The sequence below is a fragment of the Quercus robur genome, chromosome 8 (assembly GCF_932294415.1).
Source record: "Quercus robur chromosome 8, dhQueRobu3.1, whole genome shotgun sequence".
In the NCBI taxonomy this organism is placed as follows: Eukaryota; Viridiplantae; Streptophyta; class Magnoliopsida; order Fagales; family Fagaceae; genus Quercus; species Quercus robur.
The window spans coordinates 63,575,126-63,647,214 of record NC_065541.1 but is presented as its reverse complement, the minus strand read 5'-3'; the positions used below and the strand labels follow the sequence as shown (position 1 = coordinate 63,647,214).

Below are 72,089 nucleotides of genomic sequence, written 5' to 3'. Positions count from 1 at the left end.
ATGCATAATTTTTTTCACAGCATTACATGGTTTTAGAGTTTATAAATTATGAGAAAGAGGATGCATATATCTAATGCATGAGATAATTTTTACACTTTAACAGGTGAAATGATTTTTTTTTTTTTTTTCCCTAAAATGAATTCTATTTTGCAGCTTATACATTGCCTTGAAGACTGAAGTTCCCAAGTCATTTGTGCCTGAGAATGTGAAGTAGATGCAGATTGTATGTTAGTTATTACTAGTGTGCTGAGATTGTATGTTAGTTATTACCAGTATGCTGAGATTGTAACCTTCTAGCTGCTTCATCTATCTTAATCATTTCACTGTGACATCTAGGCACTTGAATAACAATAATAATAAAAATAAATAATGACTTGTTGGTTCTTGCTCTTTGGTTTTTTATTTTATTTTTAAAATTTTTTTATATAATTTTATTTTCATCTTAAGGAGCTTGCTTTGTGTTCTGTCCCTCTAAAAACAAAAAAGGGGAGTCCAATCTTTGAATGTTGAATCACTAGACTGTTAAAGGCTTTCGAACTATATCTCATAACCGAAATGCCCCATCTATATAATTAGCTCGATCTCGGCTGGCGGTACCTCCGCTGCATCTCCATTTAGTGGAACTTCCTGACTCTTGCTCTCTCGTATTGGCTTTTATGCTTGTAGGGGATGACAAATTGACAATCGTTTGTGGAATGGCAGATTTAGTGTTCAAATAAGACCAAATCTACCGAATGCCCAACAACCCTTTTAGATTGAAATTATGTAAAACAAAAAAACATGTAAATATGTTTTTTTTATTGAGTTTTGATGTGTCTTAAAGTTGTAATTAAAGATCAAGTTGAAGACATAAAGTTTGCTCAAGAAAAACTCAAGGAAAGTGCATTTTCAGCATATGTCTCGATATAGTAGTCTTGATACCTTGGGCCATAATTTTTGTCTCCTCGATAGCAAGCTTGATACCTTTCAATAGTAGTCTTGATACCTCCTTGATAGATCGAGCTTCGCATTTCAGCAAAAAATAACAATGCTAAAAAGCTTATAACTTGTCTATTTCAAGCCTGATTTGAGACCTGTTTGAACTGGTATTTAAAAGACGTTATAAGCTATCTTATGGAAGGCTTTTTAGGGAGAGACACTTTCTTTGTGCAGTTCGGGTTTTTTTACCAAGTTCTCTCAATTTCACCATACCGGAGTGTTTAAAAGTAAATTTGAGATTTGTTTGGTGAAGAAGCTAAAACCATAACATCCACCACAAACTTGCTACTATGAAGAAAACCTTCAAGAGGTTGCTTTCTTGTGTTACTTGTAATACTAGGCATTGCTGGGTTCAATGGGGTTCACACGGATATTTGTAAAAATCCGGATCCCTATAGAATATTAGCTCAAGTTGTGGCTCGCTGTGGAAAAGCAACGAAGCAGAAGAAAGCTACGGTTCATCATAAGTGTTGCACTCTGCTGTTAAGCATGGGTGGAAAGTGCTTTTATCAGTCTATCAATTCCACTGCTAAGTCTCTGTCTCTCGGGGTTTTGCCTGAAGCTGTAGCGACCATACCGAGACGTTGCACACTTCAACGCCTTCGTTTAGTACACAGTCACAGTGTCTCTCCGGGAATGGCTGCCCAATTTGTTAAAGAGCTCAATGATGTTTCTTATCAGTGCAGAGGTTTGCAATAAATTAGCAATTATTCCAAAAATTTAAACTGTTATGAAATGATAGAATTTAATTCATTAACTTTGATTATAATAGTTTGTTGACAGCTTAATGGAATTTTATCAAATCATTTATTTATTTACTATTTTAATCCTAGTTTCCATCATATGCCTTTCTAAATTCCGTATTTAGTACCACCGCACACCTTTGGTGCGATGGTCACTCCACAAGTATAAGTATTTGTGGGGTGTGGGAGGCAAGAGCCGGGGTTCAAGTCTCCAGGAGGGAGTTTCACACACATATACATTTAGATTAGGCTAGAGTAGAATTCTATTTTGTATTAAAAAAAAATTCCGCATTTAGTATGCCTTATAAATGTTTATTGGCACTCCTAAATTTGCTCATTTTGTTTTGCAGGATTTAATGTGTCATTACATTTGTGAAGACCATGGATTGTGGTGCCTGTTGTTATGAAGCAGTTAATTAATACTACAACTAGTGTGTTGGAGATTGTATGCTTATAGCCAAAGTTATCAGGATTGAAACCCTGCACGGGATCGGTGAGAGGGTTTAGAGATCGGATTGTAGGATCAGCATGAGGATCGTAAGATCCTACTTTTCGATTAAAAAATATACTAAAAAATACTCATAATTATAATTCATAATATATATTAAAGAAGCATTAAATAAAAGTAATTTTTGACACAAATAAGTGAATTTACTAATAAAAAATAAAATACTAAATTACTAACACGTAAACAAAGTTCAAAGGAGCAGGGGTTACCGTCTATACCAATAACTAATTGGTGTCTTATTCTAATGATAAAGTATCTCAATGTTGAATAAGAGATCTGGAATTTGAATACCCCCTACACTAATAACTGATTGATATTTTATCCAAAAGATAAAAAACAATTATTATAGAGTGGATGCTATAGGTCAAAATTTTCTATTAAAAAAAAAAAAGTGCATCAAAATGGATTGAAAAGACCTAATTGAAAGTTCAAATATGTGTATAAACACCCTTGAACGTTTAGACCTCCAATTTACAAATTAACCAATTCAAGCTTTATGTCAAACAATTAGTGTGCGGAAAATGAACATAAGCTATAATATAGAATTGGTAAACAATCTATGCCAATTAAAATCACATCCACAGCAGAAAATAAAAGGCAAAGATAAAGGGAAGAGAGATGCAAACAGAAGGACAACACACGATGTGTTATCGAAGAGGAAACCGAAGCCCTCGGCGTAAAACCTCTCCGTCGCCCTCCAAGCGGTCAATAATCCACTAGAAAATGTAGTTGGGATACATGAACAGCAATAGACTCTCCAAGCCTAATCTACCCGATGTACCTAAGCCCTCCAAGCTTCTTGCTCCAACGAGGTTGCGCCGAACCTTTTTCTTTTCTAGCTTACCGGATTCCGCTACTAGACCGTAGCATCCGCCATTCTTGGCATCCTCCAATGCTTCCCAAAGCTCCAAAAACACTCAACACTCTAAATTGGTGTGGGTAGTGTTTGGATAGAAATCTCCTCTCAATAGGTATGACAATGAGAGAGGGAATGAGAAGAGACTACAAAGGTTTCTCTCTAAGAATGAGTAGCTCTCTCTAATTGGGTGGGTGTTTTGAAGAAACCTCTCTTAGGGTTTTTCTTTCTGAATAGCCACACATATTTTGTGGGAATGAGGGGTATTTATACTGGTATGAGAATGGAATGCGAAGAGTCAGTTTTTCCAAAAACAGGGCTGGCTGGTGATTTGACCTTGCGACTTGACTGAGTCGCGAGTTCAAGCCGCGAGCTAACTTAATGGCCAGTCTGGATTTTTATCTTGTAGTGCTCCAGGTGGCATGACTGTTCAGCTCCCCTGCATGCTCTGCACATGTACAACTTTTGGCGGCTTGCAAGCCGCGAGTCCTTGCTTCACTGCACAGTCTTGAGCATTTCTTCACACTCTCTCACACACTACCCTTACATGATTCCCACCTAAATACAGGGTTTCTAAGTGCTGTATTACAAGCAAATTTGTCACAGAATAAAGCCAACACATGGTTGATTAAATTCAACCTTACACTAATGGACTGAAGTGGACCAAATTGGACATAATGGACCGAATTGATGAAGGGACCGAATGGTCCACTTCCATCCATTCAGTCCATTTCTATTTATTTGGTACATTTCGGTGTACTTACCTTTTTTAAAGAAAATTTTCAACTTATGGCGTCTATTCCATGATAACTGTTCTTTATTAACAAGATAAGACACTAATCGGTTAATGGTTAGATGGAGTTCGAACCCCAAAATTTTTTATTCAACTACAAGACACTTTACTAATTGAGTCAATTAGAACCTTTTTAGTGCACTTACTTAAGAATGGAAAATAAGAGAATTAACACATTTCGACTTGATAGTATACAATCCATAACAAAAAGTCCATAACAAAAGGTCACAAATGAAATAAGGACTACTTTTTTTCTTTTTACTAATCTAAACGGTATATTATAATTAACCTAATGTACGATAAATATTAGAATAGCCAAGGTAGCTTATAATATTGCAAGATCATTATATAATTATCCAAATATATATTCTAAAAATCAATTACCACTTCTTTCCAACAATGCAACACAGTTGCTGCAGTTGCTATGGCATTGATGCGCCACACCAGTAAACAATAGATACAAATAAAGTTGGATCAGTAAAAAATTCGTTAATAATTGCCTACGTTTCATAGTGAATCAAGTGAGTAGTGACCATTCTGATTATTGAGGAGTTAGCATAGAGATTATAAATTTATAATGAGTTAAAACAAAAAATTTTAACAATGAATGATTCCTTTAATAAAATTTAGGTGAAAACCACATTTTCGTCTTTACATTTTTGCACGATTATCACTTTTGTCCCTATCTTTTATTTTCACCGTTTTTAGTCCCCATTTAAAAAAAAAAAAGCCTTTCATTTTAGTCTTTTTCATCAGTGCCCTAACGACAAAGTCCTACGTGGCAAACGGAACTATTAAAATAATAATAAAAATTTTATTTTGACATTAAAAAATGCCACATCACATCTAAATTAAAAAAAATTAATTTATTAATTTTAACTAAAAAAATTAAAAATAGAAATAAAAACCAAAAATCACATTAATTGAGATCTAAGTGTGTTTTGAACAAGAATAACAAGAACACAAATCCAGATTTGAGAACACAAAATTAAAATCCATAAATCACAAACCCAAAAAAGAGAAAGTTGTGGTGATCAAAATCATAAACCAGTTCTCTGCTTGCTTACTAAGAAAATCATAAACCAAACTAAAAAGTAGAATTACACATTCAACCTCCTTACTGCACTTGACACCACTACTTTCGTATCAAAATCAAAACCAATTCCAATTTCAAATCTCAAATCCTAGAAAACTCTTTTGTTCTTTCAATTTCTCAAAAAATGTCTGGGCGTGGAAAGGGAGGCAAGGTTTGGGCAAGGAAGGAGCGGAACGACACCGTGAGGTTCTTCGTGATAACATCTAGGGGATCATGAAGCCTGCGATTTGTCGTTTGGCTCGTAGGGGTGGAGTGAAGCGAATTAGCGGTTTGATCTACGAGGAGACACGTGGCAACCAGTTACAGATTTGAGAAGGGATTGGATCGGAGATGGAGTTGTTGGAGAGATCTAGGGTTTGGAGGCTTCGGCAATACTTCAAACTCTCCGGAACCTCGCCAGAAAGTTGCATTGTCGAAAGCTGAAGGCTGATGAGCCAGTTCTTCTTCTCATTCTAGCACACAACTCCTTAGAGCTTGCAGATTGAAGCGACGGATGAGTTCAGTAAGGTCCATGAACTCAATTTGTTGTCTGGGTCGGAGAGAGAGTTCTTCACGCCTTGCAAGCACATCACATCGTCTTCAATGGAATTGCTTAGAGAAAAGCAGAAGATTGAAGCTAATGAGAGAATCAGAAAAATCTTCATAGTGTTTTAGAGTCAGCATTTTGATTTTGATTTTTATATTTTGTTTTTGTTGTTTTTAGTTTTGGTTTTTGAGAGTGAGGTGGGTTTGCTGGGTTCAACTTAATTGAGATGGGTTTTTCTGAGTTTGAGATTTTTTTTGTTTGGATTGGTTGTGTTGTATTTTTGGATTGATTTGGTACTTTGGGGCTTTAGGATTTGATGATTTTGCTGGGTTTGAGAAAATGGTGATTTTGAGATTTTTAATTTTTAGATTTTAATTTCTGGGTTTGTGTTCTTAAATCTGAATTTGTGTTCTTGTTGTTCATGTTCAAGACACATTTAGATCTCCATTCGCATGATTTTTAGTTTTTAATTTTGTTTACAATTTTTTTTATTTAGTTAAAATTAATAAAGTAATTTTTTTAATTTAGATGCTAATGTGGCATTTTTTAATGCCAAAATAAAATTTATTATTATTATTTTAATGGCCACGTCAGTTTTTAGTGTGCCAATAGTGTATTCTGTTTGCCACGTGTGCATTTTTCGTCTCTGATGACGACAGTGATAAAAACGAGACACGTTTTTCAAGATAGGGACTAAAAACAGTGGAAATAAAAGTTAGGGACTAAAATGGAATCACGTGAAAATATAGGGACGAAAATGTGGTTTTCACCTAAAATTTAACTTTCAAGATCTAAAAAGAGGGGACCGGTACATCATTTTGGATAATTCAGTGGACAAGTACTCAAATCTGTTGCATTCCCTTATTGCTGGGCCTAGCTTGAAAGATCAAGATATATAAAAATTTGTGAAAATTACACTTTATCACCTTAAATTATACACTAGATTACACTTTGGATTCTAAACTATCACACTTATCACACTTTGCACCCCGGCGTTACTTTTACCGTTAAGTTAGACATAAATTAATAGCACATGACTTGCACATAATATTTGCTTAGGTGGCACACTGTTTAAAGACCAAAACACCCTTTTCATAAACAATATAAAATAAATGTTTTTTTTTTTTTCTCAGGTTTCTCTCTCGCGTGCATGTAGGTTCCCCTCTCTATAGCCCAGCAGCTCTTCTCCTGTTTCTCATTGTTTAGTTGCTCTTCTCCCCAAATAAAACATACACGTCATCTCTAAGTCCAAAACAAAATCATAAGCAGTACCAAAACAGAGTATTTTAACATTTTCAGTTTTGCAAATTAGATATAAAAGTAGGGTTCGGTCCTTTAAGGCACACATTAAGTCATCCATTTTTGGAAATATTTTCTAGGAAATTGAAAAAGCTGTTAATACTTTTTCAATTCCCAAGAAAATATTTCCAAAAATAATTAATTATTGTGTGCCCTTAAGGCACACATTAGCAAAATCCATAACAGTATTATGTGAGAGTGACTACTACTGACACCACCAAACGATAAACATTGACAAAGTAGAACTAAAAAACGCTTAAAAGGCTGCCTTTTTTGGAAGCACGTTTTGCGCTTCCCACATCCACGTTTTGCCTTTTTTTTTTTTTTTTTCAAACTGTGATTGTGGACTTTTTTCCTGTGAACAGTGCACATATGCATTGTTCATGGGACCTACAAACTTCACTTTTCAGTAATTTTTTCATTAAAAATGGGTGCCATGGTACTATTCACATATTTAAAAATTATTTTACTACAGTGTTTTCAGTTTTCAGCTGTATTCAAACGGACTAGTCACATTCGGAAAGTGAACAAACAATAGGAGAACTGTAAATTGTAGTATCATTATATTTTCGGTTTTGCATATTAGTTATAAAATACCACATGAGAGTGACTACTATTGACACCACCAAATGCATTAACAAGATTTAAACTTCCCAAACATTTTTTTTTTGCAGCATTTAAACCAAAATCGATTACTACAACAAATATACATAACCCATATTCCAATTTTATCACATAGCTAACAATCAAAATACAGTAAACAAAAAAGACCTGGATACAAAAAAATGAAAAGCAAGGAGAACCCAATTGAAAAAATAGCGAAAAAAAGAAATGGGTCATCAATGGTACCAAAACAAAGAATCCCATTTAATGATCTGTTGCAAATGCCTTGATGATTTGGGGATATAATTTAGGGCTTTGAAACAATTTTGATTTTGGAACTTAGAGATAACTTGTATGTTTGGTTTGGGGAAAGGAGTAAGTACTAAACAATGAGAAAGAGGAGAAGAGCTGCTAGGAAGAGCTATACGCATGAGAGAGAGAGAGAGAGAGAGAGAGAGAGAGAGAGAGAGAGAGAGAGAGAGAGAGAGAGAGAGAGAGAGAGAGAGAGAGAGAGAGAGAGAGAGAGAGATCTGGAAAACGAAAAAGAAAATAAAAAGCATTTGTTTTTAATTGTTTGTGAAAAGGATGTTTTGGGCTTTAAATAGTGTGCCACTTAAGCAAAAATAATGTGTAAGTCATATACTATTAATTTCTATTTAACTTAATGGTAAAAGTAATGCCAGAGTGCAAAATGTGATAAGTGTGATAGTGTACGGTGCAAAGTGTGCATTCGAATAGTTTATGGTGCAAAATGTAATTTAGTGCATAGTTTAGGGTGATAAAGTGTAATTTCCCTAAAAATTTTCCTTGCGTATCCCATATTTCTTAATTATGCTTTAGAAAGCCAAGAAAAACTGAATCCAATCCCACACCTATGCGGACATGGCATTGCATGCATGAATGTGGACTATTAAGGACTATAAACAAACTTTTAAGCCCAAACTTAATTTTTGGCTTAACTATTAAACAAGCTAAGTCCAAACATAATAATGTGTTTGTGAACAAGCTCATGAGTGTGTGTCTCGATTTAATAAACTCAAATAATGTAGTTTTAAATATAATTTAGTTATTACTATTTGTATAGATGCGTGAACGGATAATTTTTTTTTTAGTTGTGATACTTACTATATGTGTTAAAATAAAGTTAATAAAGTAACTTGTGAACAAGATCAAACTTGTTTGATAAGAAAATGAACCAAATTTGAACATGGACTTTTAATAATTAGCTCAGATTGATTTGTTTACAACCCTATAAACATGGAAGAAATTTTGTTCATTCCATCTTTGGTACATAAGGTGTTCATACCAATGCGTATGCATAAATCCTATAATTATTTTCAAAGAAATTTGAATTTTAGTTTTTGTTATAGTGGAAATTCTGATGCCAATTTGATGGGAGTATAATTAGTTATAGTAGGTTTCTATGAAAAAAAAATAAAAAGGGTGTATGTGGTTTGGCAACATTAATTAGGAAGTTTTATTAAGAAAATAGCTAGGAGATTATAATAGTGACACAGAAGACCCGGAAATAAAATGAGCCAAAAACACTCACAATTTTTAAATGCTACAATTTAATAAGAAAATAAAGACCTAATTGTGTATATATAACCCTAATTAAACTCGATTGATCGTGCACAATCCAAAACAAAAAAAGAATAGAATTTTAAAACATAAGTGTTGGAGAGATAACACCTTGTGGAGACTCAAATTGAGAGGTTAATATAACATATTGTGACACAACTTGACCTACAAGTTTAAGCCAATTGGTTTGGATCCAATTATGCTATATTAATCACCCATTCTTTTCTTTAGTATGAGACTAGTTTGAGACTTAATTTCTTTATCAAACACATTGCACATCCTGATTGGTGGAGAATGGATACTAATCCTACGTGAGCAAATTGAAGTGCTCACTTGACTCAACTCCACCTAATTGAAGTTACCTTATAACAATAGAAGTCTTCTAATGGTCTCTCTAAGCGTTGGGGCCTGCATCAAATCTTTGTTAATAACGAAAATGAAACACGTAATAGCTTTTTCTCTTGATTGCATTTTGTTTGCCTCTTCTCAAGAATAAAAAGGTAAGAAAAGAGCTAAGCAAGCACAACGCTTGACTTGCTTCAAATACTTGGATAACCTTAACACAGTAAAAACACTTAGCTAAGAAAGTAGGTACTGCAAACTAGCAAGTAGCAATAAAGAAGATGAATTTTCTACTAGTGCTACCTCCACTGCGCCAAGTAAGTACCTTTTGAGTTGCCCGTTTCAGTATAAAGGCCCGCAAAGTTGATTAGCTTTTGTGCACAGCACGACATTGAAGAAATGGGAGCTCCCACGAAGTACATTTGATTTCTAATTTTTCTTATGATTCTAAGAATTGCTGGGGTTTTTGGGCTGGTGAATGTGGGAAATCATCCATTGAAAATGAGGTTATGAGGCTAGCTCCCTGTGCATTGGCAGCACATGATGAGAAAGCTGAAGTCTCAGATAAGTGCTGCACTGTGGTGAAAGATACCGACGTATGCTGCCTTTGTGCCATCATGCTTTCCAATATAGCTAAGAGTTCAGGAATCAAGCCAGAACTTGCAATTACCATACCTAAAAGGTGCAACATTGCTAATCGCCCTGTTGGTTACAAGTGTGGAGGTGTGTTGATGTTTCACTACAATCTACAATTTTAAATGTTCCATTTTATACTTTACCAATGGCAGTTTCTCACAAACTTCTTTTTTCTTTATAAAGAACCTAAATTTAGATTGGAAAAAAAAAGGACACATAACATTCTGCAATAAGTAAATTTGCTAATGTGTGGAATACTTAAAAGTGAGGTAGAGATTTTATATTCCATTTTTTTTTTTTTTTGTTTGATAGTTTTCCGCTCACTCTTTTCTTAAATTTGCTAATTCTATTTTGCAGCTTATACATTGCCTAGAAGACCGAAGACCATGAGCCAGAGTTCCTACTGCTGTGCTGTTGTTGCTTCTTTGTTTTGGGGTCTTAGGCTCTTAGCCTGGTGTTGTTAAGTACTTAATGTTAGCTAGTGGTACCTTTGTGCTGGGGACTTCATCCTTATACCTAGTTCATCTAGCCTCAAAGTTTACATCCATCACTTAATCAGTAATAAATGAGGTTTTGGTGTTTGTATATCTATGATTGTAATGTGCTTGTCCTTCGACAATTACTTTATTAACAATTGCTTTGTAGCCTTTTACATTTTCAACAAAAATAATGATGTTCGGATACCTCAAATTTTACAAACTAATGAGTCTCACTAATAACAAAAAAACAACAATTTAAATATTTTATTATTATATTGTTGAAGCAACACTAATTATATTCATTACTATGTCAATATGTAAATATTTTTAAATAAATTATTTAGACATTTAGCATTATTCAAAAAAAAAGAAAAAAGGTTTTATATGGTATCTTGCTTTCTTTTAAGGAGGTATAAAGCTCAACGACCCACTTCAACCGATCGTAAAGCAAGTAGGAGATTTGCAAAAAGTTTACAATTGTTCACATTTGTTTAATCTACAATACAAACAAATAATTTTCCATTAATTTAAAACAGTAGCACAGGAGAAAGAGTGTATACATTCCTCCACATATATAGAGTTACATTTAGAGGGCTAAAACCCATATATAGAACTTATTCAAAGTACATGGAATACTAGGTTAGTCATAGAAGACTACAAGTAGAGAGCCTGCACCGAGCTCCTAGAAACACATCCTAGACTTGCCAAACCTGACTAGCTGGGATAAAAACAACCCAACGTGTTTTTTGGAAGTCCAACGGTGTCATGCTCTACTAGGCTTAACTAATATTACCATATTATTTCCTTAGTATTAAGCTAGCTTAGATGTCACCACCCCTGCAATATAGTCAACAAACATAGTTTTAGTTAGCTGTATCAAAGGTTAAGAATAACACCACAAAAATAGATCATATTTAGAATTCGAGATTGGGGAAGCAACAGTAACAATCATAATTAGAATTAATTAAATAATTTTTTTTTTTGCTTAAAAAATAATTAATAGAGGAATACCTATTTACTTTGCACAAAATTAAACTAAATATAAAGATAAAACCGGAAATTTTAAACAGTTTGATTCATTCAATAATTTAACTATGTATCATTACTGGTAAATCTATACAGTACGTACTGGCGCTGCATATGGATTTCAATAATCTATCATATTGGGAAACTTTAATTTGTCACGTTTGTGTGGAACATGTAAAAGCTAACCTCTCCTTTTGGGGTATCAATGATTCTTAAGCAGTAGTTATATATATATACGTAACATCAATTCTATTCCTTAAAACATATCCCTCTCTATCTCTCTGAACTTTTTCCCTTTAATTAGGCCTATTCGGCATATATTTATTCAAGTGCGCATTTAAACTTTTAGTTTAAACGAATTATTGGGAAATTAATAATAAATAATTAGGACAAGTGTTAAAAGGACATGTATACATATACAGTCCAAACACACATAAAGTGACAAATGAGTTTTTGTCTAAACAAATGGAAAATTATTTTAAGATAAGCACATAATAAGGGGTTAAATTTGTTATCATGACTTTAAATCATGATTTTGTTACTTTTGAGAGTGCGTGCAAAACAATTTATATGCAATAAATACTTCTCTACAATAAGACCCATATTGACCCATCAAATATATTCTAAGAGAGTGCGTGTAAAGCAATTTGTATGTAATAAACAATATTCCGTAGCAAGACCCATCACCCATCAAATATATTCTAAAGACAACTTTGAATACCTGTGCAAAGGTGGTGAGTACATTTGATGTAGGGGCAAGGTGTTAGTAATAGAGAGAACCTGCAGAAAGAAATTAAACTATAGTTAAATTAAGTTTCTAAAACTCCTATAACTACAGGAAACAAATATTATATCCCTTTAATCTGCAATTGCACAACTATTATATATTCACATACCCTGCCACCAGTTCCCTCTTGATGCACTGTTCGCATTATTATTTGAATCATCCTCCCCTCCATCTTTCCTGAACTGATCAAAAATTGAAAGAGAAGTTTACTAACAGCATATACCATGTATGATATCAATTTGAAATAATAATAAATGAGTCACAACGATAACAACATTTTTTTCTTAAAATTTTTTTTTCTATTAAAAAAAAAATTGTTATCGTTGTTGTAACGATGCATGTTACATGACCCATATATATAAACTCAAATGATATATAAAATGATTGGCACCTATATGTTTATTTATTCATGGATATAATACTCTCTTTTTGTGTGTGTATATTTTTTTTATGCTATGAATGAATATAAAATACTATACACTCACAGTCTTTTGAGATTCGGTGGAGCCTGCCCTTGGAGAATAATTTTCTTGGCCGCCATAGTAGATCGATGAGCTTAAATAGCAAGGTTCCATTGGTTCATTCTGATAAGGTGAATTTCTAGTACCTATTCCAGCGCTTTCATCCTTGACGCTTTGAGCGATATTATCTGCAAAGAGTTAACCCAGATAAGGTCATGCAATATTTTCCAAAGATTTCTCATTTTACATTCCAGCCGAAAAATCAAACAATACAACCAAACATTTGAATTCAAACCCTGTTTATGTTAGGCTAAGAAATTGATTTTTTTTTTTTTAAATTAAATAAATTTGTGCATAGGAGAGGCTCCAATTTGAAATATTAACACAGTAAAAAAAAAAATCTTTTAATTATGTCCAATTTCTTGTATATGGAAAGAAAGTCGTCACAAAGTAGCAAAGTTTTTTCTGTATACAGATTAGCTCCAGTGGTAAGCGAATAGGATAGTACAAGCTTGTATTTGGATTAATTTTTCGCATAAATTATATTCATTTATTTACTAAAAGTTAACAAAAAGTACACTTGTATGAGATTTTAATTAAAAAAAAAAAGTTGTTAATCCAAAAAGACTTTGACTTGAAATCCTTCAACCTCATTCAGCCAAAAAAGAAAAAAAGAAAAAAGAAAAAGAAATCCTTCAACCTCATAAATAAAGTAGATTGATACGTTAATAATACCTGGATTTCCATATTTGCCACTGCCACCTTGGTTCTGAAAGGAGTCCCTCCCCAGCTGCTAAAGTAAATGAAGAAAAGAAATTAGAACTTGCTACTTGTTACGCTTGGAAAAACTTTTTCATATTCCTTATCCAGTTCAAGCAAAACGAGTTTGGATAGCACCTTTTTATGATGCAAATTTCAATTGAACTTCTTATGCTTTTGCTGAATCTTTACTAAAAGCACTAGTGCATCTATCAATATCAAGCAACTTACGTTGTATTTTTTTTGGATGGTGATTACGTTGTATCTTAATATCAATCATATCAAAAAGTCAATAACTTCTTCCTCTGACCCTATTCAAAGTAAGTTTTTTTCATCATGCCACAAGTATTTACCAATATCATTAAGCTAAAAAAATAAAAAAACCAACATAGGAACACAATTTGTTTACCCTATTAAAATAACATGTTATAATTGGAATAACATCACTTTCTCGAGAATTCATCATTAATATGACTTTTATCATATTTAAATCATAACAAACTATATCAGCAATTATAATTTAAACTCGTGAAAGTATTTCTAAACATAGACACATGGTTGATGTGGTAAAATTAATAGGATCTGAAAACTTACAAAAACTGTAAGGATAGAGTTATTTGCTCATTCTCATATGAATAAATTTGAAAATTTTAGTTTAAACTTAACTGTACCGATAATAGTTGTTATGCATAAGAGATATATGCAAAGTGAAGAATAAAGCTAAGAACAAAACAGAGTTTTCCTAGAGAGCAAGCCACATAATGATATACTGATATATGATGATTGTGGTAAATAAAATACCGTTGATGGTGGTGGAAAAATGGATCCAAATACTCCGGTCGAAGAAGCTGAAGAAGGGTCCTTGGGACCAAAAAGGTGATCCAAAGACCTGGATGAAGATGAGCCACCAACTTTTTTTGATGCATCACCAACTTGCTTCTTGTTCTCCATAATAGTTACTACTTTCACTTCACTTGCAAGCTTTCTTTGTCAACTAACGAACAAAACTACTCTTATGATAGTTATCACTTAACGGCCAAAGACCGAAAAAGAAAAATTAGATAAGATTTGCAGAGATACAAACAAAGAAAGAGATAATTATAAAAGCAGAGATAGGCAGAGCAGAGAGCACGTGAAGATTGCAGATGTGGAGCTCTTGTGAACGGTCGCTGCTATTTATAAGGCCAAAACTATGTGCTTTGGATGCTGCCCCCATGTGCTTTCCTTCAAATTCAGTCATATCTCTCCCTCTCTCTTTGACACATGGTTGCATCTTTCGGAGCCAAGTGGACATGTTGCCAGCTCCAAACCCATATTGCCACGTGTTCTCATCCCAAACAACATCCCATATAAACAATATTTTTCACAACAAATTTTAAAAAACGGTTGAATTATTAAGTTGTTTGTATAGGTCCATTATTGATATTACTTTATTAATTATCATTTATAACTTGTTACATGAACAGTTTTAAAAAAAGATTTGCGGAGAAAGTTGTGACTATAGAATTAATTTGCATCCTAAATCTTTGATCTATTGGGAAAGTGACAAAAAGTAAGTTTTAGGAAGGCTCAAGATGTTCTGGACTCATGGTCCCAAAGTCCCACAACAAGATAAATGGATAAGGTGGCTGGCTCAACTTGAATCTTATGCCTCCTTACGTTAAACCGTTTTGACTGTTGACTCCCAACTAGTATTAGACTTATTCTCTTTGTTGATTGAGAATTTATTAGATATATGAAAACTATCTCTTTAAGGATGTGTTTAGATACCACTTATTTTGTTAAAACTGAAAAATTATTACTAAAAATACTGTAGATAAAGGTAAAAGTTAGTTGAAATAGTACAGTGGGACTTATGAATAGTGTCAAAAAATGAAGTGGGGCCCATAAATAGTAGCAAAAATAAGCTGAATAGTGAAATAATTTTAATTTTTAATTCTAACCCAAACGCATACTTATAATCTCATATATAGAATGAGCTTTATATCAAGATCTACTGGTAAGCTTTATTAATTATTAGTTACGTGAGAGGGTGGCATGGTGTACCAAGTGAATTGAATAATTCCACATTTTGAAATTTATTGAAAAAAATGGATGGATACTCTTCCCTCCTTTTCCTCTCAATAATGTCAAATAAGATTCCAAACAAAGGATATATTATAACTATTTTCCTTGCAAATCTTTGAGAATCAAAGATTTTTGTTCCGGTCAAATGAGAATCAAAGATTTGGGGGGGGGGGGGGGGGGAAGAGAGAGAGAGAGAGAGAGAGAGAGATGCTACAGATGACACTCATCAATAAACTAAAATTCCCAGTGAAAATAAATGGAATATGGTCTGATTTCATATAAGAAGCTTTAGTTGAACTATGTATAGATTTGGCCCCTGGTTGGTGAAGTCACAAAGATTGTGTTTATCTCACGTGGACCTTTTGTCTAGGACACAGAAAATTGATTGAGTCAAAAATTAATTCTTCTCGAGCCTGAATTTATAGATGCACTAATCCCATTTTTTGATGGGCATGATTCTATATAGATTGTGTATGTTTATGAGTTGGCTTATGGTAATAGGATATATAAACAATTTTGAGAAGAATATATATATAAACAAATGATTTCAATAAATATTAAGTATAAATAACATTTGATGCTATAAGTATTTATAGGAATATTTATAGGAACATTGCTTAAAATTACACCAGTTTTAACTTGAATTTTTATTTTTTATTTATTGGTTCAACTCGAACCTCTATATATATATATATATATATATATATATATATCCGATTCAATGCAAGATGGATAAAGGAAGATCTGTCTAAGATAGGTCGGCAAAGACATTTTGTCACCTCCTTGTGTGTGTGTTAAAAATATTTAGTATTCTGAAAAAGAAAAAGAAAAAGGAAAAGAAAAAGAAAAAGAAAAAGAAAAAGAAAAAGAAAGAAGACATTTTGTCATCTTTAATTAATCTTCAGAATATTCTTCACATAGAAAATCCTCTTGCGAAAGTAGAGTTTATAAATCACCGTTCCAACTTCCAAGGGAATAATATCATCATAGTATTATATAAGTGGTTCATTATCATTTACCCATTTCTTTTAGAATTTTGTTTTTAAAAAATAAAGTCCAATAATATGGCCTGATTCCGTAACTATTGTCCAATACTATAAGAGTCGGTGAAACTTTAGCTTTTTAACGTCTAGAAAGGCATCAGCAATAACAGAGAAGTTAAAGCAAATAAGTATAATGAGCAAGAACAACGGTCCATGGAAATGGAAAAACTTAGATATAATTTTTAGATATTGGACCTAATATTCTCTAATTAAATGGAATTATGTGAATTAACTATAGAACAATGCATAGCACAATCATTTGATTTATTGACCAATACACATGTTTGCGGGCAAAAATGGATATTTGCCCCTTTTGTCAAAACTTTTCAACAAAATGCCCCATGTCTGAAAATATTTAAGGAAATGTCCCTGTTTTGAAACTTGATTTTCTAAGAATTGATTTTCAATTTAAAACTTGATTTTTGGACAATCAAGTTATAGTGAACTGAAATTTTTAAAAAAAAATTGTGGAACTCGAGTTCCTTGAAAATATTCAAGTGGAACTCGAGTTCCAGAATTTTATTTATTTATTTAATTTTTTATTTATTTTTTAAGTCTCATTTCACTATAACTCGATTGTCCAAAAATCGAGTTTTACATTTGAAACTCTATTTTTAGAAAATCGAGTTTCAAAATAGGGCATTTTCCAAAATAGTTTCAGACAAGGGGTATTTTGCTGAAAAGTTTGGCTGAAATGGGTAAAACCCAATTTTGGCCCATGTTTGCGTATAGTTACAATTTCTAAAGTCAGATGATAGAATTTAATTGGAGTTTTTAAGATGTGAATTAACTATAGAACAGTGCATAGCACAATCATTTGATTTATTAACCAATACACATGTTTGTGTATAGTTACAATTTCAAAAGTCCGATGATAGAATTTAATTGGAATTTTTAAGATACGATATAATATCTAAATAATTATACCTAAATTATATCAATTACCAAAGAGAATAGATAAAGATAAGAAAAAGGGAGATATTATAATGACATGAGATTAAAGTCAATGAGGACTTGGAGTAAACCAAAACAATAAGGACATGCCACATTATCATATTGTTAAAACATAAATAGATTTGATTACAAAGGATTACATCTCAATAAATAACATATTTTAAGTTTTAAGTAAAAGATTGATGTGATGTTATTAGGTGTGATAGAATGTATCAAGTTTAAAGTAAAAATTGATGTGATAATTTCTTAGTGGATAATGTATAATATGAGTTTTACACTTTATCCTTATCAAATTTGGACTAGACAGACATAAGCCTATCAGTTTTTGTGGCAAATAGGAGCAAGGATGAGTTGCCACTTGTCGCTACATAGTCAACAAAAACTGGATTATTATCACTAATGAATCAGTTATAATTGAGAATATCTCGGAGGGCCTCATGATTATAAAGGTGCTATTTTTAAATTAGTGGTTAATGGCAGCATCCCAAGCATTAATGTCAAATCTTGGGTAAAGCTAAGCCCAATCAGTTTTTTATATATTGGCGTTTTTTGTGTTGACAAGAACATACTTAATACTACATAGTATAATTTTTATAATCATGATTTGATGATAAGGTTCTCAACCAGAAAGCAAAGAATTAAAATAGAAAAAGATGATGATCGAGTCCTTATCCAAGTTAAAGAGATTACTTAAACACGTATTAATGATGACAAGGTTGAAGTAGGAGTTTATTTTGTCAAATTGTAAATTTTCGAGAAAGATAGCATGTAGCCGTGGCCCGTGAATGATGTACCCTTTGTTTTGTTCTAGAGGGTTCTAGCGAAAGCTCTTTCATTTGTGAACCTTGGAACAAAATCTAATCCCACAGGCCCTCAGGGCCTCAACACGTGAAGGCATACAAAAAGAGTATATTGACATGAGTGATGATGATACGATTGTTCAAGAATTTTCTTTCATATAATTCCACTTCCTCTTGGATAATTGGATAAGTGCATGCAACTGAATCATTCATTGAATGTGACTTTTTCTAGAGCACAAAGCAAAACTTTTCCCTTGAAATCACGTTGGGGTTACCGACTTAGTATACAGCATATGCCTTTTGCTATTGGTAAATTGAGACATACTAATGTGGGAAATCCATGTTTCGAACTTGGATTCTCTATATGGGAGGATTCCAATCTCCAAAGTGTTCACTGAACCGAAAAACTTGTGGTTAGAAATATAAGCCCAAAGTCCAATAATACATATTGTATCATGTTACCCTAGTTTTAGTCCAGCCTATACTAGGGTTGATCAAACATCATTATCCCCAACTTGAATTAGTTTATGAATACATGTTGTATACAATTGTTTTACATACAATAATTTTTATTTGGAAACTCGTTTCTTCAATTGATGAATTGTTTTTGATTAAGCTCCCAAGAGGTCCCTAATACCATAATTTGACTATTTCATTGACTCTTGTGAATGGTACTTGTGCGTGCCAGGAACGAGGCTATTGGGTTGGGCCTCACTCAGACTCACAATCTATTTGTATTGTGGGCTTGAGTTTCCTACTTTAGGTCGTTTTCGGCACAGAAACTCAATGGAATTACCTCTTTCACTGGATCGTTCTATTCTCTCCCCTTTCCCAACTTCTTTGTGAACTTTCCAACAACCTTTTCCCTCTTTAACTTCTTGTATTTATAGCCCAAAATTAGTGGAGATACTATGATTACTTTCATGGTTAGTGCAATGCGAGGTCCAATGTCGTTAATCGTAAGTGGGTGTTAGGTGGGAGTGGGTTGTGGTGAGAGTGACTTTGGAAATGGTTCCCACTTCAGTAGATATGCTTGGCAATGATATTCCCTAGGCACTGCCGAGCAACCGAGAGACAATACAATCGAGCAATCACCTTCTCGTTTGGGAGGCAGGTCACCGAATGTGACCCAGGAGGCGTAGCGAGGTATGAATTGATGAAGATCATTTGTTCAATGGGCTTGAAGCCGGTGTGAGGCCTGGGCTTAGGGACGGTATGGGCCATATCGTTGGGTTGAAGCCCTAGGCCTAAATGGGTTTGGATATGGTAGGGCTGTTCATTAGCCCCCCCTTGATTTGTGCTCGGTTCTTGGGGACGAATCAAGAAATCCAAGGGGCAAATGGCTAATTGAGAAGTTCAACGGGTAAATACTGGATGGTTGAGGAACCCATTAATGCGCCTTCAAAAGGTGCGACGCGTCTGACTGTTCGCTCAGCCGCCATCATTATCTGACGGTTCGTGAACTAAAACGACACGTGTGGCAGTAAATGGGGATTCGTTGGTTTTCCCGCCCTTCAATTATTAAATGTCATTTATCCCCCCTTTTGGCTCCTATGAATAGTAATCTCTTAGTTCCTCCTTCACTTTTGCATTCCTCATTCTCAAAACTTTCACTCTACCGAGCATAATTTCCTTGTGCGTTCATCTCCCAACCCAGAACTCCTCCTCCTTAGAGCCCGTTGTAAGTTTCCTCTCCCTTTCCTTCTATTTCTTCTATTTCTTCCTGTTCTATCATAATCGTAGTTCTAGGAATCCTAGCTTAGAAAATGGGCTTTTCTTATCTACTTTCCTCAGAAGCCGTTTTGGCCACTTTTAGGGCTGCTTACAACGTCCCCGAGGATGTTGATATCGCCTACTGTCATGAAGGCGATATTGACATTCAAAGGCGATGTGGCGTAAACACTGTATTCTTTCCTTTGATGACCATCCTTAAGGGTGGGGTTAGGTTCCCTGTTGACCCCTTCGTCATTAGCACCCTTAGGTTTTATGGTTTTTGCCCCGACCAACTCCCCCCCAATTTTTACCGAGTGGTGAGTTGCGTTAGTAGGTTGAACCAGTTGTTCAGGTTGCAACTAGATCACTATGACATTAATTTTATGTACGGTTTGTGCGGCAAAATTACTTCAGACTATTATTTAAAAACAAGAGACATGAGGGTACGACTTATATCATGCCTACTTGATTTGAATAGGAACTCGGCCGGCAAGTTTGTACGAGTGAGCAGCAACTGGTTTGCCGAAGAGCTCCCCTGTCCGTTCTGGCCTAGTGATGTAGGTTGGTACTGAATATACTCATTTGTAAATTTGTGTTTTCTTAATTGTACTTGACTATTTTGACTGACTGACCGTTAACTGGTTTCTGTGTTGTTTCCGTGCAAAGAGTAAATGGTTCAAGCTGGACCTTAGAGTGGTGCATGTGAGAGACCTAAATTTTGTGCTTAGGTCAGAAATTTTCGTTCATTAGGACGGACAGCTCAGAGCGTCCCACTTAATCCTCGGCGTTGATCCCATGTACTCCACTTGGCAAGCCTTCGGCCAAGCTTTGCAAGTTGACAGCCCCCTTCTCTCCTATATTGATGTATGACACGCGAATTTCCTCCCTCTAAAACTTACAGTAGGCGAAGCTTGGGACCTTAACCCGCAGTACATTTGCTCGGATGAACTTGCACCAATACTGGATGAGTCGGCTGAACGTGTATCTTTACGACACCGAGAATAGGCTCACGTGAGGGTTTAGCCTGAAGCCCCCATTCAACCTGAGGTCCTTGTAAAGCCCGAGGCCCCTGCTGAACCTGAAGCCCCCGTCCAGGTAGCCAAGGAAGCGGTCGTTGAATCAATCAGCTCTTCAGAAACTGAATCTGACTGAGGTCACGACATGGTGACAAGAAGGACAATGACAATTAGCCGTTTTGTGCCCAGTGCCTGGCCAACTGCGCAGCAACAACCACCCCAAGGCCACAATCAAACTCCCCCTCCTCCTCCTCCTCCTCTTCCTCCTGCTAGCCGAACTCAGAAGAGACCATGCATGGCAGAACAAACCCCTGCCGGCTTGGGAGATGTGCCCACAAGGACTCCCCCCCGGTCATCGGGAAATATTGTCATCTGGGAACCAGCAACTCAGACTGGGATGAATGTGGCGTCCACCTTCTGAGCCACTTCAGCATGGCAGCCTTCGTTCCCGTTGGACGATAAGCCCCTTCCCGTAACTGCGAATGTACGGGTGTGGGAAAAGGGTGAAGGGGGTTGTGTTGCCCAAAGTTTGGTGCACGACCTCCTATTGCCTGAAGATGTGCACACGTTTGAAGACGGGACAGACGGCTGCAGTGGCACACCATTGCGATAATCCTTTTTTTTTTTTATAATTTTTTTATTGACTTTTACACGTGTACTGTTCTTGTCGTCGTACTTATCATTGCTGTTTTGCTAGGCCGCCCAACTGACCCACATCCTCGATGGACTGGTGAAGGAGCTTGCTGAAGATGCCGAGCGGGAGAAGGCTCTGAAAGATGTGGCCAAGGCGGGCGCAAAGGAGAAGACTAAGGCTGTCGCGATTGTGGAAAAGAAGGCCGCTGCATCTGAGAAGACCAAGGTGTTGGTGGAGAAGAGATCTTTGGAACTGAAGGGTAGGCTGGGCGAGACTGAGTTGAAATTGGTAGAGGCTGTGAGCTTGAATACTGCGCAAGCCAAGGAGTTGGCTGACTTAAAGGCAGCTTTGGAGGCCAATGAAAACAAGTGGTATAACAAGGGAATCGCTAACGTGGAGAACCTAGCAGAACCGGTCATTAATGAAGCCTGAAAGCTGTCCTTTGAGGAGGGTTGGTTGGTAGCATTGCAAGCTTTAGGGATCCCCGAAGACTCTCCCCTTAGGAATTCCAGCCAAATCCCTTTCCCAGGCCCTTCTACGGCTGCGTAGAACCATCCCGGTGCCATTAACGAGGAGGAGGCCTAGAGCATGAGGGAGTCAGTGGAGGCGATTGACTCCCACGTGGAGGAAATTGACCAAGAAGCCACCAGTAACCTCCGTGCTGATGATCAACCCGGGGAGGGTATTCAGCTCCAGCCCAGCACCGCGATCCAGCAGCTGTTCAAGACTGTCCAAGTGCAGCCTGCCGACCCAATGAATTAATTGCCGAATCAGATTACTACTGTTTACCTTTCTTTTACTTGAACAACTCCCGGGTTTAACTTTTTTTTTTTTTTGGTCACCAAGTTATGGTGACAAGACATTGGTTTCGTTTACATGTGTTGACTGTTTATGGTTTACTTATTGAACAATTTCCTTTGTCATGTTTATGAATGCTTTAATATTATGTTGTTTCAACATGTGTTGACTGTTTGCCTCCAATGGTCGGGTAATTTAATCATGGTTTGCTTCAGGTCTGGGAATACTCGGCACCTGGGTTGATTTGTAAAGGAAAATGAGTTAGCCCCTTGGCGATTGAAACTCCGCTTAATATGCGCCTATCTTCTCATGCAAAATGTAGGCTATGGAAAACTTGGTCTTTAGACTTAGCCTTCAAAGTAGGCTCTCATCCTTAGAAAACTATTGTGTAAGGCTTCCACCTGCTCGATGATAGTGAACAAACCGGGAGATAGGTTATTGTCATTAGAAGGGTTTAGTGTAAGGTTCTCACCTGCTCTATGACAGCGACCGAATCGAGAAGCAAAATTCTACCCTTAAAAGAGTTTAGTATTAGGTTTCCACCTGCTCGGTGATAGTGATCGAACCGAGAAGCAGATTTCTGTCCTTAAAAAGAGTTTAGTATAAGGTTTCAACTTGCTCGGTGATAGTGATCGAACCGAGAAGCAGGTTTCTGCCCTTAAAAGAGTTTAGTATAAGGTTTTTCCTGCTCGGTGATGGTGATCGAACCAAGAAGCAGGTTTCTGTCCTTAAAAGAGTTTAGTATAAGGTTTCCACTTGCTCGGTGATAGTTATCGAACCGAGAAGCAGGTTTCTGTCCTTAAAAAGAGTTTAGTATAAGGTTTGTACCTGCTCGGTGATAATGATCGAACCGAGAAGCAGGTTTCTGTCCTTAACTCTCTTTATATTTATTGACCGGTAGCGCCCCTAGATGAATTAACAGTACTAAGGATAAATGCACCTGTAAAAATAAATATCACCTTTATATTAATCAACAAAGCATATATACAAGATTACATCTAATTAGCAGCCCTATGCATTAGCAGTTAATGATAAAAAAAATTTCAAATTGTGCACGTTCCATGGCTGAGGGAATGGCCTTTCATTTAAATCTTCCAAATAGTATGCTCCCGCACCTACAATGGCAGTGACCCTATAGGGCCCCTCCCAGGTCGGGGCTAATTTCCCAACGTTTATATTCCGCATGTTCCCCACCACTTTCCATAACACCAAGTTTTTGCTGATATTTGGCTAGCCTTATAGTTATTGCTTCCCGGTATTCTTCCAACAAGTCCAGGCGTTCTACCATTAATCTTTCATTCGGGGGGGGGGGGGGGGGGGAGGAGGGGGGGCAAATGTTGCAACTCGTGCACTGCATAAGTTTACCTTGGTTGGTATCACGACTTCTGCCCTATACGTTAGTGAGAATGGAGTCTCTCTTGTAGATTTTCTGGGAGTTGTTCGGTATGCCCAGAGAATGTTGGGCAGCTCTTTGGTCCACCTACCTTTTGCACCATCTAATCTTTTTTTCAACCCATTCACAATTGTCTTGTTGGTAGCTTCAGCCTGTCCATTGCTTTGGGGATACGCCAGGATAGAGTATTTGTTCTTGATGCCGAGATCACTGCAGAACTCCCGGAAGGCCCTGCTGTCAAACTGTAACCTATTGTTAAATATAAGAAAGTTAGGCACCCCAAATCTAGTGACTATATTCTTCCATACGAACTTCTTAACATCCACGTCCCAAATATTGGCTAATGCTTCTACCTCTGCCTACTTAGTGAAGTAATCAACAGCTACCAAAACAAACCTTCGATTGCTTGTTGCCCAGGGAAATGGGCTGAGAATATCCAGCCCCTACTATGCAAATGGCTAAGGGCTGCTGATCAGATTCAGATGCCCCGCTGGCTGGTGGATTAAGGGGGCATGCTTCTGGCACCGTTCATACTTACACACATATTCAACAGCATCCTTCTGCATCTGTGGCCACCAAAATCCCTAAGTCATTGCCCGGTGAGCTAATGAGCGTCCCTCACATGACTATCGCACACCCCATCATGTAGCTTGGCCAAGAGTTCGTTTACCCTCCCGGGGTGTAGGCACAAGAGGTACGGCCTTCCAAAGGACCTTTGATATATCTTTCTATCCGCTGACAACCAGTACTGAGAGGCTATTCGACGAACCTTGTTAGCCTCTTTTTCGTCATCCGAGACCCAATCCTCAGCTAAGAAGTCAATGATTGGGTCCATCCAACATGGTTCGAATGTTGAAATCACCGTAACACCAACCCTAGCGACACCAACATTAGTCACAGTATTAACACTCGGTTTCGTTATAAGCTCCACTTTGATTAACTGAGGAACGTTGTCAGTCATTGCTGAAGCTAGCGTAGCCAAAGAATCAGTGTGTCTGTTTTGCCCCCGTGCCACTTGGGTCAATTTTGCCGTACGGAACTTACCTATAACTTGCTTTACCATCTGTAAGTACTCTTTCATTCAAGAATCCCGGGCTTCAAAACTGCCCTATACTTGGCTAACCACCAACCGTGAATCTGAATTAACCTCTACGTCTCGAGCACCCATGCTTAATACGGTCCTCAATTTGGCCAGTAAGGTCTCATATTCTGCCTCATTGTTGGTGGCTCTGAACCCCAATCTAAAAGAGTGCTCCAATCGTATTCCTTTCGGAGTAATTATGACAATCCCGACACCAGCCCCTATGGCGCTTAATGCACCATCCACAAACACCCTTCATGGACGGTATTCCACCTGACAAACCATTTCCCCTTTGTCCTTAGGAGAAAATTCCGCAACAAAATCAGCCAACACCTACCCCTTCACCGAACTCCTTGGCTTATACCTTATGTCAAAGGCTTCGAGTTGGGTCCCCTATTTAGCTATCCGTCTTGTGAAGTCAGATCTTTTCAACAATGATTGCAGAGGGTATTCAGTTAATACGTATACTGTATGAGCCTGAAAGTAATGGGACAGCCTTTCTTGTGGCATGGATTAATGCCAACACCAACTTCTCCAAAGGTAGATACCTTGTCTTGGCATTGACCAAGGTCTTGCTGATATAATATATAGGCTGCTCCACTCCTCGGTACCTCAGAAGTATGGCACTTACAGCATGATCGGACACCGAGAGGTACATGAACAAGTCTTCCTCGGGCTTCGGGGCTGTCAACATAGGTGCCTACATTAAATACTCCTTTAAGTCCAGGAAGGCTTTTTCACACTCCTCATCCCACTAAAATCCCTTCCACTTCTTCAAGAGTTGGTAGAATGGTCGACAACGATCAGCAAATTTGGAGATAAATCAGTTGAGGGTAGCCAGCATCCCGATCAATACCTACACTTCTTTCAGATTGCTTGGCGGCTTGAGGCATTTCACTTCTTCAATCTGGTTGGAGTTGACCTCTATTCCCCGATTAGTAATCAGATATTCGAGGAATTTATCAGCCCTAACCCCGAAAACACACTTCTCCACATTAAGGCGCAACCTATGATATCGGAGTATTGCAAACACGTCCTGGAGGTCCTCCACATGTTATAATTCTCGCTTGCTTTTCACTACCATGTCATCAATGTATACCTCAATCGTATGCCCTTTTTTATCTCGGAATATCCTCGTCATCATTCATTGGTACATGGCCCCGACGTTTTTTAGCTCAAAAGGCATCACAATATAGTGATAATTGGCTTCCGGGGAGATGAATGTTGTCTTTTCTTTGTTCTCGGTAGCCAGAGCAATCTGATGATACCTTTGAAAGGCATCCAAGAAACTCATCCTCGGGTTTCCATATGTGGTGTCTACCAACTGATCAATCTTCGGCATAGGGAATGGATCCTTTGGGCATGCTCGATTTAGATCCGTGAAATCTATACAGACTCTCCATTTACCATTCTTCTTCCTCACTACCATCGTATTGGCTAACCATTCCCGAAAAAAGATCTCTCTTATCGCCCCAACTTCCCTAAATCTTTTAACCTCCAACTTAACTGCCTTAACATGCTCCTTGGCTGACCTTCTCGGCTTCTGCTTCTTGGGAGGAAATGACGGGTCTACATTGAGCCTATGGACTATGAATTTGGGATCCACCCCGGGCACCTCATACGAGCTCCAAGCAGAGACGTCAATATTCTAAATAAGAAACAACAACATTTCCACCTTATCCTCGTCCTTCATACCCGCTCCTATTTGGAAATACTTGTCCACATCCGGAAATATCTTAACTCTGAGTGGTTCCTCGGCACAACCAGCCCCTATTCCTTCTTGAGGCTCCTGTAATTGCTATATAGGGTCCTTCTCGGCAATTTCCTTCTCAGTCTGCACACTCTTCCTATTAATCACGGCAACTAGGCATTGTCTCGCCACTTGTTGATTTCCTTTCACTTTGGCAACGCCATGCTCGGTAGGGAATTTAACCTTCACATGTAAGGTGGATGGGATAGTCCCCATTGCATGAATCCACGGCCTTCCCAAGATTGTTGTTTAAGGAGAAAAAAAGCCTACCACAATAAACATTGCAACAACCTCCTTACCTTCCATATTCATGAGAAGGGAGATTTGCCCCCTGGAGAATCACTACCCTGCTATCAAACCCGACCAGAGGTGTATTGTAATTTGAGAGGTCCTCCCTCCTAAGCCTGAGCCCCTTAAACAGGTCAGGGTACATCACATCGGCCCCGCTCCCCTGATCTATCATCACCCTCTTTATTAGGAAACCACTTATTCGTGCCACCACTACCAACGTATCATCGTGTGGCTGAATCGTTCCCTCTAGATCGCCATCATCGAAAGCAAGAGGTCACTGAGCGAATCTCATTTTCTTTTCTAGGGGCTGCTCATCCGAGTAATTTTCTACGGGGGCCACAGTCAGTACCCCTTTCCTAGTCACTGGCATACTCTTCGATGCAACATGGATAACTTCAATCACCCCCAGTGGTGATGGGAGAGGATTTCCTCTCTGCGGGGCTCCTTGCCCGACACCTTGGTTCCCAGAAATCTGCCATGAACTCTTTCAAGTATCCTGCTTTCACCAGCTGTCCTAGATGATCTTTTAACACTTGGCACTGCTTGGTGGTATGCACTTTATCTCTATGATAGGTACAATACAAGTTCTGGTTCCTCTGAGGTAGGTCTTCCCCCATCTTGTTCGACTATCTGAAGAACGGTTCGTTCTTTATCTGGTCTACGATCTTGTGCACCGGCTCCCTAAATGCCACGTTCACCTCCCCCATTCGTACCTCCGGTTCCTGCATTCTCGAATCCTTTCGGGGTTTCGGCGGAAAAACGCCCTACCGAGGACGATTTAATAACGGGGCCTTGCCCTTACTCTGCAGCCAATCATCCTCGAGGCATATATACTCTTCAATACGCCTCATAAGTTGCCTCATATCCTCGGGAGGCCTTTTCATCAACGACTCCTGTAGTTCAGAATCCTCGGGCAGCCCTATCCTAAAAGTGCTTGTTGCAATTTTCTCGTTGCCCCCGCCAATTTCATTGTAAAGCTCCCAATACCGACTGGCATAACTGCAAAGGGTTTTGTCGACCCTCATCTTTATAAATAGTAGTGCGTCCATTGGCTATGGCACCCAGCTAGACGTCACAAACTGGGCTCCAAATTCTTAAATTAGCTCAGCAAAGCTGTGAATGGAGCCTTTTCACAACCTATTAAACCATCTCAATGCCGTGGGGCCGAGAATCGAGGGAAATACCTTACACATTAGCGCGTCATTGCGTGTGTGTAGAGACATCATGTGGATGTAATGACTGACGTGCTCTACCGAATCCGTTTTCCCATCGTAGGAGTTAAATGGTGGCCACGTGAATCTGTTTGGCATTGGGGCTAGGTCAATTTCGTCTGAGAATGGTGACCGAGCAACCTTGTGCAATGCGCGGCTCATGGCATCCATAGCGGCATTGTGGGGTCGTCGCCCTTCGGGGGATTCTAAACCCCGGTCGACATACTCGTGTGAACGCGAACGATCATGGTTTCGACGAGACTCTCGGGAATGGGAACAATCCCTGTGTCGACGTGACTCTCGGGAATGGGAACAATCCCTGCGTTGTTGTGACTCTCGGGAATGGGAACGGTCCTTGTGTTGACATGAACTGGACTTAATGGACTCTGTTCCGTATCGATTTCCCCCACTATCAGCTCTCTTTTCTCGTTCATCTTGGTCCCTTCTCTGGTGCCCACCTCTCGCCTCCAACTCCAAATCTCTCACCAGTCCCCATAACTACTCCAACTCCTCATCTCTCTCGTCAAATTGCCTGTGCCCCGAGGCGCCTGATACTGTTCGGTGTGTTTAATATGACCCCTCTCCGAGGCCAGATTGTTCCTCCTCTCGCTCTCGCTTTCGCTCCCTATCCTCACGTCTTTTATGTCTTCTTTCTTGCCAAGTTGATCCTCGAAAAGACCCCATCAAATCACTTTCAGCATGGCTCCCTAATCGTCTATTTGACATTTTTCCGGGCGTGAGTCTCACTCGAACTATAGCTTTGTTGGAGATTCCCATAGACGGTGCCAATTGTGCATGCTAGGAACGAGGCTATTGGGTTGGGCCTTACTCGAACTCGCAATCTATTTGTATTGTGGGCTTGAGTTTCCTACTTTGGGTTCTTCTCGGTGCAGAGACTCAATGGAATTACCTTTTTCACTGGATCTTTCTATTCTCTCTCCTTTCCAACTTCTTTGTGAACCTTTCAACAACCTTTTCGCTCTTTAACTTCTTGTATTTATAACCCAAAATTAGTGGAGATACTGTGATTACTTTCATGGTTAGTGCAATGCAAGGTCCAATGTCGTTAATCGTAAGTGGGTGTTAGGTGGGAGTGGGGTGTGGTGAGAGTGGCTTTGGAAATGGTTCCCACTTCAGTAGATATGCTCAGCAGTGATATTCCCTAAGCACTGCCGAGCAACTGAGAGAAAATACAACCGAGCAATCACCTTCTTGTTCAGGAGGCAGGTCATTGGATGTGACCCAGGAGGCATAGCGAGGTATGAATTGATGAAGATCATTTGTTCAATGGGCTTGAAGTCGGTGTGAGGCCTGGGCTTATGGACGATATGAGCCATATTGTCGGGTTGAAGCCCTAGGCCCAAATGGGTCTGGATATGGCAGGGCCATACAGTACTAATTCCCCAATCGACCCTATTCGTTTAGAATTTAGAAGAAAGAATTCTTCCATCAAATTAGTTGAAACTTGCAAAGCTGATGTGAAGAACTCGATAGATGTAATGAAACATGCAACCTGTGATGCATGTAAGCAATTCTATAAGCAACAAGGTTTATTCTACAGTAATTCAAATTTATGAATTGAAATAAACATTAACACCCCCCCCCTCCCAAAAAAAAATCAAAATTAATGTTAAAGAAAAGATTCTAGAAACTACTGAGAAAATTGATAGCTACTGAGAAAACTAATTCTCTTGAATTGATTAAAATGGAAAAGATTGTTTAATTTACACTAAGGCTCTGCCTTATATACACGCTACAGAGAAAAGAGGGAAAGAAAACAATTCTAACTCTAACAAACTAACTTCCTAAGCAATCAATAATTGACAGCTGTTTAGCACTTAATCAATCACACGTGCCAGTCACTTAAGTGCAACGACACCGTTTGGTTTTAACTTCCCTTTCTTCCTTTTCTCATAGACTTTGTTGTTTTGGTCTGGTTTTACATCACTGCAACTGCTTTCTTGTTGTTTCTTCTTTACTAAGTTGCCATCCCTCTTGATTGGAATCTCAACAATTAATCAACCACAACCTTTTTCAAGTGATAAAACATTCTTTAACAATATTAAATTCTATAAGAATTTAGTGGAAAAGTCCATATTTACACCATTCAATACCAACATCTCTCTCTAGGTGTGTGGTCTCACATACAATAAAAGAGATAATGCGTATATTGTTATTGTCTATTGTTTCTATCGAAAAACAATCCAACTTGATAGATGAAAAACCTATATACAACACATGTTACCAAAGAGAAAGTATCTCTCGCATAAAAAACATTAGATGGCCCAAAATTTCCTGAATTCACTTACATAAGTAATAAGTTATAAGATTCTCAAAAAAAAAAAAAAAAAAAAAAGTAATAAGTTACCAATTTATTGCTGTAATTTTTCCCCCATTGAATAATCACTGCAATTACTTGAGGATTTCACGGAAGTTTCTCACCATGGTGTTAGGTCGGTTAGATAACCACTATCCAAAAGCGATTTACTTGAAGCAATCATATATATTCCCTGATCCTTCTACCCCGACATCTAAAGCCAATTTGCCATGTCACTTTCACTTGTAGAGTGAATGGAGATAGGGATTTGGTTTTGGTTTTGGAGATTTTAAAACATCATGTGTTAATTGTAATTACAGAGTAGTCATTTTTTTTTTTTTTTTTTGGATAAGAAATACGTAATTTTATTATTGTAAAGACAGATACATAACATCATGTAAAATAGAGGACTCAATGAAAGAGGGAGTTTCCTCTAACCAAGTTACATAAGAATCAATTCCTTTAGCAAAACTTGCTAGGAGATGTGCTGGTCTATTACCTTGTCTTTTAACATGTGAAAATTTAAAAGTACGGAATCCATGCAACTTGTGGTGGGTGCTGGCAATGATGTTGACAATTGAAGAATGAGTGGCAGTGGAGCCCGTGAGTGAAAGGTACACAACATGTGAGTCACTTTCAAAGATAGCATCCCTAATACCTATATCTGTTGCAAAGAGGGCAGCTTCATCCATGGCTTTTGCTTTGGCTTCCAGTGGACCTAGTGGCAGTGGTAATTTTTTACTTAAAGCAACAATCACCAAACCCAAATGGTCACGGATCACAACGCCTATGCCAACCGTTCCAGCTTGTGAAAAAACAGCAGCATCAGTGTTTATCTTGTACCACGGGTAGGCTGGTGGAACCTAGCGGTCGTCCATGGCTTCCTTGATCACGCTGGTACGGTGATGAGCAAGCTGGAATTCGTCTAGCATGAAGTGAGCTTGAGAGAGGATCTCTTTAGGTTGCTGCCTTGGATTGCCCACTCTAGTCTTGTTACGGTTGAACCACATGCACCACGATATCATAACAATGAGTTCAAGTAGTTCATGGCCGAAGTGTTGTACGAAGATCAGGTACCAGAGGAAGTCAGCAAATGTCCGATGTGAGACACCGATTTTGTCAAAAGGAATACCCGATATGCTCTATGTTTCTTTTGCCTTTGTGCACTCCCAGAAGAGGTGTCCACTAGTTTCTTCAGCTAAGTTGCATGCTTCACAAGTGGGATCAATGAATATGTGTCTATGGCATAGATTGTCTTTTGTGGGGAGGATATTGCGACAAGCTTTCCATGTAAAAGTCTTGACTTTGTTTGGAACATGAAGTCCCCAAATGGTGCGCTAGAACAACTTGTGGGTGTCTCCATCAGATGGTTCGGCCATGACCAAGCTTGTATTCATTGAGAGGGCAAGCTTATAGGCACTGTTCACTGTGAAGACTCCCCATTGTGTGTAAGCCCATATTAATCGGTCTCTCGGCTTAGGACTTCCTAGTGGGATACTCAGGATGGTGTTGACATCACCAGGGAGGAAAATTTGCTGCAGTAGGGAGGTATTCCATTCTCCAGTCACAAGGTGCATGAGGCTGGATACAGTTGAGTCCGAAGGGAGGAAACATGGTGTGGATATGATCTGGAAGTTTGTGGGTTTAGGAAGCCATCTATCTGTCTAGATGCCCACTGACGCACCATCTCCGATCTGCTATCTACATCCAGCTTTCACAACGGTTTGGGCGGCCATAATACTATGCCATGCGTAGGAAGGTTTACAACCTAGTTCAGCATGGAGGAAGTCTATGCCTAGGAAGTAGCGGGCTTGGAAGACACGGTGGACAAGAGAGCCATGATTATTTTGTAAGCACCACCCTTGTTTTGCTAGAAGGGCCAAGTTGAAGGCTTTGAGGTCATGAAAGCCTAAACCACCTTTTTCCTTGGGAGAGCACATTTTTTCCCAACTTAACCAAGCCATTTTGTTCTTTCCACTGGACTGACCCCACCAAAAGCTGCGAACCATGCGAGTCATATCATCACAAAGAGTGTCAGGAAGCTTGAAAACACTCATAGTATAGGTGGGGATTGCTTGTGCCACTGCCTTGATAAGAATTTCCCTCCCGGTTTGTGAAAGAAGTTTTTCCTTCCATCCCAAGAGTTTTGTATTGAGTCTCTCCTTTAAGGCATGGAAGGTGTTCACCTTTGATCGTCCGACTAGGGATGGGAGACCTAGGTAGGTTTCATGCTGCCTAATAACTTCTGCCCTAAAGAGATTTTTAATGTCCTCTTGGATGTCATGTGGAGTGTTTCTGCTGAAGAAAAGGGAGGTCTTTTCTTGGTTCAACTGATGTCCTGAGGCATGTTCATAAGTAGTGAGAATGTGGTCCAGGTGATTGCACTGTTCAATGGTGGCTTGGCAGAAGATAATACTGTCATCCGCAAAGAATAAGTGGGATATGTGAGGGCCTTGAGGGCAGGCAGCAACACCTTGGAGTAGGCCATTGTCCATAGATTTGCGAATCATAGCTGATAATCCTTCTGCACAGAAAAGAACAAAAAAGGAGATATGGGGTCCCCTTGTCTTAAACCCCTAGTGGGGTTTATATGACCTTGGGGTGTGCCATTAATCTTTATGGAATATGTAACAAAGCTAACACATTGCATCATAAGAGCCACCCATTTATTGTTGAAACCCATTTTTAGCATGATCTGCTTAAGACAGTCCCACTCTACACGGTCAAAGGCCTTACTCATGTTAAGTTTTAAAGCCATCTCCCCAATACGGCCACTTCTTTTTTGGTTTAGGTAATGCATGGTTTCAAAGGCTACTAAAACATTATCAGTAATGAGACGGTCAGACATAAAGGCACTCTGATTCTCACTAATGATAGAAGGGAAGAAGCGTTTTAGGCGGTTTGCAATGACCTTTGAGGTGAGTCTAGAGATGAAATTACTAAGACTTATGGGTCTATATTGGGTTATCTTTGTGGGATTTTTTATTTTTGGGATGAGGACAATATGTGTTTCATTGAATTTTGGTGGAATAATACCCAAGTTTAGAAAATCCAACACAGTTTTTGTGACACACTCACCCGTTAAAGACCAAAAATGTTGATAAAAGAGAGGGGGCATACCATTAAGACCAGGAGATTTTTTTGGATGCATCTGTTTGAGTGCTCTGTGGACCTCATCTGGGCTGAACTCACATGTCAGGTATTCATTCATAGCTTTAGTGACAACCGGTTGGATAACATCAAGGAGGGCGACCATATCAGTTGTGCCATTTGACCGAAAGATTGAGGTAAAATAATCTAGAATGATGGCCTCTACTGCGTCGTCATCCTCTTGCCAGTTCCCAGCTGAGTCACTGAGGCCTTGGATGAGATTTCATTGTTTGCGATTTGAAGCTTTTTGGTGGAAAAAATTTGTGTTCCGATCACCATTAGTAATCCACATGCTTCCCGATCGCTGATGCCATATTGTGTTCTCTGCATCAAGCCAACAGTTCAAAGCTTTATGGACCTCATGAATCTCATCCTCATTGTTGATAGGCTGTCTCTCTAGGGCTTGTAACTTCTTAGTCAGTCTATCAACCTGTCTCCCAACATGGCCAGAATCAGTTTTATTCCACGTTGAAAGCTTTGCACGGCAGCTATCAAGACAATTGGTGATTTGGGCTCCGTTGGGTTTGTATAAACCTTCAAGCCAAGCTTCCTGAACGACATCGGCACAACCTAGGCTTCGCAGCCACATTGCCACAAAACGGAACAAAGGCTTAGTAAAGCGGCGGTGGTGTCTGGAACTGGGAAGATGGACAGAGAGCATGGAGTGATCCGAGGTGGACATAGCTAAATGGTGGACAGTGGCACCTTGAAAGGAGGAGTTCCAGGCTGAGTTGGCTAAGGCACAATCTAAGCGGATGTGAATCCGCCCTTCAGTTGGGTGGTTTCTAGACTAGGTGAATGGAGAGCCAAAGAAACCAAGGTCTCTGAGTTCACATGTATTAATGGCTCTATGGAAGCGTTCCATCTGCCGGAAAGGACGTGGGCTGCCGCCATGTTTTTCAGAGCGATATAGGATCTCGTTGAAGTCACCAAGATAGAGCCAAGGGAGGTTATTTGATCGGCTAAGAGACTCAAGAAGAGTCCAAGTCTCCTCACGTTTGCTTGTGTCCGGGTGCCCGTAAAATCCTGTCAGTCTCCACTTTGAACCTGTTTTAGCACAAAGAACGTAGGCATCAATAAACCAACGAGAAAAATTTTGCACATGTACTTGAGTACCTAGATTCCATAATAAGGCCAGACCACCACTCTAGCCATTGCTTGAGACCACTAGGCCCTGATTGTAATCCCAGTATTGTTTCTTTGCATTCTATTGTTCAGTAGTGAGTTTTGTCTCCATTAAGAAGACATAAATGGGAGCTTCTTGGGTCCATGCTCTCTTGAGAGCATTAACTATGCGGGGGTTCCCAAGCCCCCGACAGTTCCAGCTTAAAATACTCATTGGACCCGGCGGTCCTGCTTAGCAGGCACCGCCGATTCCATGGTGTGAACTGTAAGTTGGTTTGTAGTTGTTTCATCATTCAACTTTTGTTTCTTGTCTAGAGATGTGCCATGCATGCCATGCAATGCCTCCACTTTTCTTTTTGGTCCAATAGTGGGCAACGTAATATCACTAGTGTCCATCACATGCTTGGCATGCTCAAGTCTTTTCCATGTACCACGTGTAGTGCATAAGGTATTTGGTGAGGTGATAGTATGGCAGGTTGCATTGGTTTGTGGGGATGGAAGAGAGCGGGTATCAGTAGGAAGAGGGAAATCAGGGATCTCATTAAGAGGTGGGGTCCCTAGATCAAGGATATCTTTTGGTGAGGCAGCTGGTTGAGATATTGTGGGAAAGAAATTTAAATTATTGTCAATGTCCGTTAAATGCGCATTGAATAGATTTGTGTCAACCAAAATATCAGTAACAGTAGGCATTGATTGGGAGACCGTTGCTGAGTTTGCGGGTGAATTTATGGTTGTTTCCAAAGTGGGTTGGCATGGTGGCGCAGAGTTGGCCGACGGTGTCGGTGGTGGAGGTGTGGTGGTTTGGGTCGACGATGTCGATGGTGGGGGTGTGGTGGCTTTGGCAGTGGGAGGGGAAGGTTTTGGGCGTAGGCTATGGGATGGGCCATGTGTAGGAGTGGTGGCTGGTATGGTTTTGTTGTTAACAATTTGTGGTTGTTGGATGTTGGTCAATGCGGTGCGTAGCTAGGGTCCGTATTGTTGGTCATCTCTGTTCATGGTACCATCATTACCTGTCCATAGAGTACAATCCTTCTCATCATGATTGAGTAGGCCACACCAGTAGCAGAAAATAGGTAGGCGCTTGTATTGAAAAGACACCCAATGGGGTTGCGAGTTGCCAAGGTTGACCATTCAGCCCTTGCAAAGTGGTTGGTTAATATCTATATGGACCCTGACCCTGAGATAGCGTCCTCGACATTCGCTGTTGGGTGATGTATCAACCTATTCCACTCTGCCCAATGTTTGCCCTATGGCTTCAGCGTTGGCTTTAATCATACGACGGAGAGGCAGGTTGTGTATTTGAACCCAGAAAGAAGCGTCGTCGAAAGTTGCATCGTCCACCGATTCATCTTCCTTGGGTTTGTATAAACCCATCAAGTATTTATCAAAGGACCATGGTCCCTGTGATAGAATCTTTAGAGAGTCAGCTTCATTTTCAAAGAGTAGCAGAGCGGTATTGGAGCCTAGATCACAGATTTCAAAATTCTGGATTGAACGCCACATACTCCGGAGCGTGCGTGACAGAGCTTCTATGCTAACTCTGCGTTTCGTGAAGAGATGTGCAACAAGAACTTTGCTGTTGTCTTCCACGGTGAGGCTGAGGGTGACTGTACTACTCTCCCTTGTGTTGAGGGAGAGGTGTTCACATTGTCCAGCGAGGTCGTCCATGTGTATGGCACAAGGAAAGGGAAGGATGAGAAAAAGGTGAGAAGAGTGGGTGTTGAAAGGAAAAGAAAAAGAAAAACCGGGTTTCCATCGAGATGGGAAAAGAGAGCCCTAGTCAAAGACGAGGGACAGGGTTTTCATCTGCATGGACTCTTGAGAGAGACCTGTGGAGAGAAAAAAACTAGAGTAGTCATTAATTATAGAGAAATGCTACATCTACAATATTTTCTTAACACTTTTTTAATAAGTCATATGTGATAAGTTGTTATTGGTTCTAATTTGAATTCACAACTTAAATTACTTTTTTTTTCCCCCACCCATAACAATCAGTAACAACTTGAAACTTAAGATTTGTTGTGAAAAAATTGTGGACATTTTATTTCTCGTAATTATATGACTGTTCTCCTATGCAAATAAAATAGTAATTAAAATTAGACCATGCTCAACGAATTTAATTTCTAGAGGAATAATTCAAAATTTGAAAGAAAACGAAGTAGAGTCCTGATTTGACTTGACTTAGAGCCAAATATTCTGGAAGCTTGGATCTTACGACTAGTGGCAATTCTCCTGGTATAGCCAAATTTACAGCCTTGAGTTTTATTTATCAAAGATAAGGTATGGGATCTAAACCATCTCCATCTTCGCTAGCAAGTACCGAAAGGAGAAGATTGGAGATTAGGACCTAATGGCTAACATTATGGACAAGTACAACTCTATTATATTCTCTACACTAAATTAACATCCCTACAAATAAATAAAATTATCAAGGGACAAATAGTGTCTTCAATGATGGGCCTAATAGCTTAATGAGATGGGCCTTTTGGAGTACTGCTTCAAAGCTAATATATAAAACGTCTCCTTCTTTTCTTTTCTTTTTTTCTCTTCTTTTATTATTATTATTATTATTATTATTTGAGAAACAAAACGTCTCCTTCTACTATAATTCTTTCAAAACCAGCACGGGCATATTTTACAAAAAATTATCAAGTCTATCAAGAGGATTGTTGAAATGGTTATTCCAACCAATGAAATAATCTCACTTATGCAAATGTATGAGTCAAATTCCTAATCAGCATAACAATTAAAGATAAAATTAAAAACTACTAGGTGATGTCACATTTGCACAGATAACAACATTTTATTGGTTAGAACTTAGAAAGATAAGGAGGACTACTTTAGCAATCCTTTGATGGACTTAATGATTTCTCCACATTGTACGAAGAAAAAAAAAAAAAAGACTAATAAAACTTTCTTCCAAAGAGGATTACCAGCATTTTTCTCTTTGATCCATGCCTTCAAAACCTTACTAGTACTATTTTCGTATCAGCAAATGGCAGCAAGAGTCGACTTTATTTGGTTAATAGTTGCATCAAAATTATACTTGACTTAGCCCATGAGAGGAGGAATTAATAACGATGGGATTTCTTTTTTGTCATAAATTATGGTTGACAATTTGTACCGTTCGCCAAAAGAAAATATGTTCGAGAATAAGCACCCTCTGCCTCGCGTGGCTCAATATGCACCAATGAAATAGCCTTTGATTTGCTCATGTCAAAAGATTTAATGACCTAAGTCCTAACAACTAACAAGAAAAGACTTGTTCAGATGCATCGGAAAATTATTCTTCAAAAAAAAAAAAGTCAAATCCATGCATTTTTTTCTATCTCTTTTTTTTTTTTTTTGGATGGTGGAGTTCGAAACTTCGAACGTAATGAGGAGTTGTATTAGAATTTGAAAATTGTTCTTTCTTGCCAAAAAAAAGGGGGTAAAATATAAAAGAACAAGAAAAGGAAACTGAGTTTATAGGAAATGTTCTTTATCTTTCTTGCGTTCATGGATATAGCCAAGGTTCTTTGAACTCCACAAACATGTTTTGTGTTTTGTGTGTGTGTGTTTTTTATGTGATTTATTTCATTAATCCCATCGTGGAAATGGCTCTGCCGGCACAACATAACCATTGACTGGCAAACTACCTTTGAAATCAAGAGTACAGAGTTTGGAAGGGCAAAGGTTATGAATGCCTTTGTCTTATTTATGTTTTAAGGGAAGGAATTTAAATATAATTATTAGAAAAGATAAAATATAACTCTATACTATGTTAGAAATAGTTAAGACATAATTATGATAACATATCATAGATAAAGTTATTAATTTATTATATAATGATCATGTATATGAAAAATGGTTTAGTTAATGAGTGTTCTTAGAGCATTTGTTAATGTATCATTTTAGGAAAGTTTTAATATCACTTTTATATAAAAAATTGTAAAAAAAAAATCAATTACTTTTTATTTTTCTAAAAAAAAATTTTAAAAAAAATTTCTAAACCAATACCTTTCGGGTATTTATTAACATTTTCCTATTAGAAAAAATGAAGAGAGAGAGAGAGATTAACGTGGTTCAGTTTTAGAGGCTTCCTTTAAAAGGTAAATGCCCTTAATTACAACATGTTTACTATATAAGCTCTATGTATTGCACTAAGCCCAATGAAAGGTATATATAGTAGACTAAAATTTCTAGACTAATAATAAACAAACAATGGTTCTAATACTTGAACTATAAGTAAGATTAGGATTATTCTATTTCAAGTAAAATTAATATTACTTTATTTGTAAGACTACTTTATTTGCACTCTAACAATGTGTTTGGATTTTTTGGGGGGAGGGGGGGGGGGGGAAGTTCTCTCATTTAATTTTTTCTTTATAAATATTTATTTATTTTTTTTAAGAAAGGGGGAAGGATTTGAGACGGGTCAAACCCTTTTATTTTTAATTGCCCCAATTTGGGAAAATCTAGAGGGGGAGGAGTTCTAATTTAATGATTTCATATATATTAAGTATAGAATTCAATAAAGGAAGTGTATACTTATCCATCAGCGGCATGGAAATTATTGGTATAATTGTCCAGAAGTCCTAAATTAGAATTTCCTTGAAGTAGGCATATGCATAATTGGTAAAAGAGCTGACCATACCATTAGTCGCACCAAATTGGTCTAGATGCTTCATTTTTTATTTTTTATTTTATTTTTAATTTTTTAGAAATTCTACTCTAACCTAATTTAAGTGTATATGTGTGTGAAACTCCCCTCTAGAGATTTGAACCCTGGCATTTACCCCCCACACTCTACAAGCACTTACACGTGTGGAGTGACCATTACACTAAGAGTGTTCGGTGGTGGTTTAGATGCTTTTGATAGTGGATCATGAATGATCCCTATCTAAATTTTTTTTATTATATGTATCGGGTATATACAATATCCTTCTTACATGGAGATGGATCTCTTAAGTGTGGATGTTGCCTCCATATGAGAAAGATATTATATATCCTTGTTCTACCAAATATCTATATAAGACAACTTTGGTTATCAACCTTTGGTACATTTTAGCATCCAAAGAAAAGTTTTTTTTTTTTTTTTTTTTTGGAGAGAAAGCTTTTTTAAAGAAAAAAAAATAGTTTTTTTTTTTTTTCTGTATTTAATTGTAACTTCGAAAATTATCCCCAAAAAAATTTATTGTCATTTGATTCACATAAAAAATCATTTATATTTCAAATAGGCACAATGATTACAGAGGTGACGGTAATAAGGGCGACATCTATGGTGTTTGCAGCAGTGAAGGTGGTGTCAATGAGAGTTTGGATGGAATTAATGGAGAGGGCATAAAACAATGACCAAATATTTTTTATTTCCTAAAAACAGTTCCTGTTTTCTATCTATTTTGTCTTGTTCATCATCGAGTATAAAAACAAAATATTTTTTTTTTTTGTTAATTCTTGTTTTCTATAGTATAATACTAGAAAATGCGACATATTTTTTGTTGAAACAAACGAAGCACGACGGTTTTGGACCATTGGTTAAAAACATAATCTACGTATCACCATTTGTTTAGTTCAAACGTAGCAATAGGTGACTGGCTGACTGCTATAACAAGCTAGTCGTACTTGGAAATTTCTTGATTGATCTTTTTGCTCTTCCATTCAACTAAAAAAAAAAGCTTTTGGCTCTTCCACCCATGCCTATTGAAGTGTTCAAGATAAAACTAGTAATCCATGCGGAGTAAATATATTACAGAACGCCTTTTATTAGTAAGAAGGCAAAGTCAAAAGTAGTCAACATAAATAATATAGCATAGGAATATAAGAGATTACAATACATATAGTACAACAGGCATAAAAGTATATTCCTTAATCCTTATACATTTAATTACTGGTGCTTCCATGGAAGGCATTGAAGCTTGGGGCAAGAAGAGTCCCAGGTGCTCCTGCATTCACCTTTTATTCCATCACAACACTTGCACTCAATCCCAAGTGTTGCAACAAAGTTATTTAAGCGCCCTGTAAATTTAATCACAAGTTTGTTATTCCCTTAATAATAGAAAAAAAAATGGCCAATCATCAACTCTATTAGCTCTAAATGAAAACAACACGTTATGACCACAAGACTTAATAATGATATGCTATTCTATATGTTGACTAGGTGCATGGTTGTTCTTCTGCTTACCTTTCTGAAGTGTCAATGGCCTGGCTTCTAACTCTCTTGGCTGTTGAAGCATGGCAACGATCATACAGAACCAGAAAAAGAGCCAAAAACACTTGGGCATAGCCATTTCCACTTCTAATTTAATTTGGACTAATAAATTCTATACGCACATAGGAAGTTAGTCACAAAAGAGCTCTATATAGTATATATATATACTAATATTGTGGGGGCATGGCTTTTTCTTTTTGAATGGTGTGGGAATTCGATCTAGAAATCAAAATAGCCGACACACCACGCGTTACCCTTTCTCTTAAGTTTCTAGAGGGGGACTTCTTAAAAAAGTTTCTAGAGGGTGGGCCAGAGAGAGAGAGAGAGGTTTCCAATTCATCAAGTTTTGTTTAGGGTCCCACCCTGGTGAATGTGGACATTAGGAAAAATACAGGCTCAATTATGGATTTTTTTGGCTACTTTTGCATGTTTTCTTTCCTTTGATTGATATCTTTTTACATCTTAAGGCTTATGTGAAACTGACAACATTAACGTATCTTTAAAGTTGTAAATATTTAATTCAAGCTCATGAACCATTTTCATTTTGTGTTAGTACTTGGAAAAAACACAACCTTAAATCTAAAAATGAGTTACTTGTGTGTAAACTGAAAGTTGACTACTGAACCAGCTTAGTCACTTATGAAATTCTATTAGGGGCACTTCAGCATTGTTCCCTAAAATAAGAATAATTTTCTCTACTGTCATTATGCCTAAGAATAGATATAGGGATGTAACTTTTTCTACAATTATGTTCAGAACTTGTTAAAGTAGCATATTATAAATAATGAAGAATAAAATAATATAAATGATGGGTTCAAAATTGAAACATAAATAAATAGCATTCAACTTAGTATCTAATAAACTTCATTCACAATCCTATAAACTACTTTATCAATTTAAAATGCATTAAAATATTTTATAATCTTTTCTTTTAGAGAGTTTCAATCTATAACATCCATTCTTAATAATTGTTCTTTATTATCATGTTAAGAATCTTAATTGATTTTTGGTGTAAGCGAAGATTAAGCCCTACATTTCTTATTCGACAACAATAATCTTTACCAATTAAGTTAACTGAAACTCACAAATATGAAACGTATAGTTTGCTCCATAATTGTCCCAAGTGTGAATGACTAAGTTTATTTTCGGATCCTTTGTTCACGTATGTAATCATTTCTACTAGTGTCTCACTCTAGCTGTCCTGCATGATTAAAATATTTCGACTACCGTTCAAGTCCTTTTCTTTTCAAGATTTCATCTCAAAACGCGAAAAGAACAAGAATCTGATCCTTTTTCAGTCAAGGGAAAGGAGATTTTTCTTCTAAGTCATGGAGAGACTTAGGCACCGAAAGAAAGACCTACGTTTGATCATAGAGTAGAAAACGAGAGGAAGATCTGACAAATGAAGAGTAAATTGATATTTTCTTCAGTTTGATCAAGGAAAAAAATTAAGAGAAAAATAATTTCTCATTTGAATTGATCCCAATATTATCCGACCAAAGATATTATCAAAATTTCTTTTCAACATGATAAGTGGTTGTATACTTAGTATGGAGGGAGAGTGATAATTATCTCATGCAACTTAATCTCTTACAACAAATAAATGATATAAATTGGATGTAGAAAGGGATCTAACAAATTCTTTAAAAATTCGAGAAATAAGACAGAAATAATATGAGATGCGACAAACAAGTTGTGTGATATAATCAATTTACTCCTAATTCTCCTCAAAAAAAAAAAAAAAAAACTCCTAATTGATGATCTCCAATTTCATATATTATTAATGGTATTTCAATATATAAGGATAATGAGAGTAAATTACAAAACTCCTAAAAATGACTGAGTCATGATTTGACTATAAAGAAGACAATGTATGTACAAATATATGCATTTGCACGCACTACATAAATATAGACTATAGACTATATTTGAGGTGAATACAAAATATAAAATATCATTCATGTGTATATTATGTGATATTTTAATACAAAAAGATCTACAAAATGATAGAATATATACTATATTTTATTTATCTATTAAGGATTTTATTTATATACTAAGTATTTTTTTTTTCTATTAATAAGCTGTTTTCAAAATCAAAATTCCATTAATGAATGAAATCATTTTTAATAGTTTAACATACACTAAATATTATTTTGAGAAGAAAAAATTAAGTAAATAATTTGAGGTCCTATTAGGTCGGTTTTTTTTTTTTTTTTTTTTTTTTTTTTTTAGTTTATAGTATTCTTTTCACAGGTTTTGGACCTTAACCTTGATAAAATATTTATGAATGAAAATATTTTTAATAGTTTGACAGACACTAAGTAGTATTTTGAGAAGAAAAGAATTACATAATAATATGAGGTCCTATTAATTTTTTTTATCTTTTTATTTTTATTTTTAAATGTTACTTTTTTTTTGAAAGATAACAATAATGTTTTATTTTTACAGGTTTTGGACCTTAACTTTGATAAAATAGAAAATATATTTCTTTCTTTTAAAAAACAAAGAACTTTGACATATTCAAAGAGAGAATAGTATATTGATTATAAATTTATAAGTAAAATAGAAAATTTTTTAATATATTAAAATATAAGAAAATAACAAAAAAAAAATCAATTTATAACCAGAGAAGGAGACAAATGTTATATGATAACTATTTTTCTTTTTCTTTTTTTTTTTGGCGGGTCAGAGGGGCAATTGCCCCCCTGCTGGCTCCGCCTATGACTCCTGGCAGGTCACTTGGATCAAGAATTGAAGATTATAGGGCGAAGAATTAAGACTAAAAAATTAAAAAACTCTTCTTGTTTTATTTGTTTCCCTAGATCTTGCCTTGTTCCTCACTCTTTGATTTACAACAAATTACAAATAGTTAGTTGTTGTTGGTTCAAATTTCAAACTAAAACTAAGATTACTTTTTTGTCCCAACAATAACAACTAGTAACAATTTGCTACTTAGAATTTGTTGTAAAAATGTTGTAGACATATCATTTCTCTTCTTAATAAGGTCATGTTAATGGATGCTTTTAGAGTAATTTAAAAAAAAAAAAAATTATGGGAAGGATAATTGCTAATAAACCATAATAAAAAAGTTTTTATACCACTTTCATGAGAAATATAAAAACTGCCAACAATATTTATTATTTTATCATTCTTTTAACAAAATGTTTCTAAAAATAGCTCTTAACAAAATATTAATATTTCCCATAAATAGTGTCGGCTCCACACTATAAGTAGTTGATATAGTTGCCTAAGGCCCTAAGTAAAAAAAGGCCCCAAATTTTAATTTAATTAAGCCCAAATATTAACCAATAAATAAAATAATATATTTTTTTCAAATGAAAACAAAGAAAAAAAAGTAGAAATGCTACGTTCATAACACTTTTACAACAAAAAAAATAATTCAATGATGGGTTCAAATTAGAACCGGTAACAACTTTTCACCTACGATTTGTTGTGAAAAATATTGTGAATTTAACACCTCTCAAAAGAAAAAATAATAAGAGTAATACACAAAAAAATTCATAACATTTTTCACAATAATTGAATTGACAAACTTTTACTAGTTCTGACCTAGATCCACTACTAACATTGCTCTTTTACTTATCACTATCAATCTACCATATTAACAAGTGTGAAAATTTTTATGTCTATAGACTTTCTTAAAAAAAAAAAAAAAAATCTACGTAATTCTTGTTAATTAGTAATAATTTTACATTTAAAACAAGATAATAGAGTTTATGTAATATTTAAATTTTTTTAAAAATCATATTTAAATATATAAAAAACTTAAATTTCAGTTTTCACCTTAGTCTCCTAAGGCTAAATGCATCAAGCTGAGCCTGGCTATCAAAAAAAATGCAATGAAAGTCAGTGACCATGAAAATGGCCCTAAATAGAATATGAAGTATGAACAACTTGAAAATAATAATTATATGATGACGATGGCAATGACAGATGATGACGAAGTGGGGGATGATTGATTGAGCTTCTACAGCTGGAAATTTAAGCGTAGTTGTCAATCTAATTCCCAATCTGGTATATTATTCTGTCTAGGAATGTCAATAAACATTCTCAATATGGACCTAGCCCAATTAGGGATGACTCCACCCGGGTCCCGACTTGGGTTTGAACCCATTTAATTCCATGACCCAGTTATATGTTTCAGGTTCCATTCGAGCTATCTTGGGTAGAGTGGGCCTGTTATATTTGCTAAGCTCATCTTAGCCCGTTTATAAGACCCGGCATGAGACTGATCCTAAGGCCTCAATTATAACTTCTTTTTTTTTTTTTTGAGTAAAGCCTCAATTATAACTTATTAACGCTATAGCCTCACCCCATATTGTGATTTAACCCCTACAAATTCCATATTTTGTAACCTTTCTATTATTTTTTTTTGTTGATAGTATTATAGCTTAATTAGCATCTCTCTATACACAAAGTGTTTGGAGAGGTGCTGATTAAGGTTAGTTTGGCTGCATAAAATTTGCGCAACTTCATTTTTTTTTTTGGGGTAAAAGTGCAACTTCAATTTTTAGTGGAAATCACAGTTGAAGATGTACCTACAGAAAAAAAAAAAAAAAAAAAATTGACATAATATAATCACCCAGATATAAGGCTCTTTCCTTGAAACACTAAGTTTTATAATTTGTTTCAAATGTAAATGAAACATCTTATTGTAATACAGAGTTTTTTTTATTTTTTTCAAACTTAATAATAAGTTATCAAGGCAATATTCTAATTCTGTGATTATTGACATTGCTTGCAAGTGGGGCCTCAGTCTCCAATCTAGATCTATCAATAATATGATGGACTCCATGTGGCCTAACAATGCTATCATCAATATGATAGATTTGCTCTGGTTCAACTGATGCAACCTCGTGAAAACCTGTAGTTCATTTTTTGAAATTAGAGTAATTTAGTCTTGTATATATCATATAAATAAATTATTATAATCTCTCTCTCTCTCTCTCCATACCCGATTACAATTTTGGGCTGTTTTTTATTTTGGTTCCTTAAATTTGAGATCTTTCATTTGATCCACCAACCTTGATTCTTTTTTTTTTTTTTTTTAATTGGTCCTTCTATCTACAAACTTTGACACAAAGACCATTTTGAAAGTATAATCAAACTTGCTAGATCAAAAAGAAATTTTCAAATTTAAAGGATTAAAATGAAAACAACCTCTATATATATATATATATAGAGAGAGAGAGAGAGAGAGAGAGAGGTAGGTTTATAGTAGTCTTACGTGATAATTTTTTCACCTCTTTACTTGTGAGTGAGGCTGCAAACCCGCAGGAGAGATAGTAGCGGTAAATCACAGATTCAGTTAACGTGCTACTACAACATGCCAATCAAATTATTATTCAAGATCAGGGGGCCATTGAAAGGATTAAAACAGAGTGAAAAGGAAAAAGAAAATGGAAATAACTTTATAGTATTAACTATTTTAACTAAATAAATCATGCAGCAAAAAAGAAAACTAGGTTAATTCTATATAAATTATGAAAATTGGGACTTATGCTGAATTCTAATAGGCGTTTAGCAAACTACAAAAGTACAACAAAAGAGAATAATACTGATTCTAAATTTTTTTTTCCTAAAATTAGTCTAGATGATAACATATTTCCGTCAAAACTCAAAAGTCAAAAATGATAATCTTGTGATTAGGAAAACAAATTAAAAATCAAAATTCAAAACCTGTTGAAATTACCAATTAGAACTAATTCCATATTACATTGAAACCATTACTCTGGTTTTCTAATGGAAACACCCCCCCTCTTCCCCCTTTATTGAATTCCTTAACATGCTTAGTTTCCTTTTTATATATATAGACACACAAACACACTTTATAAAGGCACGCATAGTGATAATACAAAGCTAGTTCCAATTTTTTTTACAAATTTTTTGCAAATAAAGGTGACAAAAAAATGTGGTTAACGTTCATGAATCTAATAACAAAATTACAAGAGAGTGAGATTTGAACCCTGAATATAATAACATAATTTTATATAACAAAATTTGTAATACTCATAATGTCACTCGAAAAATCATCCTACATAAATGAATAAGAGAAGAAATACATGTGTGTGTGTGAAGAACAATAAGAGAGAGAGAGAGAGAGAGTTCAACACTTGATTAGCCTCGGGACATTTTAAGCTAATAAGTTAATGATGTGAAATTCACCTGCCCTCAAGAACTTTCCCCAGCACACGATTGATTGCTGAATTCGTTGCATGTTTGTTTGTGCATAATTTCGAATCCAACATCACTATATAGGACTACAAGTAAAAAAACAAATTATGTAATTACAGCCCAATATCTAAGGAAAAAGGAAGTTCTTAATTACTTTTGTAAATAATTTGGAATGTAACAAAATTTTCACCTTTCTAGCACCCTTGGCACTTGCATTACTGGCGAAGAAGACTAACATTATCAAGAATAGGCAACGAAGAGAGCCCCCCATTGTATGAGTCTTTTTTTTCTTTTTTCTTTTTCAAAAATTATTTTGGGGTTAAAGTGGCACTTAGAACAATAATATAGTTATGTTAGAATATATTCTTCTTGCCCTTCTACTTTTCTATTTATAATGTAGAGATCCAAGTCCCAACCCAACCTGTTAATCGGCTCACAATCACAATGTGGGCGACCTTGCCTGTTGTTAATAGCAATCTTTAAGTTGGCGTTTCTCAAAAAAAAAAAAAGTTGGCGTTTCAAGTATACACATTTGTTCACACGTTTCAGCAGGTGTTTAATAAGTTGGTTTTGTGTTATACGTTACACTTTTGAACATCAAAACTAGCCTTTTGAAACTAACCATTTCCTTAAATGGTCTTTTTTAATGGTATTCATGACATGCATTTAGTTTGCTCCAAAAGTTAAAAACAATATTTTGATTTTAGTTAGTTCAACTAGTAAAGTTACCACTACACACCCTTGGTGCGATGATCACTCTATAAGTATAAGTGCTTGTGGAGTGTGAAGGGCAAGGACCGGGGTTTAAGTCTCTAGGAGGGAGCTTCACACACATATACATTTAGATTATGTTAGAGTTGAATTCTATCTTGTGAATTTTATTATTATTATTTTTTACGAGATAGAAAATCTACTATAATCTAATCTAAGTGTATATGTGTGAGAAGTTCCTTCCTCGAGATTTAAACTCCGACCCTTGCCCTCCACACCCCACAAACACTTATACTTGTAAAGTTTTTTGTCATTGGAAAAAATATTTGAGATTCAAGTCCTGCTTAATGCTTAAAATAAAAATTGATTAATTTCTTAACTTGATAATAATAACAATTATTATGAAGTGGATGCTATAAGATGAAATTATATCCCATCTATCAAAAGTTAAAAACAACACATCAAAAGAAAAAAGAAAAAAAGAAAAGAGCAGAAACGACAACACTATTTATTTAGACAACAGCAGCATAACGCTGCATAAAAAGGGAAATGGATGGTCACTAGAAATTAAAAGGACTTATTACCCATTTAACTCAACAAATGATATTGTAACTAAAATAAGGGCGTTTATGACATAACCGCCAAGCATTTTGTGTGATAACTAAAAAGCTTAGTGAAAACAATCACCTCTTTTAAGTTAAGTGTGTAACAATAACATTATTTACTATTCCCATTTATCTTTGTTTTGACCGTGAGAGTTAAATCAAAAACAAACATTCAGCCATGTCTTAGAAATGGCTTGGATTTTGGTAGATATTAATTTATTTGTGAACAATTTGTTAGCATATCCTTGTTTCTGTTCCTTTAAGATGTTCTTGCTAATGCTGTAAAAGAGAATAAGGAGATCATTATTTGGATAGAAGAATATCTCTCTTTTCTCTTTCCAATTGTACAACATGATATTGAATAAATAGAGTCTACCATTGTTTCATTTCCAAAAAAAAAAAAGTTTAGCCAAGCAGCATTTTTCTCTCGATCTTGAACAAAGAATTAAGTGAAGATTTAAATTATTATTATCTCTATAGTTTAAACAGCCAAACAAGTCTCTGTAAAAAAAAAGTTTCTCTGTAGCTAGGAAAGCTTTGTCCACCGAGCTTCTCTTAGGCAGTAGAATTGAGTGTCCCTTCTAGTAAGGTGTAAGGTCCCTACGATAACAAGGTTATCTGTAGGCTTGGGGGTTGTTTGTTTCTTCTTGGGGGTGGGGAAACAAGAGAGTGAGTGCAGGGAGTTTTAGAATGGAGAGCCTTACGAAGCATTGGAATAACCTCTCACTGAATGAGAGAGAAGGTGGTGGTGTTCATCTTCGTAGAGATAGGAGTTTGAACGAGTTTATAGTTGCAGCGAAGTTTTTAACAAACGGAGCTCTGAGTATAGACGCAATTATACGCACATTCAACCCGTTGTGGAGATCAAAACGTGGTTTTGAAGTCCGAAATGTGGGTGATCATGTAATGCTGTTTGTTTTCACTGAAAAGGAGGAAGTAGACAGGATTTTTGCGGCGGAACCGTGGAGCTTCGATAGGCACTTAGTCCTGCTGCAGCGCTACGATAAGAAAATACCTGTCCGGGAGTTGGTGTTCAACCAGGTAGCCATATGGATACAGATTCATGACATTCCAGCACCTTTCATGACACAAGAAGTGGCAGAAGAATTATGTGGCAACGCAGGAACTGTTGACAAGACGACAGAATTCTCAGATATGATGTGTGGAAGTTTTATGCGAGTGAGAGTCAGTATTGATGCTTCTCTTCCTCTGTGTAGAGGTAGACTCATCTCCTTCGATGAGGGGGAAGATGGGTGGGTCTCGTTCAGGTACGAGAGGCTGCCCAATATATGTTATTGGTGCGGGTGTTTAAACCACTGTGATCGGTGGATAGAGAGCGACGGAAGCCTCAAGGATGAAGATAAGGAATACGGGTCGTGGATACGAACTACTGCGGCAGCCCTCACAAAAAAATCAGTGGTTCGTGTGCCTGGATTCTATGAAGCAAGGAAAAAGAAGCCACAACCAGTAGGAAAGGGGGGCGGAGTAGTCACTTCACGAACAGCGGCGAAGAATGCTGAACCGTCTGTTTCGGTGGAGACGGCGAAGGTAGTGGCTGAAACGGTTTTTGCAGAGGAATTTAATGTTCGCATTAAAATAGATGAAGTTAAGTCTGCACCCATTGAAAAGGAAACGCCTAAGCCCGATTTGGAAGGTGATAGTCTGGGAAGGAATCAAAAAGAAACTGATGTGGAATTAAGGAGACAGGGGAGCAATGAGGGCGTTATTTCAGGGGATTTAAGCAACCTGATTAAAGCCCAAGGAGTAACGGTAAACTTAGGAAGTCAACTTGTGGAGCCAGCTAGCAGTTTGAAGGAAAGTGATTCACGTATCTTTGTGCCACCTCAGATTAGTGAACACGTGAGCTCACATGTGGTAAGCTCAGGACAAACCCTTAGGCCGAAAAAGTGGAAAAGAGTATGCCATGAAGCAAACCACGAAACATCCACTGAGAAGACCGTTGTGCCAGCAAAAAGAAATCTGGTTGAGAAGGCTGATCTGACCAGTGGAGAACAAAACAAAAAGAAGAAGGTGGAATCAAGGGATGAAGGGGCAACAAAAGATATATTGGCGGAGGCTGTTTCCAAGCCCCGCCAGGTCCAATGAGTCTCCTATGTTGGAACTGTCGAGGGCTTGGGAACCCGGAGACAGAGCAAGAGCTTGGAGATTTAATCCGGGCATAAGATCCTGCAGTCGTGTTCTTGGCCGAGACATGGCTGACTAAAGCTAGGCTGGAGGAAATTAGGGCAAAATTTAAGTTCGGAAGGATGATTGAAGTTTCTAGAGAGACAAGAGGAGGTGGGGTGGTAATTTTTTGGAAAAAAGAATTTGATTTCTCAGTGGATACTTTCTCTCCCAACCATATTGATGCGATTGTAAATCAAGGCAAGGATGATGCATGGAGGTTTATAGGCTTCTACGGAGAACCAGATACAAACAATCACCATATTTCATGGGCAACGTTACGGAGGTTGAAAGCGAGGCATTCTTTGCCTTGGATTTGTGCAGGCGATTTCAATGAAATTACAAGAGCTCATGAAAAATTGGGAGGGAGGTTACGTCCATTCAGGCAGATGCAAGATTTTAGGGATGTGTTGGATGAATGTGGCTTTAAAGACTTGGGGTATGTAGGAGGAAAATATACTTGGTGCAACGGACAAAGGGAAGGATACACAATTTGGGAGAGGATTGATAGGGCGGTGGCAACAATTGACTGGATTGAAAAATTCCCAGATACAAAAATTGTGCACTTGGAGTGTGGGACTTCTGACCATAAGCCGATTATGATATTCCCAACAGGTATACCAAAGAAAATTCAAAGACCATGGAGGTTTGAGCAAATGTGGATTGAGGAGGAAGGGTGCCATGAATCAGTGGAGGCAGCTTGGAGAGAACTAGGCCATGGGAGTCCGATGAAACAAGTGGAGTTGAAATTAAAAAGATGCCAAGTAAATCTGAAGTGGTGGAGCAAGAACTCCTTCGGCAATGTCACAAAACAATTAAGGGAAAAAAAGGAAAAGCTAAAAAAAGAAGAGGATGCAGCTATTAGGGGAGGACCAATGGAGGGTGTGCTGAAATTAAAAAGAGAAATAAGTGATTTATTGAGAAAAGAAGAAAAGATGTGGAAGCAGAGGTCTAGAGCATTGTGGTTACATGAAGGGGATAAGAACACTCGCTACTTCCATAGCCGGGCAACTCATAGATACCGACGAAATAAAATTTGTGAGTTGAGAAATCCAAAGGGGCTGATGTGCACGAAAGAGGAAGAAATTGCTCAAATCCTTACCAGCTTCTATCAAGATCTTTTTACTTCAGCCAGCCCGTGTATTATGGACCAAGCCGTGGTGGACATTCCCTGTGTAGTCACAACTGAAATGAATATCATGTTGCAAGAGGTGTATACTCGAGATGAGGTGGATAGGGCAGTGTTTCAAATGGAAGCTCTCAAGGCGCCAGGACCCGATGGATTGCCTCCTTTGTTTTTTCAGCACTACTGGAATATTATTGGGGATGAGGTTTCGGCGGCGGTGCTAAATTGTTTGAATACAGGTTCCTTTCCTCAATCTCTAAATAATACTTTCATTACTCTTATTCCTAAGGTGAAAAATCCTACTCTTGTATCTGAATTTCGTCCTATCTCCCTTTGTAATACCCTCTATAAAATAGTGTCTAAAGTTGTGGCAAACAGGTTGAAAAGAGTTTTACCTGACATCATTTCAGAATCTCAGAGTGCTTTTCAATCAGATAAAGCCATTTCTGACAACATCTTGGTTGCATTTGAAACCTTACACCATATGAAGATTCAGAAGTCAAAGAAAATGGGGTTCATGGCCTTGAAGCTTGACATGAGTAAGGCGTATGACAGGGTGGAGTGGGGGTTTCTTAAAAAAGTCATGGAGAAGATGGGCTTTGGTGAAAAATGGGTGAAGCTGGTTATGGAGTGTATAAGTACAGTCTCTTACTCAATCTTGGTAAATGGAGAACCAAAGGGTGATATTAAACCTTCTAGAGGCATAAGACAAGGTGACCCCCTTTCACCTTATTTGTTCTTATTGTGCTCTGAAGGTTTAAACAGGTTAATCCAAGCTGCAGCTAGAGAGGATGAGATAAGGGGTTTTTCATTGTGTAGAAATGGACCTTGGATCAGTCACTTGTTCTTTGCTGATGATACTTTACTCTTTTGTAGAGCGGTAATGAGTGACTTGGTAAAAATCCAAGAGATCCTAACTCTCTATGAAAAAGCTTCAGGCCAGCAAATAAATAGAGGGAAGACGACTATATTCTTTAGTAAGGCTGTCACCGAGGAAAGGAAAGAGGAGATCTCCAATTTTTTGGGGGTGGAAGAGGTGAAAGAGTACAAAAAATACTTGGGATTACCAGCGGTGGTTGGGAAAAATAGAAGAGCAAGCCTAAATTATATAAAAGAACGAGTTTGGAATAAATTACAAGGGTGGAAAGAGCAACTATTGTCCCAAGCAGGTAGGGAGATACTTCTAAAAGCCGTTGTCCAAGCCATTCCAACTTTTGCCATGTCTTGTTTCAAACTTCCGGTGGGTCTTTGTCATGATATTGAGATGATGATAAGAAAATTTTGGTGGGGGCAAAGAGGGGAGCAAAGGAAAATCCATTGGAAGAGTTGGGAGGTTATGTGTCAACCAAAATACCAAGGGGGGTTGGGGTTCAAAGATTTGGTTAAGTTTAATGAGGCCATGCTCGCTAAACAGGTCTGGAGGTTGCTGCATGATCAGTCTTCCCTATTTTTCCAGGTTTTCAAAGCCAAATATTTCCCCCATGGGACGGTGTTTGAAGCAAAGAAGTCATCCGGCTCATATGCATGGCAAAGTATATTAAAAGCTAGATCGGTCATAGAAGCTGGGCTGATGTGGAGGGTGGGGAATGGATCAACTATTCGGGTATATTGGGATAAATGGCTACCAGGAAAATTCCCTTCCACGATTAAGTCTCCAAGGGTAGGCGCACCAGGAGACATGCGTGTGGATTCTCTGATCAACCAAGACACAAAACAGTGGGACTTAGCAAAGATTGATCTCCTCTTCCTTCCATTTGAAGCAGCAAAAATTAAGTCAATCCCTTTATGTTTGTCTAATCAGGCTGATTGCATGGTGTGGCCGAGGTGTAGGGATGGTTTATACTCGGTGAAAACTGGTTACCAACTACTCTGCGAGATGGACAATCAGAACAGAGCATCAGGGTCGAACTCGTCAAGTTACAGGGGTTTTTGGAGACGCCTATGGAAGATGCGAGTTCCAAATAAGATAAAAATATTTCTTTGGCGTGCATGCATCGATGCACTGCCTACAAGATGCAACTTGGTTAGGAGGAAAGTGTTAGACGATCCAACTTGCTCTATGTGCGGTGCGGGAGCTGAGAACACGATGCATGCGCTATGGGAATGCAAACAATTGCTCACGGTGTGGGAAACGGTTTTTGGATGGGTTTTTAAAGACTACCCAGTGATTTCGGAATTCTCGGACCTGGTAGCTCTGGTTGGCGAGCAAGAAAAACAGTTGGAGCTCTTTGCAACGATTGCTTGGTTCATCTGGTGTCGCAGGAACAAGACTAGATGCAACGAACCGAGCGTGCCACTGGGAAAAATCTTGGAGAGTGCGGCTTCCCTGTTGATGGAATTTCAGAGCAGTGTCAAGTATGGAGCAAAAACAGTGACACAGCGAAACATCAAATGGAAGCCACCAGACGGAGTAACGGTGAAGACGAATTTTGATGGGGGTATGTTTGCAGAATCGGACCAAGCAGGGATAGGTGTGGTTGTTCGAAACCATAGGGGTTATGTCATGGCGGCTTTAGTAGAAAAAATCCCCAAACCAACTTCCATAGAGGTACTTGAAGTCTTGGCAGCACGGAGAGCAGTACAGTTCACTCTTGAGCTGGGCTTTGCACATGCCATCTTTGAAGGAGATGCAGAGATTGTTACTAAGGCACTTGCTGAAGGGAACAGTTCTTTGCATAGTATAGGACACATTGTAAAAGACATTGAGTCTATTAGTGGTTTATTACAAACCAAATCTTTCTCTCATGTTAGGAGGCAGGGAAACACTGTGGCCCATGCCTTAGCTTAGAGAGCAAGGCTTTCTTTTCCTGTTTTAATCTGGATGGAGGATGTTCCACCAGATATTTTTCGTTTTGTATCTGCGGATTTTCCAGTAACTTAATAAAATAACGAAAAGTTTGGATTCTCAAAAAAAAAAAATTTAAGTGAAGAGATGACAGCAAGAGCAATGCTTATGTGCAAGTATTATTGCCTTAACAAAATAAATCGCCATATTTATTAATTTGCTTATTGCATCCATCATAAATAAGCCCTTCCATTATTCGATGAAGAATCAATATAAGAATGCATATCTCTCCAAAAAAAAAAAATGCATGAATGAAAAATCTCTAAGAGGAAACATAAGCAACAACAGGACTTCTTACTTGATGCACGCCATCAATCCAAATGAAGGAGCCAGAGATTATATCACGATCCATCTTTGTTGTGACCTTCACCCAAAAGACTCAAATGAAAGTACATTTAGTATCAATTCAATTTTTAGTCCCGTTGGAGCATTCACAATGGCCTTGTATGTGGATACTGGCGACCCAACATTTGTCACAGTCCTAGTGAATAAGCGGGTGATCACAGATTTTGACCTTGAAGATAATGTAAAGGAAGGATAGTTTAGATTCCAAGCAAGTATCTTAGTGGCTTGAGAGCAGCTACTATTATCTCCTGTGACAAGTCTTAAAGACTTGCTGCTATAGCCTTGCCCACACAAGAAAGGACTATTATACATGAAACTAGGTTCTAATTACATTTGGTACATGTTCCAAATGTCAACTTTGGTGGGTTTTAAAGAGAAGCAAGTTTGTTTAATTTATTTCTTTAATCACAAAGTTTTGAATTCACTAAATATTAAAGACTAACTTTACAAAGCCAATCTAGTTTCTTTCTTCTTTACTATAAAATGGCTTCTAGGACTAGACATGCTTGTGATTTTATATTACTAGAAGTAGAGAGGAGGGATTTGAACTCGGTTGTCCTCAAAAGGGAGACCCAGACAACGTCATTGAGCTACAAAGCTATTGACATCCCTTGATGGTTACTCGTAGTCAATGTTGCTTTCATTGGTACTTATTGGTTCTGAATTTAAAATTACCTGTTGTCATTAGAGCGGACTTAATTGCAGTAGGGGACCATGTTGGATGAAACAATTTAACATAAACAACTATTGTAGTTGCATGTGGGCAAGCCATGGACGTCCCAGAGATTATATTGTATGGAACTACTCTTTTATCTCCGTCTATTGATGTCATAGTTTCAGCCTCTGTCCATGCAGCTAAAATATCTACTGCAATGGATGCTAAATCGGGCTGTAACAAATTATATAAGTCAAAATTCAGAAAATGGGAGGCATATTATGTAGAAAAGAGAGAATTACTTAAATTACCTTGAGAATGTCACTTGTGATTGGGTTAGGCCCCCTTGACGAAAATGATACTACATATGGGGCCAACTCATCCCTTTCCTCAATACTCTTTTGTATGGTAGCCTTGGCCCTTGGGTATTCTATTAGTAATTAACAAAACATCAAAAGGATGCAATTAATTTACTACTGTGTCTTACTAGAACAGAGTAGTATGCAACAATATTTGATATATAGCATGTGAGGCATTCTCATTAGTAACTCACAGTAGTGGTTTAATAAAATATCTAGATAAGTCATAGTAATTTTTTACTTTGCTTCCATCTTTCAAGCTCAAGCAAGAAGTAGGTAAAGGGAAAGAGAAGGCAACATCTGCAAAATCTACACCTTGCATTATAGTATCAACTGCACCAGCATCCAATGTCCCCTCTCCATCAGTAATCTCATCACAAAGAACAATTTTTCCTTTCACCAATTTCTTGTCCAAGGAGTCTATCAAGCATAATCTGCAATTAATAATCAATACATATTTCACGTTACTATAGGGAATAGAGTTTTAACTAGTGCTTTAGTATTAGAGCATTTGGAAAATAAATGCATAATCTAGTTTTTCCCCCTTAAAAACTCCAAATTTCAACTTTAACTTGCTTAAAGCTATTTTTAGCTTTAGGAACACTTTTAAAATAAACCTTTTTAGTGGGTTGCCAAAAACCCCAGTTTTCAACTTAAAATGTTTTTTAGCACAAAATGCTTTATGGTGCAGCTAAACATGTAGCCAAACAGATCCAAATTATCTTCAATAACATTTTTTTTTAATCAATGAGTCTCTTAAATAAAATGCATACATAAGTCTTAATATTATTTTGTCCTAAGTCTTGATATGATTTTGACCTAAGCTAATGAGAAAACATTATATCACAGGAAGTACTAAGTTGACATGATTTTTTTTTGAATTAGTTTGGAGGAAAGTTCCTTTAACCCACTACCATGTGATAACTCAAAAGATTATCCATCTATATCTTTAGTCATGACCTACCTAATAGTAATGTGATATGTTTAAAAATTTTAGTGAATCATCTGATTTTATACACATGGATGGTCTCATAAATCACCAATTAATGAGTTAGAGGAGATTTCTCCAATTCAATTTGGAGGAAAACTTTGTCCATTCTATGTCCTATGATAAAGAGCACATAAGCAAATCTTAGATTCATTCAAATGAAGCATTCTATTTTTAATAACCTAGTTTGGGACCGGTTGAAACCTTCTTTGGTGTTTGGAGCGTCTCCATCATAAACAATAGGGAATTTTTTGTTCTGTAGCTCAAACGTGTTTATAGAGAGGCCCTGCATACAAAAAAGGTTTATGATTAAATGTCAATGTTAGTATGAAAAATTTCATTGGACAACCCTTTAATTTTTAATAGAAAAGACATCATTAAACATTATTTTACATAGTAACATGGAGAGAGGCAAACCAACTTACCTCATAAAGCTCACCGTCACCCAACTTCACCTTGGCCACAAACTTTCTATCTATGGTGCTAGCAGCCACTGACAATGACCAAGGTGAAAAATTCGTGATTGTTGCAGGAGAAGGACTAGAATTGCTAGCAGAAGTAGATGTGAGTATACCATTCCTCACTGCATGAAAGGCTCCTATAGCAATTGAGTCCTTAAAGTAATCTAGAGGACTAAACCCTCCAACTGAAAGAGAGATTATATCTACTCCATCATTAATTGCATCATCAAATGCTGCAAGAATGTTAGCAGCAAAACACCCATCAGACCAACATATCTTGTAAATAGCAATGCGAGCAGAGGAAACTCCTCCTCGGGTTGTCCCTGTCCCAAGGCCTAAAAGGCTTGCCCCGCTATGTTCCCCGCTGCTACTGATGCAGTATGGGAACCATGGCCTTCAGAGTCTCTTGGTGAAGCAAACTCACTTGCACCTAATTTTCTTCCGCTATGATAGTATCAAGCTCCGATAATTTTACTGCCAGGTATTAAAGTTACATTTATTAAAATCATTTATAAGTGTTTTGGCATGTGTGCATGCATGCATGTTTATAGGTTAAATTGCATATCTCAACTTTTTTAATTGTAGATTTAAAATTGTCTACTTCAAGATGTTATACTTTAATTTCTAGACTTTCAAAATTGTTCCAAAAATTCTTTGCCATCATTGGATATTATTGAAAATTCTAATGTAGCAAAGAATTCCTAGCCATGCCATAGGTTCTACATTATCATAGTGACTTTAGTTTTATGATTTTTGTTTGATGCATTAGTATTTTTCATCTATTCTATGATGGTAATGACTTTTTTAATAAAATGTAAAAGAACTATTTTAAAATTTGAGCAGCAAATATGTAACTTATCCATGTTAATATATATGTCTTGATGATGTAGAGGTTTTACTTCTTGCAAGTGAAATGGGATGATTCTTGACAAATGCCCTTCCATCTTTTTGGAGGTGGACCAAATCCTTCATCATTGAAACTCTCTGGACTCCGGCCAAATCCCAATGTCAATCATTCCGATGATAACCTTGCTTTCAAAAGTTGTTCTTTTGACAGTCTTGGGGAAGCCCATGAAGTCCCATGACCTTGTTGTGTGGAGTAGTTTCTTTTCATTAGGGAATACAGAGACTATTCCCTCCATGCCTAAAATCCAAAATTTCGTTCAAGTTGACTTCATGATAAGTAAAACGAGGAATGGTTGATAACAATCTCTAGAAGACTATTGTTCCCCAACTTGCTAATTTTTGTGCCTCCTCCTTGGTTAGCTTCGCCACAAACCCATTGAAGCTCTTCGTGTAAATATATAGCAAAGAATACACATCACTGTACAATGCATTTCATTACACAGCTGGTTAGGTATATTTTATCACTTTTCACTAACTCTTCAGAAATGCATGCTGGTTGTTCTTTTATTATTAGGTCAAGACACTACGATAAAAAATATAACAAATTTTAGCCATTTTCTCCCAAAATAGCTAATATTTTGGCTACAATATACACTTTACAAGATACTATCTTGAACAATATTTATCAAGTCTAATTTAATATAAACTTTAATTTACTGTTAAAGTTATGGAATTTTAATGCAATCAACCACCTGCCCAAGTACGGAGTACCTACCCATCATCTAATTTGAAAACAAAAAAAAAAAAAAAAAAAAAAACGAGTAAATTACTCACAAGTCTTATCTAAATTGTCATTCAGAATCAACTCCATTTTTATTAATAACCTGCCAGTAACTTCTTGGAGAATGCTGGTAATAATAGATGATGCAAAGATTTCCCCCTTTGGTAGGTCACCCATGTACACAATGTATACCTGTATTCACAAAATTTTGCCGAAAAAATAAATTAATATAAAAAGCACCAATATATACGCATGAACTTATGTAAAGGCTTCGCCCATTCAAACTAAACCCCAAGCCCAAGTCTAAGCCCACAATAATTTTGATTCTTGCAAAATATATGAGTTGATTGCAACCTTCTTTTATCACAATGCTGGCCGATGACTTATTAGATTAAAAATGACTAAAAATAAAGGCAACAATAATAGTACTAAAAGTAACTGAGCCTAGTCAAGACTTTTGTTTCAATGAAATATTCACGATTTAAACCCCCAACCCCAACTATCATTGTACACACACAAAAAAAAAAAAAAAAAAAAAAAAAAAAAAAAAAAAAAAAGGCAACAGGGCCTATTAAAGAGATATCATGCCTTTCGATCATCATTAATCGCCCCCATAACAGGACAAGTTAAAATCAGCCATACAAAGGGAGACTTTCGGCTTTCCATCAGATAACTCTCCCAAGAGCCTGTGGTCTAGTTAACTGTTAAGGTTGTTCACGCAAAGCGTGAGAGAAATGGGCTTATATAAAGGAATGAATTGAAAGCTGTCTTTGGGTTCTCAAACAGCATTTGTGAAGCACAGCCAACAAAACAAAACAGTCCAATGCCAGCACTAGCAATGTTCTTGTTGAAAAAAGAAATGGGCTTTGTAATGGTTGGGATTGAAATTAAGCTTTAAGTCTTCGGATTCTCAAACAGAAATTGCTAAGTCTGCCAATAGACTAAATTGTCCAAAGCGCGCACTTATACTACAATGTTCTTCTTGTGAAAGGGAAAACTTACCCAATCAGCATATATTATTATAATAAATTTTTTTTTTTTATTACTTAGATTCGCCCGGACAAGAGTCTAATCAAGAAGGTTTCTCAAAATTAAAGTAGAATAGTCCATTTAATCAGAAAGACAGAATCTTTAACCAAGATATTACAATTCATTGTAGAACTAGATCAAAGGTTCATATTACAACAATTGTCTCCATATTTCACCACTGCCTTTCATCCCATTCTTTTACGCATATCACTTCAAAGCTTTTGGTTTATTTATATAGCTAATACATGCTAAATAGAACTTCAATTTCAAAAGTCTCCATACATGACAATGGGGCTCCTCACTTGGAATGTACCATCATCCCATATTAAAGAAGCAGAGACTATTTGTTTTTCTATTGTTCCTTCAATTGTGAGCGCAAACGATAGCTTTTGTTTGAGAAATGTGAATGATAGAACATTAGGGTTCACTCTGATACTAAGTCCATGTGGGGAGGTCACGATAGCTTTATACGTAGATGTTGATGATCCAACATTGGTGACGGTCCGATTGAAAACATGACTTATTGAATTCGAGAGTGGTGTGGATAGAGCAAAAGAAGGATAGTTTAAATCCAAACTTTTTTCATCAATTTCTTTAGAACAGCTACTTTTGTCCCGAGTAACATCTTGTAATAGCTTGGTATTATATCCTTGTGCACACAAAAAGTTTATGTAGTCCAGTGCATCAATATCATATATTAAGCCAGGATTTGGAGCCTCAAGAGGATTAATATTGCCTGCACCATATGCAAATTCAGCATCGGGGTTCTTTTTAGCACTCATGGGATCAGCTGCAAGTTATACACCGAATTGGAGTGAGTTGATAATGATTAAAGATTATGGTCTACATCAAAATTGAGTAATGCTGGAGCACAATATTTTTTAGAACTATAGTTTCACATAAAATTGAAGTAACATCATTTACCCTTATGTTCATCACTAACAAGCACAATATTGTCTTTACACTTATTGATTAAAATTACCGAAATTGGGGACTGTATAAGGTTAGTACCAGTAGTCATAAGAGCAGATCTAATAAAGGCTGGTGACCATGTGGGGTGAAATGATTTGATGTAGGCAGCTACTGCTGTAGCATGTGGGCAAGCCATTGATGTCCCTGAGATTATATTTTATGAGCTTGATCTCTTATCAAATTCAACACTAGAAATTGGGGAAATTGGAGACCATGCAGCTAGAATGTTAACTCCAGGAGCAGCTAAATCCGGCTACAACAACCCAAAATCATGATAAAGGTATCAATGAAATAAATAGTGCAAGAGCGCAAATGTAAATAAAATTTTTAGTAAGGCACAAAAGTTCAATTTAATTCCTTAGAAACTAAACCTTACATTCCCCAATTAAATTCAATCACGTGACACATTTTATACAGCATTGATCAATGTTATTACATGGTTAAATTTATTGGAGAACCTAAGTTTTAACACCTTACAAGGAATTTTGCCCAATTTTTTATTATTAGCAAGCTGATTATTAGGAAAAAAAAAAAAAAAAAAAAAAAAAAAAAAAAAAAAAGATTAATAGCAAGTTACCTTGAGAATGTTGTGTGCAGCTGGATTTGGGCCTCTTGATGAGGAGGGGGCTATGTAAGGGGCCAATGTATCTTTACTTTCATTACTCCTAAGAATAGTCGCAGTTGGGCTCCTGTAAATTGTGGATGTTTATTAGGAACTTAGGATTAGTATGTCTTGTAAAGTCCTTAATTGTCTAAGGTAGTTTAGATTAATACCTTATCGAATTTAGGTACGTGCAAATCTTGCCACCATTCTCAAAGCTAAGCACAGATGCAGGGAAGGGAAAAGTCCTGGTTCCAGAATTGGGGTTTCGGTCTTGCGTCACAGCACCAACTGCACCGGCTAAGAATGGCCCAGACCCATCACTCAGGGTATCGCAAAGTACAATTTTACCTTTCACCAAATTTTGGTCCAGTGAATAGTTCTGGCAATACCTTCATTTTTACCAAAAAAAGTTTCCTTTTGTTAACTACCAAGTTGAAGCACAAAAATATTTCAACTACTAGTTTGATAAGAGTTGTGCAAACACAGGTAATTGTTAAACTTATTTTCATTGTCTATAGCATAGGGTCCATAGAGATTTTTTCTTTTTACTTTTCAGTTACCTGAGGTCGTCCTCTGATGTGGTGTTTCGTGCATCCCTACTATAAATTATTGGATACATATCATTCTTGAGATTAAATGTATTAATTGAAGTTCCCTACACACACAAAAAATATTCTCCAAATTAGTTTAATATTTTTTTGATAGAAAATTAGTTTGACAGTTTAAATTTTATTGCATACACTTTTTATGCTAGATTATAACATACACTCTCATGCATGAAGACATATTATCTTTATGTGAAAGCAAGGCCTAGTAAATCAAATGCACTGGATAATTTCACCCAAAAACAAGGAAGTATAGATTTTAATTAATTACCTCTTAGATCATTCAGCAAAATGAAAAAAAAAATACCTCATAGATTTTGTTGTTGCCTAATTGGACCTCAGTGGAGAACTTTCGATCAATGGTGCTTGCAGCTACAGAAAGAGACCACGGGGAGAAGTTTGTGATGGTTACTGGACCAGGACCGTCGTTACCAGCAGAAGCTGATGTTAATATTCCATTTCTCATAGCATGAAATGCTCCAATGGCAATTGGATCTGTGAAATAGTTCCTGGGATGTCGACCTCCAACGGAAATAGATATAATGTCAACCCCATCAGCAATGGCATCATCAAATGCTGCAAGAATGTCAGCATCAGAACACCCATTCAACCAACACACTTTGTACATGGCAATTCGTGCTGATGGAACACCTCCTCGTGCTGTTCCCAACCCAAACCCATCTAGGCTTGCCATGCTAACTATGTTCCCAGCTGCTGTTGATGCAACATGTGTCCCATGGCCATCCGAATCTCTTGGAGATTTAATATCTTCTTCATCAAATTTTCCATCGGTTCGGTAATGTTTTGCTCCAATGATTTTACTGCGTTAAGCGTCACAATATTTCTTATTAATTATTTTTTGTTAAAATTCAATTTAATCTATTGACTTTTATTTTAGTGACAGAATTTATCTACAAAATTTGTTGTAGCCTAAAACTACAAACTTATTTAATAAAATAAATATTACCATATTTTTTTAAAATCTAACAATTAAATTACATATCTTTTATGCTCTTAATATATATGTCAAATTTTGTATCAATCGAATATTATTTACTATGTGATTTATAAGTTAATATTTTATACATAATTTTAAATTACAAAAACTTGTAATTTAAACAATTTATATTAATGCCATAATTATTGATTTTTAATTTTTTTTAAAATTTTGCAAACATGGAAATATAAGAAAAAAAATATAATCTAATAATTAATTTGTCAAAATTCACTTCCAATAAAAAAAATTTGAATAAAGTTGTAGCCTTATATTACAAACTTACTAAATAAAATAAATACTTACTATATATTTTGAAAATCTAATTATTGAATTACATGTTGATGCCGAACACATACTTACCTTCACTTTAAGTTAAATTGTCAATTTAGTTTTTAAATTTTATTTTTTGTCAATTTAGTCCCTTATTTCATAAAATTTGTTAGCAAATGATGGCATTTAGGCATTATTTTCATTAAAAATATAATTGAAAATATTCATAGATGTGTCATTTTATAGATTTCATTGTTTAATGAGTATTATATATATTTCAAAATAAAAAATATATATACGACTTCATTTGCTAGGGACTTTATAATTGATAAAGCTTAAACCTTAACAACTAATTTAAAAATGAAAGTAAATAAAGCCAGTGATCAAATTGAATTTTGACCTTGCTTTTCACTCCTAATTTCAATGTGTGTGAGTGTGAGTGAAGTGCACTAATAAACCTACTGATAACAAAATACCATTGGTTGGATGTTAGAGATATACTTGTTGCAAGTAAAATTGGTTAAGTCTTTACAGGTGCCCTTCCATTTGCGAGGTGGTGGACCAAATCCTTTGTCACTAAAGCTATCAGCCTCTGGCCAAATTCCTGAGTCCAAAACACCGATAATGATGTTGCTTTCTATTGTTGTTCTATCCACTTGCTTTGGGAAGCCAATGAAGTCCCATGACCTTGTTGTATGTAGCTCGTTTTGTTTGTTAGGGAACACTGACACTACACCATCCATTGCTACATATTCATTGTTACAACACTTTGTTATGGATTGCCACAATCTTTCTCTGTGTGTGTGTGTGTCTCTGTGTTTTTGGGGGGGGGGGGGGGGGGGGGGGGGGTGCCTTTTTTGGGCTTCTTGCTCAGTTAGCTCCACTACAAATCCATGGAAGCTCCTCTTGTAGCTATAGAGTAAAGATTCCGGTCCAATATGACTGTATTCAGGCATATTCATTTAAAAGGTTAAAAGTAAGAATTGGCCTCTCTTTTCTTCAAATTTAATACTTCCATTTGGGTAGTTAAAAAGTAGTTATTTTACAAACACACACACACAAAAAAAGAAAAAAAAAAAAAGAAGTTAAACATCATAATATTTTTAAAACGCAACCAGCCACAATAAAATAAATAAATTTTTCTCAAAATTTTTGAGATATATTTTGCTTCCAAACAAAGGAAAATGTAAGTATCTTATAAAGTCATTATACTACTTTTATAATCTGCCAATGACTTCTTGTAGCATGTTTGTGTAAAGGGATGATGCGCAAATCTCGTCCCTCCTGTTGCCCATATACACAATATAAGCCTGCACGCACAATATCATATATACAAGGTAGAAAATATAAAGCATGTTTAACAGTTTAAGTCGTCCACATAAAATAGAAGGCAAATTTCATAGCTATTAGGCCATTAATTAGGTTGCTAAACTGGCTTCCATAAAAAATTAATAGAGATCACCTATAGAAATATTTGCCTTCCGCCCATTCTGAGAAGCTGAGTGACCAATAAGCAGAGTGGAGGCGGCGAGGCTGAGAAGGAGAAGCCATGAAAGACTAGTGGTTTTGCTTGCCATTGGAACAAGATTTCAGCTCAACTGTTAACTCCAGCCACTTCAAAACACTATTATTCTCATGCAATATTATCCAAATGAGTCAAGTATAGTATTTAAAAAATCAAGAATTTAAGGAAAACTAAAGAGTTTTACCTTAGTTTCTAGAGATGCTGAGCCCAGAGGAAGTGTTCTTAATTTTTACTGTAAGCTAAATGAAAAACAATTTCCTGAAGGGGGTTGATGGTGCCTTGAAGTGGCGTCCAATGATGGGAAGAGGTGGTTGCATGGCCACTTTATATAGCTGGGGAATTGGGAATGATGTTTGAGAGCTTGGGCTTCAAATTGACCAAAAAATCCTCACTGTACTGTTACTAATGCTGCTATACATTTGACTTAATCATGTACTAATGCAAAGCAATAATACTCTACTAATTTTTAAAACTAAAAATTCTAACATAATACTAAGTTAGATGAGTTTTCAGCCACAAATTGTGTGAGATAAATAAGCAACAATAACTTGTAATTTAAATAATAATTACATTGTTACAAAATTCTACTTAAAATATTGACATGTAATTGGAGATTGCAATGGGTTGGGTTTAGTGGGTTTTATGATCTATCCTTATTTTAAAATTAAAGTAAGGTTTGGGAATTTTATTAATGGATTTAGGGTTATATATTTTAACTCACTACCTTTTGTGAGTAATTTGGTTTCTATATATTATATCAAAATAATGTTTTCATCCTAAAATTTGCATAAAATTTGTTTTTTGTTCTTAAACTTTAAAAATGTTCTTTTTTCATCTTTGTTTCGAGGAATATACATGTATTGTGAACTTCATTTCAAAACCTAAGTTCTTCCCCAAGGTCAGTAAAAAACCTCCCCATTTTCTATTGAGGGAAAAAAATTTGGGGATTTTTGTTAAGTATTTGGGTTAAATATTCCTTCGTCAAAAGACAAGTAGATAGCTATGAGTTGGTTAGCCATCTAAAAGATGAAAATCTATCAAGAATATTTTTGGGGTGCTCAAAATAGTAGGAAAATTGTTCTTAGGTTGGGTTAATGGACTCATGATGAGTTCGGTTGACAAAAAATTACATTTCAATGATTCAATGCATAGGGTGATAACCATTATTGTAATTTTGTTTTTTTTTTTTTTTTTTAAATAATTTCAGGATTGTGTTTGTAATGGACTCATGATGGAGTCTTTTGGCTAAATATTGCAAAAAATTGAGTTTATTGGTGATATAGGTACTGTTCAAAGTTATTCCACAAAATGAGGAAAGAGAGTGAATTTTAACAATACCTTTGCTGAAATTGCAAGAAAAAGTATGAGAGAGAAGAAAGATAAGTGATGTGACAAGGAGGGAGAAAAAATTGAATTTCAATAATGAGATTACCGAAATTTTTGCTGCCCAAAGCTGCTGCGCGCCTGTGAAATGCCGAAAGGTGTGCTAGGTGGAGAGCTTGAAAGGGAATATGAATTGTGGCAACTAAGTTGCCAAAAATGGGAGGAAAAAAAAAATTGTGGCAACCAAATTGCCGAAATCTTGGGGAGGAATTTAAAAAAAAAAAAAAAATTTGTGGCAATGGCATTGCCGAAATGGAGGAAAAAAAAATTGTCGCAATTGATTTGTGGCAATGGCATTGCCGAAATAGAAGGGTCAGATGCACTCAAATGCAATAGACTGTGAACCTGGTAAGGATGCTGCTCAGTTTGAGTTTCAAAGCTCAAAGTAACCTCAAACAAATTTAAATTACACCACAAGGTTTTGTGCTTGAATTGTTCTTTTAACATGTTTATGGTCTGGCGTGGGTTAAAAAGTGCATCTGACCCTATTCATTCTTATTGCTCTTCAGGTTCATTCTTTTTGCTCTTTGTGCCACAAATTTTTTTTTTTAAATTCCTCCCCAAGATTTCGGCAACTTGGTTGCCACAATTCATATTTTCTCCCTCCTCTTTCCTACAATTTCAGCAACTTGGTTGCCACAATTCATATTCCCTTTCGAGCACTCCGCCTAGTATAGCACTTGGGGCACTTCACAGGTAGCAGTTTTGGGCAGCAAGAATTTCGGTAATCTCATTACCAAAATTCAATTTTTTCTCCCTCCTCCATCATATCGCTTATCTTTCTTCTCTCTCATACTTTTTCTTGCAATTTTGGCAATGGTGTTGCCGAAATTCACTCTCTTTCCTCATTTTGCCAAATAACTTTAAACAGTACCTATATCACCAATAAACTCAGTTTTTTGCAATATTTAGCCAAAAGAATCTATGAGAGTTTGGTTGACAAAAAATTACATTTCAATGATTTCATGCATAGGGTGGTAACCATTGTAATTTTGTTTTGTTTTTTTTTTAAATAATTTGAGGATTGTGTTTGTAATGGACTCGTGATAAGTTCAGTTGACAAAAAATTACATTTCAATGATTTCATGCATAGGGTGGTAACCATTGTAATTTTGTTTTTGTTTTTTTTTAATAATTTGAGGATTGTGTTTGTGATCAAGATAAAGTTATAGAGCCTATCCCCCATATAAAAAGAAAAAAAGTATTGCTTTCAGACTACCTAGGGGGTGTTTGGGAGAGGAGTTTGAGTTATATTGTTTTGATGTTTTTGATATACGTGTGGGTGAAAAAAGTGTGTGAAAATATGTGTAATATTGTTTAAAATGTGAAAATGTGTGTTAGAACTTACCTTCCAAATAGCCCTAGTCATTTTCCCTAACACGGAAAAGGAAGTTTGAAAGGCCTAATAATTTTCCCTAATGCGGAAAAGGAAGTTTGAAAGGCTTAAATGTAAGGTGGCTAGGGGTGTGCATGGGTCGGGTTGGGTTAGGTTGAGGGCATTTTTTGACCCAATCCATCATGGTGTGTCAAAAAAAATTCAACCCAACCCAACCCATCATATAAGTCCAAGCCAAGCCAAGCCAACCCACATGGGTTGGGTTGGGTTGAACCCATGGGTTGGATAATTTTTTTATTACTTTATTATTAAATTAAGCAGAAAAAAAATATCACACTTGCCACCTGAGTTGATAAACAAAATATATATTAATTTATAAACTAATATTCCAACTTAGTTATAAACAAAATATGTTTAAGTATCCAACTGAGTTGATAAAAAAAATACAAATGAACTAGTATCCTAATTCACTTATAAATAAAATATATATGAGTTTCTAACTTAGTTATAAACAAAATATATTTAAAATTTTTAAATTTTTTTATTAATTATATAATATATTTAAATATATATTAAAAGAACTAATAGGATTTTATATTATATATGATCGTAAGAATTGAGGAAGTGCTCTATAGTTGGTTTTTTTTTTTAATTATTAAATATAATATATATATATATATATATGTATGTATTAAAACATGGGTGGATCGGGTCGGGTTTGACGGATTTGTAATTTTATAACCTAAACCCAACTTGACTCGTTATAATAAAAAATTTTATAACTCAACCTAACCCACCAAACCCTAAAAACCAACCCATCTTAATAGGTTGGGTTAAATCGGGTTAAGTTTAGCGGGGTGGTGAGTATTCTACACACACCTAAAGGTAGCCCTCTCTTCTGAGCCTCTCTCTTTTTGAGCCTATCTCTTTCTCTTCAGATATTCTTCTCTTTCATTATTCCACAAACTGGTCCGACCCGACTGATTTGTTAGGTCTTTTCTAGAACGTACGATAGTGGACCCTCCACATGTTTGAATGTTTCCTCTTCTAATTTTCTTAAAGGGTGGGCCGAAGAAAGAGCCACTTTTTGCATGTTTTCTTTCCTTTATAGAAACACCGTCCACGGTATTTAATTATGCGACAATTTTTTTTTTTTAAATAATGCATTTCATTCTGCAGCTATATGATTTGTTTGATTATTAAAAATATATTGCTTTCATATACACTTTTACAAATTAAGCTTTAAACTTCTATCAATCTTATTTTAATACTATACTATACTCTATGTTAAAATAGAAGAATAAACTTGCCCGTAGTCTGACTAGACATTATTTTGTATAAATTAAGGATGTTTCATCACAGTTTTGTTATGTTTTTAAAGATGGTATAGTTGGCTTTCATAAATAAAGTTTTCAGGTTTTCTTCTCAATTTCTTTTTTTAATTTTAATACAATTAAAAATTATATAGTCGATAAATATACTTCGCCTTGCTTTTATCCCAAGTGTGAATGACTGAATTTTCGGTAAATTATTATAAAAAAAAAATTTAAAAAAAAAAATTGGCACTTCACATGTAAACAATTTTACAAGTGTCTCACTGTGGCTGTGTTGCATGAATAATATTAGAGAATCATTCATGTCTTTTGAATTTCATCACAAAAGTGGCGTCATATATGTAACTTACTGGCAACTCAGTTGATAAACTTTACCATCATGATTAATGGCTAAACAACTCTCATATGTGTTTCACGTAGGGCCGGCTGAACCATTCATGTAATTAATGCAATTACCTAAAACTCCCAAAAAAAAAAAAAAAAAGCCCCAACTTTAAAATACATATATGTGTAATATTTATTTATATATTTTAATTACAAAAAAAAAAAAATAGTCCTTTTATTGGTCAATAAAATACATTAAAAAAAACCCTATTGTATCCTAAAATGCAGAAGATTAAAAGAGAAAAAACAAAAATAACCAAACTTTAACTAACAAAATTAAATTTTAAGAGATATTCATTAACTCATTCTTAAAATATATTAAAATGAAAATTAATACTGTAGGGACACGATTTTTAACGACCCAAGGACGTCATTGGGCTCGTATGTAAGGGCCCGATCAATATGATTTGTAGAGAGTGGGTTTGGAAAGGCCTGCCTTTGGGCACTAGGTTTTGGTCTGGTCCCGGTTTCATGAGCAGTCATACAAAGATGAGTTTGGACTGCATAGCTGAGCCTTGCATCAATGTAGTTTGGAAGGTTTGACTCCTCGGAATTAGTCCGAGGAGCATCACATTCTCACCATTCTTCCTCCTTCTTCCTTCTTTTTTCGGGGCCTCTCCCCCCCCCCCTCCTTTTTTCCTCCTTTTTTTCCCTTTTATACTAATATTCGATTTCCCTTCTTCATCTACGTGTCAGCTTTTCCTTGTTTGGGGCAGTTACTCGTCCTATCAATCTTCACGTCAGAATGGTTCGGAAAAGCTGGATAGCATGGTATGGGGTATGGGCCTGTCAGGTACTGGGCTCCACGTTATGGTGTTGGCAGCTTTCTAGCTTGTACTGCTCTTGTACTGAGTTTGTCCTTTTCTTCAGACGTTTTTATGAGGTGTTGAGTGTGAGATTGTCCTCAGCCACATCCTTCGGCCTTCAAGGAGCTTTCATCGCGCGTCCTCGGCAGAAGAGCTCCTCGACCTGGGCTTTGGGCCCTTAATACAAAGTGGGCTGGGACCTCAGACTTCGGGCCCCACAATAGCCCCTCAAAATCCTGCTACCCGACTTTTTAGTTGGGGAGTAGGGTTTTGGTGACGTTGGGCCCACATCATGGCTTGTTCAAATTTATGTACTCCACTAATATTTATGTTTTTACATTTACATGGGAGACGTGCCTAGTCAGGAGTCTTCATTTTTCCACTCACGTGGAGTCCTCTGACGTTTCAACAATCGAAGTGCGCCTTCCCGAGGATCTTCAGATCCTACGGTTGTGGATGGCGTGGGAAATTGAGCCCAGACCTGCCTTGTCCGTAACGCTCTTTGGAAAGCCGCACGAATTAAATGCCACCTCCCTATCCTTTATATAAGCAAGATAGGAGGTTATTCTCCTTGCATACAAACCCTTTGGCTTTCTTCAGAGTCACAAACCCTTTATCTATAGCTAGTTCCCATCTCCAGTGTTGTCTCCCCTCAGTGCAACATGTCTGAGGCTGGGGTGGAGGTGGAGGAACTTCACCCGCCGTAGAGGCACCGGACCCTTCCAAGACTCAAGGTGATGTGGTCTGGGCAGGGGAGGTACAGGTTTAAGGTGTCCTCCCACTTGGATATGGTGGGAAAGGTACCCTCCCCTCTTTCAGTCAAAATCCGAAGCAGGTTCTGGTCACACCAGTTTTTTGGTGTGTCAGAAGAAAGAATTTCCGCCATCAGCGCCGTTTGCCTTGTCACAGGAAAATCTTTGTGTAGGCTCCTCAACTTCCGATTCCCGGCACCTTTTCTTCAACGGTGCGGGCCTCAAGTTGGGTTCTCTACACCTTTTCTTCAGCTGCGCTAGCCCAAAGACGGGTTCTCTGCACCTCTTCTTCAATGGTGCAGGCCCCACGTTGGGTTCTTTGGCTGCCTGAGTTATAGGCATGTAAAAGTGTTGAGGAATGGTTTTCCTTGAACAACGTCTTGAAACAGCAGCCAACCTCTCCTCTGTACTACTTCCTCGGCTTTATCTTTATTCTCTTGTATCTTTCTTTTCGCTTATGTAGTTAGCTTTAATATAAGCTTATTCCAGCTTTTCATTATACGCTGTACTATTTCTTTGTCTTTTGTCTTAATAAAAGAGGAATTTATTTACTTGTTTTGAATATTTTTCTTTTTTGCAACAACTACTTTGTGAATGTGTGTGCTCCATGTGTGTTTTTCTTCAATGATACTTAGAGCAGGAAACCTTGAAACATAATCCGACTAACTCTAATTTACCGACATTACCAAGCATAATAACGATAATTCACAGTAAATTAAACTTAGGAAACTAACCGAGATAACAGCTGAATATTCCGTAACACGTGCAAGGAGACCGTCCGAGAACAATAAACTCTGAATAATTCATCCGAGGGGGTAACCGAACAGTAAGGGACTCCGATTGTGTTTTTGGTAACATATTGCTCTATATTGCATCAATCCCCTTGGGTACCGAGGATCCGAGAGCAGACTTGGGAATCCCTGTAGTTTTAGGGATTAACCCAATCGTTAATGGAGAGTTCTCTTCGGATAGTTCTCTTCGG

The 72,089-nt window shown here is 36.7% G+C and overlaps 3 protein-coding genes, 1 long non-coding RNA gene and 2 pseudogenes across 6 annotated transcripts in view; 2 read left to right on the top strand and 4 right to left on the bottom strand.

The window, feature by feature from the left end:
• The window catches only part of LOC126697610 (putative lipid-transfer protein DIR1), a 7,701-nt gene extending 7,315 nt beyond the window's left edge, over positions 1–386 (top strand). The window contains exon 2 of the mRNA XM_050394683.1: positions 154–386. Coding sequence (XP_050250640.1) covers positions 154–170 — 17 coding nt within the window. The 3' untranslated portion in view covers positions 171–386. The remainder of the gene's footprint in view (positions 1–153) is intronic.
• Positions 1–386, top strand: part of LOC126697609 (uncharacterized) — an 829-nt gene extending 443 nt beyond the window's left edge. The window contains exon 2 of the mRNA XM_050394682.1: positions 154–386. Within this exon, the coding sequence (XP_050250639.1) occupies positions 154–170 (17 nt within the window). The 3' untranslated portion in view covers positions 171–386. The remainder of the gene's footprint in view (positions 1–153) is intronic.
• LOC126697607 (uncharacterized) overlaps positions 1–14,637 on the bottom strand; it is a 20,733-nt gene extending 6,096 nt beyond the window's left edge. Inside the window, exons 1-6 of one of the 3 annotated variants that reach the window (XM_050394680.1) lie at positions 14,275–14,637; positions 13,450–13,504; positions 12,739–12,902; positions 12,363–12,435; positions 12,188–12,246; positions 10,943–11,277 (exon numbers count right to left, since the gene is read on the bottom strand). In XM_050394680.1, the coding sequence (XP_050250637.1) occupies positions 12,230–12,246; positions 12,363–12,435; positions 12,739–12,902; positions 13,450–13,504; positions 14,275–14,424 (459 nt within the window). In that variant the 5' untranslated portion in view covers positions 14,425–14,637 and the 3' untranslated portion in view covers positions 10,943–11,277; positions 12,188–12,229. Of the gene's footprint in view, positions 1–10,942; positions 11,278–12,187; positions 12,247–12,362; positions 12,436–12,738; positions 12,903–13,449; positions 13,508–14,274 lie in introns of those variants that run through there. The other 2 variants (XM_050394678.1, XM_050394679.1) reach the window with 2 other exon arrangements.
• A 25,867-nt stretch (positions 14,638–40,504) lies between these two features.
• Positions 40,505–41,315, bottom strand: LOC126697604 (uncharacterized). The gene is made up of 2 exons (XR_007646232.1): positions 40,980–41,315; positions 40,505–40,813 (listed from the first exon to the last, which is right to left on the bottom strand). It is a non-coding gene; the product is annotated as an uncharacterized LOC126697604 (long non-coding RNA).
• Positions 41,316–54,937: 13,622 nt separating this feature from the next.
• Positions 54,938–59,725, bottom strand: LOC126696610 (cucumisin-like; annotated as a pseudogene).
• Positions 59,726–60,191: 466 nt separating this feature from the next.
• LOC126697603 (cucumisin-like) lies at positions 60,192–65,395 on the bottom strand (annotated as a pseudogene).
• Positions 65,396–72,089: the final 6,694 nt, after the last annotated feature.